We start from the raw sequence: 72089 nt of genomic DNA, 5'->3' as shown, positions 1-72089 counted from the left end.
AAGGTGGCAAGGGACTGCCAGTTGATAAGTAAAATTACATCCTCACAGTCTCTGTTGTGTCACATGCAGGGGGGAAAAATCATTTGTGTAACTCTTAAGCAGTCCACTTTATTTATTTATTTAGCACCTGAAACCCATCTACCCATTTACCTCAGTAAATCTATTCCACTGCAGCTTTTTCTCTCCCAAAAATAAATACACCAATTAAATAATAATAAATCTATCTTATAATGTTGTTGAGATATCTCAAATCGCTTCACAGCATATAATGTAAAGTACAGTGACTGTATTTTGTGGATGAAACGCAGCAGCCAGTTGCACACAACAATGTCCCACAAACATCCAAGGAGTAAGTGACCAATTTTATTTAGGGGCTTGTTGGCCAGGACACCAGGAGAGAGAAGCTCCCTTCTCTTTTTTGAATAGTGCCATGAGATCTTTAATGTGCATCTGAACAGGAAGATGAGACCTCGGTTTAACATCTCATCTGAACAGGAAGATGAGACCTCGGTTTAACATCTCATCCGAACTTTAACATCTCATACTAAAATATTTAAAACCAATTTGCCAATCTTTAAGTATCTTAATAATAATTCTTGCATTTGATATAGAGCCTATCATGGCTTCGAGATGTACTGTAAAGTGAATTGACTGTATATTTTGTGGGCGAAAGGTGGCACCCAATTGTGCACAGCAGTGTCCCACAAACAGCTGTAGATTATCATATTTTATATTATTATGTTTTATTGGATACTTTTGTGCAATGTTTTCTGGAAAGTGTTCTGCCAATCAACTAATAACTGGGTTCCTACTTACTGTTAGGTGAATAAAGGCATGTGGAGTAAGGAAACTTGCCTAAGGATTCGCTCCGCCACAAATCGAACCAGTTCATTTGGCTTGCAAGGCGAGTGCTACAACCAATACACTACAGGACTCCAGAACTCTTCTCTGTTCAGGGAAGCTTTCCAGCACCTTGGACACCCACCCCCAACATGAAAGGCGCTATACAAATGTAATTTTGTTGTTCTTTTGCAATTTTGACCCTGAATAACCTTGCCAATGGAGAGCGCGTGCAAACATTTCTTGTCCTACCATTGTTTTTCTCAATATTTAATTATCTCATTAGGGCAACCATGTGTTCCTTTTCAGTACCTCCTCTGTTTATTCTGATCATATCTAATTTCTCTACCCTCTCCTCTGATACTGTGGCATTGGCTGCATCCTCTTGTTTTGTGAAGACAGATGCAAAGTACACATTCAGTATTCCTCCACAAGAAGATTTCCTCTTTAGTCCCTAATTGGTCCCACTCCACCTTTGAATAACCTTTTATTCTTTATATGCTTATAAAAACTTTAGGGTTCCCTTTTATGTTACTCGCTAATATTTTCTCATACAATCTCTTTGTCCCTCTTATTTCCTTTTTCAGTTCTCCTCTGTACTTTCTGTATTCTATTTGATTATCTTCTGTATTTTGGATCTGACATTTATCATAAGCCTCCTTTTTCTGTTTTATTTTAATGTCAATTTATTTAATCATCCAGGGAGGATTGGATGCCCTATCTTTCCCCTTTGTGGGAATGTATTTGTTCTGACCCCAAATTATCTCCTCCTTGAAGGCTTCCCATTGCTCGTTAGCTGTTTTTCCTTCCAGTCTTTCTTTCCAGTCCACCTTGACTAGGTCCCTTTTTAACTCACTGAAATTAGCTCGCTTCCAGTTTAGTATCTTCACCTTTGATTGTTCCTATCCCTTTTCATAAATACTCTAAACCTAATAAATAATAATCCTTGCATTTGATATAGCACTTTTTCACATCTTCTAGACGTCTCAAAGCGCTTCACAAATTATACTGTGAAGTGAATTGACTGTATATTTGTGGGCGAAACTCAGCAGCCAATTGCACACAGCAGTGTCCCACAAACAGTCTTGGATTGAGTGACCAAATTATTATTTATTTTTCTTGAGTGATTATTATCAGGCATGTGGAGCAAGGAAACTTACCCAAGGTTTCAAACCCAGATCTCTCGCTTGTGAGGCGAGTTATCTAACCACTGAGCTACAGTAACTCCACTGTAGCTCGGTAGTTAGAGCACTAATGATGTTGTGATCACTGTTGTCCAGATGCTCTCCAACTGAAACTTGCTCCATTTGCCCCAGTTCATTCCCCAGAACTAGATCCAGCACTGCTTCCTCCTTAATTGGGCTGCAAACATACTGATCCAGAAAGTTATCCTGCACACATTTCAGGAATCTTTGAGATAATAGACTCCGTTGTTGGGCGTGTGATCTATATACTGATATTCCCACAGAATAGTGTACTTCGACATTTTTGTGCATTTGTTGGTTAAATGGTGCGATGAAAAAGCAATGTGAGCAAGTGTTTTCGTTGTGTGTGCTTTCAGCTCCTTGGGACATACTCCCGCCATGAAAGACGCTTTACAAATGTAACTTTGTATTATAATTTTGTATTGTATTTACTTGGTTACTGCTCATTGATTATCCGTTAAAATGATGTGTAACATGGGTGAAAGCACCGGATGGAATCACCAACAATACTCTATGGAGAGGGAAGCTGTCAAACATGGTCAGCTCGGCCAATTGGAATAACCGCTCCAGGCCAACAGAAGAAAGAAAGCCCAGACAATAACAAGCAGCTCCAGCTGGGTACATCATGGCGAAGGGCAAGCAGCATCCAACTGCATTCTGGATCGAGATCAGGGGTGGGGATGGCACGTCTCACAAAATAAAAATAAATGCAAATCCTTGCATTTGAACTGGCACCTTATCATGTGTATTTTGTAGGCGATTGCAGTAAACAATTTATGCACAGCCAATTCCACAAACAACCCAAAAGTAGAAAGTACATTAACTTATGTTACCCATCATATACCTGACATAAGTAGTTTGTGAATACAGATCAATAAAATACCCTATGAAACACTCAAACCCAGGGAATATAAAAATATTTGTGTAATTGTGGATAAGTATTACTGAGAACAATAGCATTTTTCAATTGCAGCAGAAACATGAGTTGGGTGAATCCGAAATATTGTCTCGAATCTTAGAAAGCATAGTCTGCCTCCAGCACAGTGCAATGGTTAGAGAGAATCAGACAACAAAAACTTGCATTAATATAGCGACCCTCACCAGGCTACCGTCTCAGAGCGCTTGACAATGGCCGAGCCGGGGTGAGATATCTGTAGGCACAGAAGAAGAGGAAGGTCGAGCAAGAACTGGTATGATGGGAGTACTGTAGGATTCTCTAATTAATGAGTTAAATAATATCTCTATATTTGTGATGTTTATGTATATATATATATTTGAAACACATGATCAATCTCATATGAGCAACTGGTTGTGACTAGCTTTGAAGAAGATCCTTGCTCGAGGAGTTTATAAACAACAAACTGTTTTCATTCTTTATCAGCCATTTTCTCATGGAAAAATGGTCTGCAGCTGTGTTGCATTTGTGTTTACAAAGGAACCATCTTAATAATAATAATATTATTATTATTGTTATTATTATTAACCATCTTGCAAAAGGTATGTAATACATAAACATTATTGTGATGTATTTTTTTAATTACTTATAACTATTACTAATCTGAATTAATAAACATCTACAGCAATTGGAAGACGCAAGATACTGAGGATAGCAAAGCGCATTATAGAGAATGCGGGAGTGATCTTAAAAGAGTGATGAGACAGGCTAAAAGATCTCATGAGAAGAGGTTAGCAGGTAACATAAAGGGGAATCCTAAAATATTTTATAAGCACATAAAGAAAAAAAGGTTAGTTAAAGTTAGGGTGGGGCCAATCAAAGACATTGACGGCAATCTTGTTGTGGAGGCAGAGGGCATGGCTGATGTACTGAACGAGTACTTTGCATCTGTCTTCACAACGGAAATGGATGCCCCAAATGCCGGAGAGATGGATGAGAGGGTAGAGGACATAGATCAGATTACTATAGACAGAGAGGAAGTTCTGAAAAGATTGACTGGGCTCAAAATTGATAAGTCACCAGGACCAGATGGGTTTCACCCAAGGTTGCTGTGGGAGACACGGGTTCAAATAGCGGAGGCTTTGGCCATTATATTTCAATCTTCATTGGACACAGGAGTGGTGCCAAGAGACTGGAGAATGTTACCCCACTCTACAAAAAGGGGCAGAAAGACAAGCCCGGAAATTACAGGCCAGTCAGCCTAACTTCGGTAATAGGAAAGTTACTGGAGACCGTAATCCGGGACAAAATAAATCTCTACTTAGAGGAACACGAGGTAATTAGAGACAGCCAACATGGATTTGTTAAAGGCAAATCTTGCCTAACAAATCTAATAGAATTTTTTGAAGAGGCGACTGCGAGGGTTGATGAGGGAAATGCGGTGGACGTTATTTACATGGATTTCAAAAAGGCTTTTGACACAGTACCGCATAGGAGATTAATAAAAAAATGAGAGGCCCACGGTATTAAGGGGACAGTAGCCATTTGCATTAGGAACTGGCTGAGTGACAGAATGCAGAGGGTGGTGGTTAATGGGTTAATCGAAATGTAAGGAGGTGTGCAGCGGTGTCCCCCAGGGATTGGTATTGGGACCACTGCTCTTTCTAATATATATTAATGATCTGGACTTGGGCATAGGAGCACTATTTCCAAGTTTGCAGATGATACCAAGTTAGGTAGGGTAGTAAATAGTGAAGAAGATTGTGACGGACTGCAGGCAGACATACACAGAATGGTGGAATGGGCTGACATGTGGCAGATGGATTTCAATGTGGTAAGTGTGAGGTGATACACTTAGGTAGGAAAAATGATAGGAGGCAATATAGACTTGGTAGCTCAATCTTAAGGGGGGTGAACGTACAGAGAGATCTGGGTGTTCAAGTAAGCGAATCATTAAAGGTAGCGGGGCAGGTAGATAAGGCAGTAAAAAAGGCATTTGGTGTACTGAGCTTCATTAGTAGGGGCATAGAGTATAAGAGTAGGGAGGTTATGGTTAATCTATACAAAACACTGGTTAGGCCTCAGCTGGAGTACTGCGTCCAGTTCTGGGCACCTTACCTCAGGAAGGACATTAAGGCACTGGAAAGGGTGCAGAGGAGATTCACGAGAATGATACCAGGAATGGGGAACCTTAGCTATGAGGACAGGCTGGAGAAGTTAGGACTTTTCCCATTAGAGCAGAGAAGGGGACCTGATAGAGGTCTTCAAGATCATGAAAGGTTTCGACAGACTAGATAGGGAAAAGCTGTTTCCGCTGGTAGGTGTGTCTGTGACTCGTGGTCACAGTCTTAAGATATCTACCAAAAGAAGCAGAGGGGGGGTTAGAAGAAATTTTTTCACTCAGCGAGTTGTTCGAATTTGGAATGATCTGCCTGGAAGGGCAGTGAAGTCCGATTCGATAACAGCTTTTAAGAGAGAACTGGATAGGTATCTGGGGAAGACGGGTTTGCAGGATTATGGGGAGAAAGCTGGTAATTGGGGTTAGTGAAAGTGACTTGCTCTGTCAAAGAGCCGACACAGACTCGATGGGCCGAATGGCCTCCTTCTGTGCCGTAACATTCTATGAATCTATATTTTTGTACGACATTTGTGTCTATCTTTACTTCACTGCAAGGTCACAAATTGGTGTCCAAACAGGGACCCTGTTGTGTTGAAGTGGGATATATACAAATGTTTAATATCGTTTAGTTTAATTCACGTTTAGTGAGTTGGGTATTGATTGTTGGTGTGTTATACCAGTCGGCAAATATTATGGCCTGTATAATTTGATATTGTCAGATATTGTCTGATCCCATTCCATGGCTAATGATCACAGGGACTTTCATTTACTTAATTGGCTCCATCCTCTGCTTTCTCATTTACTTGTTTATTGACAAGAAAAGATGTGTTAGAGAGGCAGAAGTCAAAGTGAGAGAACTTGAACTTCAGAATGCCCTGGCTGATAGGGATACAGAAATTCAATTACACCGAGATACCATCAGCGAGAGTACATTATGGAAAAAGAGCAAGAGTACAAACATGAAGAAAAAAGTGCTAGTTTGGATCTAAAAGACGTGGTAGGTCAAATTAATGCAGATTTTGGAAAGCTGCGAGCTGAACTGAAAGCTTTTCAAAGGCCATGCAACTGTGGCACATGGTGTCCTTCCGATGTATAATATACAGGAAAGAGACAGCTATTAATGTTGTGATAAGCCATCATACTTTATTGGACACTGGTGCCTCTGGAACCGTTATATATGAAAAAGACCCATGAAATTTGCAGTTTGCATCTAAGATAGTTACTCAATTAGGTGGGTTTACACGCAATTGTCAATATGGGGTAGAATCAATTCTAATTCCATTTCAAGTGGGACATTTAGAAATAAAATGGCCATATATTTTGATGAACACTCCAGACAATTTAAACATTATTGGAGAATAAAATAACAGATCATTGAGCTGTTCATACAATAAAAAAAATTAGAGTGAGATCTGTTCAGTCTTTAGAAGACGTAACTACAGCGGTTGCAACAAGAAATAATCATTGCTAGTTAAAAATTAAATTGATGACAGGAAACAAGTATTCAAATAAAGAAAAGCTTCTGGGGGGATTTATTAAAAAATAATTGGGTTATAAAAGAAATTTTGCAGTTACAAAACGATCAATAAGGTTATGCGTTTTCAGTTTTTAATGTCTCAGTTTTGTTTTATATATTTTGTCTTTATATGTAAGGTAAAGACAACGGAAAGAAAGGCTATGCAGCAGAGAATGTGACAAGTTGAAAGCAAGAGAGAGAGCGAGAGAACAGGCGGGGTTAATTGAAAAACGACACTAACGAGAAAGAAATTCAATGTGAAACTAATAACAATAGAAATGACAGACATTTTAAAAAAAACGATTAAAATGTGCTTTGGAAAAATTAGCACAGCTTTATGCTGAAAAGCTTGTATTACACAGCGACTGTCATGAATGCCCTCACCCTCCTTGTTCCTCATCTTCTCCCCTTTCCTCCCCGTACCCCTGACTTTAGCCTCAGATTTTATGCAGATTTTCATCAACAGCATCATCAACGACAAGCCATAAACATTCCTAAGGGTTTGGTTTGTGTCATTAATCTGTTGATAAAGTAAAGAGTTGCTTAAAGTTTGCTCCTTTTACTCAAAAAATTGCGAAATCGACACCCTTGCGAAACAAGGTGCTCAAAGGGGAGAGACACATGGTTGTTTGCGAGCACTTCCGTTTCTCTCCCTGTATCAAAAAAAAGGATTCTTTTAATTGCTTATAACTTACTAACCTAATTAATAAACATCTATATTTTTGTACATTTATGTCAGTCCTTACTTATAATAATCCTTGCATTTGATATAGCGCTTTTCACGTCTTCTAGACGTCTCAAAGCGCTTGACAGAATATACTGTAAAAAACTGACTTGCATATTATATATTACTTCACCGCAGGTCACCAATTTAAATTAACCCTTCCAGTACAGAGTTTAGATCGGGTGAGTATGCAAGCGGTGGAGTTCGGGATTAACTGGATTTGTGGATAGTGGAGCTGGAGGAGACCAGTGAGGAGGGCATTGGAATAGTCGAGCAGGAGGTGGACTTTTAAGAGGAATATTTAAATACAGTATTGCAAAAAAATTACAGCCAACTCACTGGTTCAAGCAATTCTTGAAACAACTGTGAGTTCAGCAACAAGATCACACATCTGAATAATAAGGTAAACTAGATTTCTGTGATCAATTTGTTTCTAATGAAAAGCGCTATATCAAACGCAAGGATTATTATTATTAAGCGTAAGTGAGGACAAGGATTTTAAACTCGATCCTTTGGGGGATGAGGAGCCAGTGAAGCTGGGCGAGGATGGAGGTGATCGGCTCATGGAGTTTAGTGCGGGAGAGGACAGGAGCTGCAGAGTTCAGAATAATCTTGTGGAGGGAAGAGTTGGGAAGACCAGCGAGCATCCCAGTTCGGCATAGTCGCCGACTTTTTGTGAGAAATGCGTGTTTTAAAAATCTACCCAAGGACACTCCCTTCCATCTAAACATTACGCATAATACAGCAAGTCGATAGGATTAGAATTTTGTTGCAAGTTGCAATATAAACCAGCATTATTGGTTGTGTTGATGAACATCCTGTCAAGAGTCTGAGAATTAAAGTCCAAATGGGAGATAGCTAAAACCCAGTTACCATAAACCAATGAAGTTATGCTTGAAGCCACGACCATTCAATTTCTATGTCTGTCTCACAAATTGTTTTAATCCTTCACCGGAGGATACCTGTTTTTCATTTCTGCCACGCTCTCCACTGGGTAACAGTTGCATTGAATCCAAATGACAATCACTTTTCGCACCAGAGAGATTGGACTAATGAGTTTTCTAAAACCGCACAGCAAGTTAACTGGGTCACAACCTAAACCATTGGGATTGCAGTTGAGAGTTTCAAAGATGAAAGCCTTACAAAGGTTTGATGGTGAATAACTACAAATAATAATCCTTGCATTTCATATAATACATTATCACGTTCTCTCAAAGCGCTTCATTAGAATATATTGTAAAGTAGATTGATGGTGCATTTTGTGGACGAAACACAGCAGCCAATTGTGCACAGCAGTGTCCCACAAACAGTCGTAGATTGAGTGACCTAAACATTTTTTTGGTGGGGGAGGGATTATTACCCCCAGAAAGAGATCCGCTAAACAACTAACAACTGGGTTCATACTTATTGCGAGGTAAACAGAGGTGTGTGAAGTAAAGAAACTTGCCTAAGGTTTCACCCCAACCGGGTATCGAATACGGGTACTCTTGTGAGGCAAGTGAGCTAACCAATAAGCTATGGGACTCCACTGGTGGGCAGATTAAAGGAAACATTTTTGAATAAATTGTGAAACATGGACACAGAAAACCAATTCTACCACTCATGAACAACAACTTGGACTTATATAGCGCCCGCCACGCAGGGTAGTGTCTCAAGAGCGCTTAACAGTGGCGGAGCCTGACCAAGAGCCGGGTGGGAGGGTGGCCATAAACATGGTTGAAAAGGAAGTTTTTCAGACGAAGGGAACGTGAAAGCAACAGTTTGCTGTCCAGGTTCATATATGAAGAGTGGTCATTCAGCTGAAGTACTCGAAAACTTGGCCACATGTGGGACAATACATCAGTAATTTTGCACCTTCAAGAAAGAATCCTTTATATTTCATGCATTTTTAGTGCATCCATTAAGCACAGGTAACTAAGAGCGGATAATGGAGGCCAGAATGCAATCATGGAGATGCAGGATGAGGATAGAACATATTATGGAGTAATTGTTGAATTAATTTTGGGTTTAAGGAACTTCCAGATTTCCACTACCCCCTTTCACCCAAAGGCTAGTTGAAATCTGGTACTGTCTTCCCCAAAGGGCTGTGGATACTGAATCAATTAAAAATTTCAAGACTGAAGTGGCTAGATTTTTGTTATGTAAAGCGATCAAGGGTTATGGAGCAAAGGTGGAGTTGAGGTACAGATCAGTCATGATCTAATAGAATGGCGAATAGGCTGTTATGTGTTTTCTTATGTTCCTGAAAATAAATCGTTGAAAATAACTTCTTTAGCTGCTGTTTCTTCACTCACATTGGTGAATGATCCATTCAATGATTTGTTGTGTTTATTATAAAAAAGGCTTGATTTTGGAGCCTGACTTGAACTGTACTGGAACTTGTCTAAAAGCATTACGTGGAATCAAATAGCTTCTTCATCACTTTTCACTGATGGTTCAACCCTGTTTTTTCCTTGATGTACTTTCATTTAATGTTCTTTTGAGTCAACGGATTCTATGCTTGTTTCTCTGTACATGAAATTCAGAGCAAATAGTTCAGTTTGAAGTGCCTGCTAATTCCCTGGACCTCTGCCCAATAAAAATTCTAACACATTAATTTCTCTCATTTGCATGATTTAGACTTTACAAAAAAAAACACTTCTTATTCAAATAAACAAGCTGGCTTCATTTAGATTCCCGTTTCATCTGACCTGGTTTCCAAGCAAAAAAACAAATTACTGTTCAGCAAATAAGACTTTTTCAGTTCAGATGGATTAATTTTTAACTCACTGTCATCTGATCTGTCAATAGTGTAAGCAAATCCTAGCAAGAACAAAGTGCATCTTCAGTTGAGGAGATTCAGGAAATCGGGGGGAATATACTGAACATACCAATAATACGTGATAAGGCACTACATCAAATGCAATGATTATTACTTTAGCAGGTCCAGTAGCACCAACGCACACTTTGGGATCCCAAACTCTAATCTCCCTGTTCCAAATACTCTTCGGAATTAGGTAAGCAGATGAGTCCATGTTTAACTGGCATATTTATTCTACCGCCCTTGGAAGAAGTTACCCCGCAATCCCTAACCGATGCCTTGGAGTCCTCTGAACTCCTCTCCCTCTGGCCTTCAACCCTCACCGACCCCTCTTCTCCTCTCTCCCTCCTCCACAACACCCTCTCCTCCACACTCGATACTCTTGCCCCCATCACTTCCCGCACTGTCTCCTACTCCCGCTCCTCCCCCTGGTACACCACCCACCTCCGCTCACTGAAAAGCCAGGTGCGGGCTGCTGAACGCACCTGTGTCAAATCTGGCCTAACGGTCCACCGACATATCTGGCTGGACCTCCTCAAAATTTACCGCTCCACTCTAGCCTCGGCCAAGTCGTCCTTCTACTCCAGGATAATCCTGGAGGCGAAGAACAACCCAAGGCTACTGTTTTCCACCACAACCCGACTCCTCCGTCCCCCCCGCCACCCCGCGCAGGTCATCTCCTCCAACCTTCACTGCGAGGAGATGCTGGATTTCCTTGAATCCAAGATCAAGGGAATTCGCTCCGCGGTCACTTCTCCTCCAACATCCACCAACCCCCCACCCCCTCACTCCCACACTCCGACTGCTACCCATCCTCCCCTACTCACTTTTGTACCCGTTTCCCCACCCTCTGTCACCAAACTCATCCTATCCCTGAAACCAACCACCTGCTCCCTTGACCCCATCCCCACTCCACTCCTTATCTCCCAGCTCCACTTTCTTGCCCCACATATCACAGACATCGTCAACCTGTCCCTCTCCTCTGGCTCTGTCCCCATTCCCTTAAAAACTGCCACCATCACGCCCACCCTGAAAAAACCCTCCCTTGATGCGTCGCAGCTATCAAGCTACCGGCCCATCTCCAACCTCCCCTTTCTCTCCAAGGTCCTGGAAAGAGTTGTCGCCTCCCAACTGCGCTCTTTCCTTTCCACCCATTCACTTTTCGAACCCCTTCAGTCAGGTTTCCGTGCTGCCCATAGCACAGAAACTGCCCTGGTCAAGGTCACCAATGATATCCTGACCATCTGTGACCAGGGCTCCCTCTGCCTCCTCGTCCTCCTCGACCTATCGGCAGCATTCGATACGGTCGACCACGCTATCCTACTCCACCGCTTGTCCTCCCACCTCAACCTTCAAGGCACTGTCCTTGAGTGGTTTAGGTCGTACCTTTCTCACCGTCTTCACTTTGTCTCGACAAATGGCTTCTCCTCCACCCCCCACACTGTCTCATGTGGTGTCCCTCAGGGCTCTGTCCTCGGTCCCCTCCTCTTCACCCTCTATATGCTCCCCCTTGGTGACATCATCCGCAGACATGGTGTTAACTTCCACATGTATGCGGATGACACCCAACTCTACCTTTCCTCCTCTACTCTCAACTCCACGACCACCGATGTCCTGACAGCCTGCCTGTCCGACATCGAGTCCTGGACGAGAGACAACTTTCTTCAGCTCAACGTGCGAAAAACCGAGGCCCTCCTGATTGGCTCACGTCAGCGCCTCCGCACCTCAGGCGCCGACACCATCAGCATCCAAGGCTGCACTCTCCACCTCTCAAAGCCAGTCAGGAACCTCGGCGTTTTGTTCGACCCTGAGCTGTCCTTTCTCCCTCACATCCGCACCACAACTGGCACCGCCTTCCATCACCTCCGGAACATCGCCAGACTACGGCATTACCTCACCCCTCACGCTGCTGAAACCCTGGTCCACGCCTTTGTCATCTCAAGGCTGGACTATGGGAACTCTCTCTTCGCCGGCCTTCCCGGCACCTCCCTCCACAAGCTGCAGGTCATTCAGAACTCTGCAGCTCGTGTACTGTCCCGCACCAGGCTTCGGGACCACATCACTCCTACCCTCGCTCGCCTCCACTGGCTCCCCATCCCCCAGAGGATTGATTTCAAGATCCTCATCCTCACCTACAAGGCCATTCACGGCCTCGCTCCCTCCTACCTCTCTGACCTACTATCCCCCTACCTACCTGCCCGTACCCTCCGTTCCTCTGGCTCCGGTCTGCTCCACGTCCCCCGCCCCAATCGCCCTACCATCGGTGGTCGGGCCTTCAGCCTCTCAGCCCCAGGCTCTGGAACTCTATCCCCCAGTGCCTTCGCCTTGCTTCCTCCCTCTCCTCCTTCAAGGCCGGTCTCAAAACCTTTCTCTTTGACCGAGCCTTCAGCTCCCCTCTCGACTCTCTTCCCCCTCCTCGCTCCCTCCCTTCCCTCCCCTCACCCTGACCATTTCCCCTCTCCTCGCTCCCTCCCTTCCCTCCCCTCACCCTGACCATTTCCCCTCTCCTCGCTCCCTCCCTTCCCTCCCCTCACCCTGACCATTTCCCCCCTGCTCGGGTCATGACCCAACTGTGCAGCGCCTTGGGATGTCCTCCTGACGTGAAAGGCACTTTATAAATGGAATCTTGTTGTTGTTGTTGTTAAGTGGAACTGTCTGGCTTGGATACTCTATGTGTCAGAAACCCAACTGTCTAAAACAAAAAACATCCCTCTAACACTAAGGCGATTTGCCTAGTGATCTCCTCTGCACTGTCTCTGGAGTCTTATAATGAAGACCAGAACTACACACAGTATTATTTTCAGGTGGGACTTGAAGAAGTAGAGCGAGGGGACAAGGCGGAGGGACTGAGGAGAGTGTTCCAGGACAACCTACGATGGTGGGGCTGAGGGTGCAAGGGAAGAGCAGGAGCCCGGTGCTAGAGGTGGTGGATTGGGGAGTGAGGAGGTGCCAGAGTGAAGGGATTTGACACAAGTGTTCATCATACATCTTGCTCGCATTAAATTGGATAGTCTTTTTTTCTGAGTCTACCTCGGAAGATCAAATTCTTCTAAAGTCGTATCCACTGTCAGTATCTCATATAAGTAATCGATTTTGTTGCTGATAATCAAAAGTATGAAATTTGGCCCACACCAAGTCTGTGTTACAGAGAAAGAGCAGAGAAAAGGAATTTAATTGGATAGCTCCACTGGGTGAACTACCTACACAGACATGATGGACCAAACGGGTTCCTTCTGTACTGGAAACTTTCTATATTTCCATTACTTCTCAATTGTTGAAATTGCCAGGTATGGCTCAATCACCATTCCTGCTGCTCATCCCCATTTCATGTCTGTCAGAAATTCTCCCTTGAATTGATTCCTTCAATTTACGATTGCTCATAATCAAACCAGTGTCAATCTGGCGCAGTAGCACTCTCACCTGAGTCAGAAGGTTGTGGGTTCAAGCTCCAGTTTGGGACTTAGAAACACATCGTCTAAGCTGACACTCCAATGCAGTGCTAGCGGAGTTGCATTGTCAGAGGTACTGTCCTTTGCATGAGACATTTAACGGAGATCCCATCTGCCTGTTCAGGTGGTTGTTAAAGATCCTAAGGCATGTTTGAAAAGAGAATGGAGTTTCTCCCGGTGTCCTGGTCAACAATCCCCCCAAATAAAATTAGTCACTCATGCCATGGCTGTTTGTGTAAAATTGATGTACGCAATTGCCATTTTCTTGTACCTTTCGCCCATAAAATACAAAGGCAAATCCATTTTAGAGTATATCCTGTGAACCACTTTGAGATGTCTCTACGATGTGATAAGGCACTCCATCAAATATAAGGATTATTATTAATAAACCACTTATTGAGAAGTGTAATGTAATCTGTCACATAAAGACACAAGCAGGTTGTTCTCCAGCTTGCCACAAAGTGCAATGATTTTAAACCAAGTGCTTGCTTATAAAAGGTAAAATCTCCATAAAAATAGACCCCCAAAGTCACTTCATTCAAATGCAAGCACTCGCCTGGGTTTCATAAATCTGTCGCGCTAGTGGAGGGGATATATTTTCTGAGTTGGGAAATACTCTTTGCTGCTCAGAAGCATACAATTCCTGTGGTGCAACATTCACAGCAATAGAATAAAATAATACTTTTATTGTAAGACCGTCAATTCGAAGGTTGTCAAACAATTCTCCATAACTTTCAATTTTTCCTCAGAAATAAGATTCTCTTGTTTGAGCTGCTCGATCAGGTGTTCCATTGACTTGAGCCGAGCCACAGTTCTCTGCTCTTGTTGCTCCAGTTCCTCGATTTTCCTTTGCAATTTGGAAATCTTTTCCCACAGCTGCGCCTTGCCCACGTCCTGCCTACAATATGAGTGCTCAAGTTGCAAAACCTCAGCCACTATGGACCTTTCATCGTGGCTTGTTTCCAACTGTTCTCTTGTTACTAAGGGTTCAGTTGGAACTTGAGGAACCGACAGTCTTTGATTCACAATGCACAGAGGTGGCACGGTGCGTTCGATTGGCTTCCTATAGAATTGCTGATCAGTCTGTTTAACAGTCACTGAAACTTCCAGTCTTTCAAGGGGTGTTATTTCATCCGTTGCAGCAGGACCACAAACTAACAGTTTTGCTTCTGCTGTTTCCTCAGATGAAACGTTTTTCCTACGAACAGCTCGAGAACACTGTTTCTTTCCCTGAAAATACATTTTTGGAGTTTTGTTTGTTTTTAAGCAAGCATGAGACCGTTCATTCGCGTACTTTCCACAAATAATTGACTTCTAAAACGAGTTTGATTCTTACCTGAAGATGAGTTGGAAGTAAGAAAACAGTTGGAACTGCATCTGGCTTCAAGTAGCGAATACCCCAACGCCATTCAAATGAGTCTGTCGTGAAGTGGTCACTGCAAATACACTGGTACCTCTTTGGGAACCATTTCTCCCTTTTCATGTTTACGATCCATTTGTGAAGCCTTTCTTTGTCTTGCAAGGGAAACCTTTGAGTTCAAAAAGAAGAGCGAGTTGCAAAATGATTGAAGTAAAGTTTTCAAATACATGTTCAGTAAACCGATCAGTAACTAGTTTACAGAACATGTGTATCGCAATTTCTACTTCAAACACCTTACCCTCCAACCTTTAGCTCAAAATTCTCCTTATTTATCGTACCCCCCAAACTCTCCCCCACCTTCCTCTCTAACATCTCCATCCTTCTAGCTTCCCTCTGCCTCTGTTCTGAACGCCTCCTCATCCTAGGTGACTTCAACCTGCACTTCAACCCCTCTTGCTCTACCTCCATTGATTTCTCTCTTCTCTCACAATCTCTCCCTCCACATCCACTCCACCCACATCCATGGCCACCCACTTGATCTGATCACCCAGGGCTTCAGCACCTCAGACCTCACAATCGCGAACAAAGACACCTCGGACCACTACTTCATCTCCCTTAACTCCACAATTCCTCTCCCTACCACCACCAAACCCACCTCCATTTCCTACCGCCCCTAGAAAAAAAATCTCCCTGCACTCCCTCTCCGCTACCCTGGAGTCATCTGACCTCCTCCCACTCTGGGCTCCCTCCCACACCGACTTATCCTCCTCGGACACTCTCCTCCACAACTTCATCTCCAGCACCTTTGATGCCCTTGCTCCCCCTCACCTCCCATACCACCTCCTACTCACGCACGCAATTCACCCTGGTACACCAGCCACCTTCACTCCCTCAAGACACAGATTGAAACGCACCTGGCTCAAATTAAATTTCATGGTCTACTGGCACATCTGGTTCGACCACATCAAAATTTATCGCTCCACCTCACCTCCGTAAAATTGTCCTTCTACTCCAAGATAATCTTTGAGGCCAAGGACAAGCCTAGGCTCCTCTTCTCCACCACTAACCGGCTCCCCCACCCACCCTTTCACACCTCGCTCATCCTCTCCTCTAACTCCAACTGCGAGGAGATGTAGGACTTCCTCGAGACCAAAATCGATGGGACCCGCTCAGCCACCTCTGCTCGTCCAACAGCTACCCGTTCACCATCTCCCCCTTACACACTGGCTCCTACCCATCCCTCCCTCCACACCTTCGAATATGTCTCCCCCTCCTCTCAAACCAACATTATAACCCACATGAAACCCAACACCTGCTCCCTAGACCTGATCCCTAGCCCTCTCCTTACCTCTCAGCTTCACCTCCTTGTCCTTCTACTCACAGATCTCATCAACCTCTCCCTGTCCCCTGGCACCATTCCCACACTCCTAAAAACAGCCGTCATCACCCTTATCCTCAAAAAACCTTCCCTGGACTCATGCCTGCTTTGAACTTACCATCCCATCTCCAACCTCACTTTCCAAGGTTCTTGAATGAGTCATTGCTTCCCAACTTCCCTTCCTCTCCCACCACTCCCTATACAAAACCCTCCAATCGGGTTTCCACAGCACAGAAACAGCCTTGGTCAAAGTGACAAACGACATTCTGTCCATCTGTGACAAGGGCTCCCTCTGTCTCCTCGTCCTCCTTGACCTCTCTTGTCTTTGATATCTTTGACCACTCTATCCTCCATTATCGCCTCTCCTCTCACCTCAACTTTCATGGTTCTGTCCTTGAGTGGTTCAGATCCTACTTCCACTTCATCTCCACAAACAGTTTCTCCTCCAGCCCCCACACTGTGCCGTGCGGTGTTCCTCAGGGCTCTGTCCTTGGTCCTCTCCTCTTCAATTTGTACAGGCTTCATCTTGGTGACATCATCTGCAGACATGGGGTCAACTTCCCCATGTCTGTGAATGACACCCAACTCTATCTCTCAGCCTCCACCCTCGACTCCAGGACCACTGCTGTCCTGACAGAATGTCTGTCAGACATCAATAATAATAATCCTTGAATTTGATATAGGGTCTTAAAGCGCTTCACAGAATATACTGTAAAGTGAACTGACTGTATATTTTGTGGGCGAAACATGGCAGCCAATTGCACACAGCAGTGTCCCACAAGCAGTCGTGGATTGAGTGAGCAGTTTCCTTTTAAGGTATTAGTACCTCCATAAAAGCGATCCTCCAATCGAATAACAACCGGGTTCCTACTTGCTGCCAGGTAAACAGAGGTGTGTGGAGTAAGGAAACCTGGCCAACGTTTCACCCTGCCGGGAATCGAACCCAGGTCTCTCGTTTGTGAAGCAAGTGCTCTAACCACTGAGCTACAGGACCTGGATGAGTTAACTTTCCACAGTTGAACGTCAACAAGACCAAGGCCATCCTGATTGGCTCCCATCTGCGCCTCCACACCTCAGGCATCATCATCCATGGATGCATGCTCCACCTTACTGAGCCAGTCCGGAGCTTAGGCATTTTGTTTGACCCTCAACTGTCTTTTCTTCCTCACATCTGTGCCATGACCTGCTCTACCTTTCCCCATCTCCATAGCGTCGCCCGGCTCTACCAATGCCTCATCCCTAAGGCCCCAAAACCCTTGTTCACGTGTTCATCACATCAAGGCTCGACTACGCCAACTCCCTGCTTATGCAGCTTCCCAATTCTTCCCTCCACAAGGTGCAGATCATCCAGAACCCTGCAACTTGTGTCCTCTCCCGCATCAGGCTCCGTGCATCACCCCCACACTCGCACGGCTCCACTGGCTCCCATCGCCCAGAGGATAGAGTTCAAAATCCTCGTCCTTGCCTTCAAGACTCTCCACAGCCTTGCCCCTTCCTACCTCTGTGACCTGCTAACCCCATATTAACCCGTCCACTCCCTCCACTCAGCAGGCTTCAGCCTGCTCCATGCTCCCTGCCCAGCCTTCAGCCATTCTGCCTCCACCCTTTGGAACTCCATGCCACATTCGTTTCACCTCACTCCCTCCCTCCCTTGCCTCCTTTGAAGCACATCTCAAGACCCTCCTCTTCAACTGTGCCCCTCCTCTGTCTTTACCCTCCAGACTGCTGTTGTTATCTTCCAGGTTGGGTAACCTTGTGGATAACACAATGAGAGACCTGCCCCCTCTCCCCCCTCTGCGCCACCTCTAGCGCCCCCAGTTACCATGCAAGTGGGCTGACCATGCCCTTACTGCCTGCCTCAAGTCTCTGCATGCGCATCCTAGCTGCCGCTCCCGACTCGAGCTCTCCTTCCCTAAAAATGCTCCCATCCATTCAAGTCTCCCGCTCTGTTCTCCTCTCTCTCCGTCCTCCTTGCCTCCTATCCCCACTTGACTGTCCCACAGCCTCCTTCTGCTGCAGCCTGGGATTCCTCCTCCAGGCCCATCGTGGCACTCGGCATTGGCTATCCAGCAGCAGCCACACTGACTGTCCCATTCCCCACTATCACCGCAAGCCCTGTCGGACCCAGACCCCGGTGGCCAAACTTTCCCCCCTCATCCTTATTCCCATCCTCCTTGCCAATCCCTCCATCACACATTCGCCTGCCAACTGTCCCCTCCGCAACAGCCTTCAAAATGTCTGCACCCTCTACAACAAGGCTCTGAGCATCAATGACCACATCTTTGATGAAAATATCGGCATCATGGCCCTCACTGAAACCTTGATCAGCCCAGGCAACACCTTCCCCCTCACTGAGGCCACTGAGGCCACACCACCCAGTTATTCGGCCCACAATACCCCATGTCCCAACCGCCATGGCGGTGGTGTGGCCCTCATCTCCAGGAGCTCACTTGGTCTATCCCCCTACTCCTCTGGCTCATACTCACATGCAAGCACCTTGCATGCTACCATCCCTCCAACCTTTCCCTCAAAATTACCAGCCCACCCAAAAACCTCCCCACCTTCATCCCTGACGTCTCCACTCTCCTAGTTTTCCTCTGCCTCTGTTCTGAACACCTCCTCATCCTCGGCGACTTCAACCTTCACTTTACCAACTCCTGCTCTATCTCCTCAGACTTCTCCTTTCACAATCTCTCCCTCCACATCCACTCTGCCATCCATGCTCATAGCCACCCATTCTTCCTGGTGATTACCCGGGGCCTCAGTGTCTTGGATATCACAGACAAAGCCATCTCCGATCACCATTTCATCTCCTTTAACTCCTCAATCCCTCTTCCCACTGCTACCAAATCCATCTCCATCTTCTGCCGCCCCTGCAAAAAGATCTCCCCACAATCCCTCTCTGCTGCCCTGGAGTCATCTGAAGTCCTCCCCCTCTGGTCTACCTCCCGCACTGATTTATCCTCCTTGTTTACTCTCCTCCACAACTCCCTCTCCACCATTCTTGATGCCCTCACCTCCCGAACTGTCGCCTACTCATGAACCTCACCCTGGTAAACCAGCCACCTTCACTCTCTTTAAGGGTCAGGTGTGGGCCGTCAAACGCAACTGGCTACATTTCACAGCACAGAAACTGCTCCGGTCAAGGTGCCAAATGATATTTCTGTTGCTTTTGATACCTTGGACTGCTCTATCCTCCACCGCCTCTCCTCTCAACTCAACCTTCAAGGTTCTGTCCTTGAATAGTTCAAGTCTTATCTCTCACAACGCTCCCAATTTGTCTCCGCCAACGGTTTCTCTTCCAGCCCCGCACAGTCTCGTGTGGTGTTCCTCAGGGCTCTGTCCTCGGTCCCTTCCTCTTCATGCTCCCCTTTGGTGATATCATCCACAGATATGGGATCAACTTCTACATGTATGCGGATGACACCCAATTCTATCGGTCTGCCTCCACATTCCAGGACAACTGACATCCTGACAAACTGTCTGTCAGACATCAAGTCCTGGATGAGAACCAACTTTCTACAGCTGAATGTCAGCAAGTCTTAGGCCCTACTGATTGGCTCGTGACAGCGCCTCAGCACCTCAGGCACCGACAGCATCAGCATCCACGGTTGCACACTCCACCTCACCAAGCCAGTTAGGAAGCTGAGCGTCTTGTTCAATCCTCAACTGTCCTTTCTTCCCCATATCCATGCCATGACCCACTCTGCCTTCCCCCACCTCCGCAACATTGCCCGACTCTGCCACTGCCTCACCCCTCAGGCTGCCGAAACCCTCATACACGCCTTTGTCACCTCAAGACTCGACTATGAAAACTTCCTCCTTGTCGGCCTCCCCAACTCTTCCCTCCACAAGCTGCAGATCATCCAGAACTCTGCAGCTGTGTCCTCTCCTGCACCAGGCTCTGTGACTCCATCCCCCCCACCCTCGCCTAGCTCCACTGGCTCCCCAGAGGATAGAATTCAAAATCCTCATCCTCATTTTCAAGGACCTCTACGCCCTTGCCTCCTCCTATATCTTTGACCTGCTGACCCTCTATCAAACTGTCCGCTCCCTCCATTCAGCAGGCTCCGGCCTGCTCCAGGTCTCACGCCCAATCCACCCTACCATCGGCGGCTGGGCTACCAGCCTCTCTGCCCCCACTCTTTGGAACTCCATCCCACAATCCCTTCGCCTTGCTCCTTCTCTTGCCTTCTTCAAGGCATGACTCAAGACCCTCTTTCAGCCAGCCTCCTAACCTCTATGCCTTCCTCATCCCAATCCTGCCCCCCACGCTCGGATCCTGATCCCTGACTGTTCAGCACCTTGGGATGTCCTCCCCATGTGAAAGGTGCTTTACAAATGTAATTTTGTGGTTTTTGTTGGACACCCTTCTAATCTCCTTCGCTCAGGTCAAAATCCCTGACTGTCCAGCACCTTGGGACATCCTCCCGAAGTGAAAGGTGCTTCACAAATGTACTGTATTGTACTTCAATTATTTTGCACATGTTCCAATGTATATCAGAGCTCATATTGAAAACAATAATAATCCTTTGATTTCATATTGTGCCTGATCACATTATTGAGACATACAGTAAAGTCAATTGACTTTACGGGTCTCCACAAGATCGGCCTTGAAGGAGGTGAGGGCGAAGGCAAGGTGGAGGGATTCTAGAATGGAGTTCCAGAGGATGGGGGCAGAAAAGCTGAAGGCCTATCCGCCAAGGGTAGGCAGCGGACAGGGAGCATGCCAATGCCTGCTGAATGGGGGAGTGGACAGATTATAATAAATAAAAATAATATTGCATTTGATATAGCACCTCATCATGTTGTCTCCTCTCTTGCTGTGTATTCATTTATAATAATAATATTTGCATTTGATATAGCACCTTATCACATCATTGAGATGTTTCAAAGCATTTCACAGTATTTACTGTAAAGTGGGATTGACTGTGTATTTTGTGGGCGAAAGGTTCCTTATCAGCCTTCCCAACTCTTCCCTTCACAAGCTGCAGATCATCCAAAACTCTGCAGCTCGCGTACTCTCACGCATCAGGCTCCGTGACCCCATTACTCCCACCCTCGCCTGACTCCACTGGCTCCCCATCCCCCAGAGGATCGAATTCAAGATCCTTGTCCTCACTTTCAAGGCCATCCATGGCCTTGCCCCCTCCTACCTCTCTGACCTGCTGACTCCCTACCAACCAGCCCGCTCCCTCCATTCATCAGGCTCCGGCCTGCTCCACGTCTCCCACCCTACCATTGGTGGCCGGGCTTTCAGTCTCTCTGCCCCCACACTCTGGAACTCCATCCCACAGTCCCTTCGCCTCACTTCCTCCCTTGCCTACTTCAAGGCCGGTCTCAAGAACCCTCCTCTTCGATCGTGCCTTCAGTTGACCTCTCACCTCTCTGCTTTCCCTCACCCCTACCCCAACCCTCTCCATGCTCAGGTCCTGACCCCTAACTGTCCAGCGCCTTGGGACGTCCTCCTGACGTGAAAAGCGCTCTATAAATGTAATTTTGTTGCTGTTGCTCTTGTTGAGGTAGGGAGGCGCACAACCATGAAGGGCCTCAAAAGTGAGGACTGGATTTGAAACTTGATTCTCTGAGGGAGGGGCAGCCAGTGGAGCCACGCAAGGAAATGATGTGCAGCACAGCAATACAACACAGGAAGAGGTACTTCCGAGTCAAACCACTCCTCATCAATACTAATCTTCGTATTTGACTCAATTTCAACAACAATGAAAGTGCTTCACATGTACTTCCTGATATGAAAAGCGCTTTATAAATTTAATTTGTTGTTGTTACTTGAGGTTTGGTTGACTTTATTTATAGGTAAACTACTTGATAAGGTGCTCTATCAAAATCAATGATTATTATTATAGGTATTGGGCTCGCCACTGTATTTGTTAAAAGGTAACATTCAGCAAAGTTCTTTTTAATTCTACCAACTCCCATCGGATCAATCTGTTACAAAAATGTTTAATTTGCTGTGCTAACTCTTGAAGAGGTCACACAGAATGATTGACTGCAGCAAGTGAAAGACTATTTTCCAGAAAGCATTCAGTCATCATAGAATCATAGAAGGAGGCCATTCGGCCCATCGAGTCTGTGCCGGCTCTTTGACAGAGCAACTGACTTTTATTAACCCCAATCACCAGCTTTCTCCCCATAACCCTGCAAACCCGTCTTCCCCAGATACCTATCCAGTTCTCTCTTAAAAGCTGTTATCGAATCGGACTTCACTGCCCTTTCGGGCAGATCATTCCAAATTCGAACAACTCGCTGAGTGAAAGAATTTCTTCTAACCTCCCCTCTGCTTGTTTTGGTAGATACCTTAAGACTGTGACCACGAGTCACAGACACACCTACCAGCGGAAACAGCTTTTCCTTATCTAGTCTGTCGAAACCTTTCATGATCTTGAAGACCTCTATCAGGTCCCCTTCTCTGCTCTAATGGGAAAAGTCCTAACTTCTCCAGCCTGTCCTCATAGCTAAGGTTCCCCATTCCTGGTATCATTCTCGTGAATCTCCTCTGCACCCTTTCCAGTGCCTTAATGTCCTTCCTGAGGTAAGGTGCCCAGAACTGGACGCAGTACTCCAGCTGAGGCCTAACCAGTGTTTTGTATAGATTAACCATAACCTCCCTACTCTTATACTCTATGCCCCTACTAATGAAGCTCAGTACACCAAATGCCTTTTTTACTGCCTTATCTACCTGCCCCGCTACCTTTAATGATTCGCTTACTTGAACACCCAGATCTCTCTGTACGTTCACCCCCTTAAGATTGAGCTACCAAGTCTATATTGCCTCCTATCATTTTTCCTACCTAAGTGTATCACCTCACACTTACCACATTGAAATCCATCTGCCACATGTCAGCCCATTCCACCATTCTGTGTATGTCTGCCTGCAGTCCGTCACAATCTTCTTCACTATTTACTACCCTACCTAACTTGGTATCATCTGCAAACTTGGAAATAGTGCTCCCTATGCCCAAGTCCAGATCATTAATATATATTAGAAAGAGCAGTGGTCCCAATACCAATCCCTGGGGGACACCGCTGCACACCTCCTTACATTTCGATTAACCCATTAACCACCACCCTCTGCATTCTGTCACTCAGCCAGTTCCTAATCCAAATGGCTACTGTCCCCTTAATACCGTGGGCCTCTCATTTTTTTATTAATCTCTCATGCGGTACTGTGTCAAAAGCCTTTTTGAAATCCATGTAAATAACGTCCACCGCATTTCCCTCATCAACCCTCGCAGTCACCTCTTCAAAAAATTCTATTAGATTTGTTAGGCAAGATTTGCCTTTAACAAATCCATGTTGGCTGTCTCTAATTACCTCGTGTTCCTCTAAGTAGAGATTTATTTTGTCCCGGATTACGGTCTCCAGTAGCTTTCCTATTACCGAAGTTAGGCTGACTGGCCTGTAATTTCCGGGCTTGTCTTTCTGCCCCTTTTTGTAGAGGGGGGTAACATTAGCCACTCTCCAGTCTCTTGGCACCACTCCTGTGTCCAATGACGATTGAAATATAATGGCCAAAGCCTCCGCTATTTGAACCCGTATCTCCCACAGCAACCTTGGGTGAAACCCATCTGGTCCTGGTGACTTATCAATTTTGAGCCCAGTCAATCTTTTCAGAACTTCCTCTCTGTCTATAGTAATCTGATCTATTTCCTCTACCCTCTCATCCAATACTGCGGCATTTGGGGCATCCGTTTCCGTTGTGAAGACAGATGCAAAGTACTCGTTCAGTACATCAGCCATGCCCTCTGCCTCCACAACAAGATTGCCGTCATTGTCTTTGATTGGCCCCACCCTACCTTTAACTAACCTTTTTTCCTTTATGTGCTTATAAAATATTTTAGGATTCCCCTTTATGTTACCCGCTAACCTCTTCTCATGCGATCTTTTAGCCTGTCTTATCACTCTTTTAAGATCACTCCTGCATTCTCTATAATGCGCTTTGCTATCCTCAGTGTCTTGCATCCGCCAATTGTCGTACGCCATCTTCTTCTTTTTCATCCTAGACAGAATATCCCTGGTCATCCAGGCTGGCTTGGTTCTCGCACATTTCCCTTTTGTGGGAATATATCTATTTAGACCCTGAGCTATCGTATCTTTGAAGATCTCCCATTGCTCATGAGTCGTTTTACCTGCCATTCTTACTTGCCAGTCCACCAACTCTAGGTCCCTCTTTAGCCCATCAAAATTAGCTCTTTTCCAGTCAAGCATTTTCACCCTTGACTGTACTTTGTCCTTGTTCATGAGTAATCTAAATCTAATAATATTATGGTCACTGTTACCTAGATGCTCCCCTACCGAAACTTGTTCAACCTGACCTACTTCATTCCCTAGGACAAGATCCAGCAATGCTTCCTTCCTTGTAGGACTGGAGACATACTGCTCAAGAAAATTTTCCTGTACACAGTTGATGAATCTTTCTCCTGCCTTGCCCTCAACGCTGCTATTTTGCCAGTCTATATTGGGATAATTGAAATCCCCCATTATGACAACTCTGTTCGCCCTACATCTGTCCGTGATCTGGTTGCAGATCTGCTCTTCCATCTCCTTCCCTCTATCTGGTGGTCTATAGTAAACCCCTATCAGTGTAACCACTCCTTTCCTATTTCTGACCTCTAACCAGATCGATTCTGTTGTCGGGCCCTCTAGATCTAGAGTCTCGTTCCTTTCTACAGCTACAATTGTATCCTTAACTAATATTGCCACCCCTCCACCCTTTCTTCCTTCTCTATCCTTCCTGAACACATTATACCCTGGAATATTTATCTCCCTTTCCTGTCCTGGCTTGAGCCATGTCTCAGTTACTGCTACCACATCGTAACCCCTACGGCCAGTTGAACCTGCAGCTCATCAACCTTATTCCCTAAGCTACATGCATTTAGGTACATGCATTTGAGGAAATTGTCCACATATACCTGCTCTATATTTCCCACTTGTCTTTTTCCTTTATTCCCTAATCTATTTTTTATCCTGGGATACCCATCCCTCCTCACCACTAGTTTAAATTAGCCCCCCCAGCATTCGATAATCTCTTGGCCAGGAAGCTAACCCCTGCCTTGCTTAAGTACCCATCCGCAAGGTAATGATCCCACCTCCCCCAGTAGTGGTCCCAATTGTCCACAAAACAGAAACCTTCTTTTCTGGACCATTTTTCCAGCCAGTCGTTCATACGCCTGATCCTTTCATTATGGTGCCCCGTTGCCCGAGGCACCGGGAGTAACCCAGAGATCACCACCTTGGATGTTCTGACCTGAGTTTGTTCCCCAACTATTGATACTCGCCCTGGAGTATCTCAGGCCTCTTCTTCCCAATATCGTGGGTCCCCACATGGACCACGACTTCTGGACATTCTCCTTCCCCCTGAAGAATCTTGTCCACACGCTGGGTAAAGTCCACTACCCTCACACCAGGAAGGCAGCAAACCATCCAAGCCTCATCATTCTTATGACAGAAGATCCCGTTAGTGCCTCGCACTGTTGAATCCCCTATCAGAACAGTGTTGCCCGTGTGATTCATGCCCCTGTTGGACAGAATGTTCACTGCTGTCCTCATGGGAGGTTTCCACGCTCTCAATTGCTAATGCTGAGTACTGATTTGAGACCGGTACTCTGTTGGGGGTGCTCTGCCTTGCACAAGCCCTCTTCTTTCCCCGTCGCACTGTCACCCAATCACTTTCAGCATGTGGCTGTGTTTTGGGCTCCTCTGGGAGTGGTCCTGTTCCTGAACTCTGACCCCCCGATGGCTCCAATACCCCTCTCTCATGGTTCCTATACAGTGATGGGCTGCTATCACTGAGTCCGAGGGGAGTGAGGGTCTCCTCCACCATACTGTCCAGGAACCTCTCACTGTCCCTGATGGAGCGCTATGTTTGCACCTGGGCTTCCAGCTCAGCTACTCTCAGCTGAAGCTCCCTGATTTCCAGACATTTGCGGCAGATGAAGTCACCCGGGCTTAAGGCGCCCTCTATCAACTCCCACATGTGACAGACCTCACAGTTTACCTGCCACACCATCTTCACAATCTTTATATAGATACAAAGATATATAGCCTGCCCCCACTTCCCCCTCTGTACCTAATTCTCACTCTCACCAAATTTCCTCACACTCTGGCCTCGCCTCACTCCGGACGTAGCTCACTCTGGGCCTTACAAATGTAATTTTATTGTTTTTTGCCCCTAAAACTAGACATAATCTCCATCAATGCCCTAGCCCCTGCTAGTTAGGGTCAGGGCATTTTGGTTTCAAAATAGAATTCATGTGAATAATAATAAAGAATAATAACCATTATATATGATTTAGTGCCTTTCATGTCAGGAGATCATCTCAAAGCGCTTTGCAGGATTTACTGTAAAGTGTATTTTGGAGACACTCACAGCAGCAAATTTGCATACTGTGAAATCCCACAAACCACCAACTTCATCTGAGGCATTGTTGTCCAGGACACCATGAGAAACGCTTCCCTCTCTTTGCAATCTACCTCGTTCTTCAAATAGATGACAGCTTTAGATAACTTGTGTTGGTTTGCTCTGATAGCAGTCAGTTTGCGCACAGCAAAGTGCCACAAAAGGCATGGAGCAAATGACCAACTTTTATCTGGAGGATGTCAGAAGTGAGAAACTCCCTTCTCTTTTCGAACTGTGCCACAGGATCTTTAACGTCCACCTGGATAGCAAGGCTGTCCCATTCTGTTTAATCTTGGTTTAATGTCTCATCAGGAGGGAGGACAGTGCCTCTGATAATGCAGTGCTCTCCCTCAGCACTGCATTGGAGTGTCAGCCTGGACTAGGTGAGCTCAAAGCCCCCAAGTGGGACTTGAACCCACAATGTTCTGGCTCAGAGGCGAGAATGCTGTCTACTGAGCTGGGCTGACACATTTACTGTCCTATTGCTGTACTATCAGTATTGCATATATCACTATACACAAAGCCACTATTACTGTCCCAATACACGCAGTGCTGGGGATGCACTGCATTGTTGGAGGTGCCGTCTTTCAGATAAGACATTAAACTGAGGTCCTATCTGCCTGTTCAGGTGGATGTTAAAGGTCCAACAGCACTATTCGAAAAAGAACTCTCTCCTGGTTTCCTGGACGACAATCCCCCCAAAATAATTTGGTCACTCACTCCATGGCTGATTGTGGGACATTGCTGTGCGCTGTTACATTTCGCCCACAAAATACACAATCACTGGAATTTACAATATACTCTGTGAAGAACTTTGAGACATCTCGACCATGTGATAATAATAAAAATCCTTGCATTTGATATAGCGCTTTTGACATCTTCTGGACATCTCAAAGCTCTTCACAGAATATACCATAAAGTGAATTAACTGTATATTTGTGGGCAAAATGTGGCAGCCAACTTGTTCACAGCAGTGTCCCACAAACAGTCATGGATTGAAGTGACCAATTTATTACTGTTTTTTTTGCTTGAGGGATTATTATTAGGCATGTCGAGTAAGGAAACTTGCCCAGTGTGCCAGGAATCGAACCTATGGGGAGAGAGCAGGGGAGTGGGTTGATTAGGGTTATGGGGAGAGCGCGGGTAAGGTAAGGTAAGGCAAAGAAAGTGACAGACTTCATTGGTATTAATACGGTTCTGGGCAAATGCAGATTGCATCAATTTGCTGAATGATAGAGAATGCTTACATTCACAACAGAATATACTTGCGACGATGGATTGTGCAACAAGTGCACTTCACAAGCAGCACATGACACAATTTGAAATATCCAGCAGCTAAGTTTTTTTTCAAAAATTGCTTTCAAGTAGACTTGTTTATATACATTATTTCATATATATACTGTTTATATACATTGTGATAAGGCGCTATATCAAATGCAAGGATTATTACTATTTATTGGTATCACACAACATTGGGGCTACTTTTGGGGACACTATTTGGTGGACTTTGGGTTACAAACATGCATTAGCTCAGGCAGGCCAGGCTGTACTCACGGGTAGAAGCTGAGCTTGCGGTTGTCGGCTGACAGCTGGCCGGACCGATTGCAACAAGCGGCCGCCGCACAGTACTTGGGCATGTCTCAGGGCCGCGGCAGGGGGGGCACATCCTTCTCCAACGCCTTTTATTATAAATTTCAAAAATTACAGGCGTTTCCTTTCTTTCAAAAAACACAAACAAACCACCTCCTCCTCCAGGCCCGGCCAGGACCAGCCGCGCAGGCGCAATTGAAGGCGAACTGACGGGATCAAAGGCCACATCTGCGCATGTGTAACGTAAAAAAAATCAAACTCGGCGGCTTTGGCGGTTGAAACACGCGCGTGCGCAGAGTGAGAGCGAGAACGGAAAGACGAGCAACGGCGCATGCGGACTCCAGGGAGCCGCAAAGGCTGGGCAGCCAATCAGCGAGTGATTCGTGGTGCTGAAGGTGCGGAGCGGGGCGGGGCGCTGTTGGGAGCGCGCGACCAATCAGCGACGGTTCAGACAGTCACGTGGAGGCAGTTTCTCTCTCTCCGGACAATAGGCGGCGCCGAGAGCGACGGTCAGTTGTCCAGGCCTGGCAGCCGCATCGGAGATACAACTCCAGTAGGCGACACACAACACATCCTACAGGCCGCAGCGGAGTCTCGGCCTCCAGTCAGCAGCTGTCTCTGGTAATGTCAACTTTATGTGACGGTCTCTTCCCTGGAAACTCTTCTCTCACTCCCCACCCCTCATCCTCGGGGTTGTCTTGCCACCTGTCCTGTCCTTTTTGCGCAGCCTCAATTGCCTCTTCCTCCTCTGCCCCCCCCAAAATTTCACTCAGAAGATACAGTGTATTCTGTGAAGTGCTTTGAGATATCTTAACTATGTGATAAACTGCTATATCAAATGCAAGGATTGTGATTATTAAAATTGTTCAGGTGGATGTTAAAGGTCATGTGGCACTATTCGAAACGAGAAGAGATTTCTCTTCCGGTGTCCGAGCCAACAATCCCCCATTGATTGTGGGACACTGCTGTGCTCCAAACTGGCTCCTGCATTTCACCCACAAAATTAACAGTCACTACACTTTATAGTCTGTCCTGTGAAGTGCTTTGAAATATCTCGATAATAATACTTCAATTTGATATAACGCCTTATTATGTCTTGGAGGAACTCCCCATTCCTTCTCTGTCACCTCTCACAGTTCCTACCACAAATGACGACCTATCTCTCTGTGACCAGGACTCTCTCTGCCTCCTTGTTCTCCTGGACCACGCCATCCTCCTCCACTCCCCTCCTCATCCATCTTAGTGGGACTACACTCGCATGGTTCAAGTCCTACTTAACCAATCGCCAGCACTTCATCTCGACAAATGTTTTATCCTCTCGCCCCCACCCGGTCATCTGCAAGGTACTCCGAGATTCCATCCTTGGCCCCTTTCTTTTTCTCACCTACGTGCTCCCACTCAGCGATGTCATCCGCATACATGGGGGTCAACTTCCACATGTATGTGGATGATACCCAAATCTACTTCTCCTCCTCCAGCTGCGACTACCAGTCTGCTGATGCCCTGCCAGCTTGTTTGATGGACATCAAGGCCCGGATGAGCACAAATTTCCTGCAGCTGAATGTCGACAAGACGAAAGCCATACTTTTTGGCTCCCATCAACGTCTTCTCTCCTGCCGGTCTGAATTCCTCATCCTTCCCGGGCTCCTTCAGACTTTCCAAATCCGTGCACAACTTAATTGTCAGGTTCGAACCGCAGCTTTACTTTTTACCATACATCTGTTCCCTAACCAGGACCGCTTTTTTCCACCTTCGCCACATTGTCCGCCTCTGTCCGTACCTCACAGCCAACGCAGCTGAAACTCTCATGCATACCTTTGTCGCTCCCTCGCTGAACTATTCCAACGCCCTCCTCGCTGGTCTCCCTAGCTCTGCCATGCACAAATCCAATTAATTCAAATCTCTGGATACTCCCGCATACAACTCCGTACCCACATCACATCAGTCCTTGTCAGGCTTCACTGGCTCCCAATCACTGAACAGATTTCAAGATCCTCTCGCTTGTTTTCAAATCACTTCATGCCCTCGCACCTCCTTGCACTCCATCCACCCGCTGCCTCTGCTTGGCTGGCTCCGGCATCCTGTTTATCCTCATGTCCTCCGTTCCACCGTCGGTGGCTGTGCCTTCAGCCACTGTACCGGGAAACTCTGAACTCTCTGTCAATTCCTCTGCTTTGCTCCTCTCCACCTTCAAATCCTGCCTAAAGACCTTCATGCTTACGGTCTCTTCCCCCCCCACCCTCTGCCCCTGGCTCATTGTCAGACTCACTGACAGTGTTACTGTGAAGCTCTCCGGGATGCTACCCTGCGTGAAGGCCGCTATAAGAATGCAAGTTGTTGTCGTCATAGTGTGCTCTCACCTTTGAGTCAGAAGGTTGTGGGTTCATGAGTGGTGTCTCGGGACCCATATTCCCTAGACTGATACTCCAGTACAGCGCTGGTGCGCTGCATTGTCAGAAGTGCTGTCCTTCGGATGAGATGTTTCAAATGAGGCCCTTTGGTGTTTTTTTTTTAAAAAAGGGGTGTTTTCCGTGTCTCTTGGACAACAATCACTACCTCGCCAATAAAATTGGATATTCATTTAATGACTATTTGTGGGATGTTGCTGTCTGCTAGTTTGCTGCTGCATTTGAAAGGGTGGTGGAAGCCAATTCAATAACAACTTTTAAGAGAGAAGTAGATAATTATTTGCAGAGGACAAGTTTGCAGGGCTATGGGAAGAGAGCGGGGCAGTGGGATTGATTTGGAAAGCTCTTTTCAAAGAGCTGGCACAGATTTGATGGGCAGAATGGCCTCCTTCTGTGCTGTATAATTGTATGATTCTGTGATTTGTCCACAAAGCACACAGTCCCTGCACTTTACAGTAGGTCCCATGAAGTGCTCTGAGATGCCCTCCTGACATGAGAGGCAATATACTAAATGAAAAAATATTATTCCAACATCCTGCTCTCCAGACTCCCCAGTTCCTGCTGCCATAAACTGCAGAGTTCTGTAGCCTGTGTCCTGTCACACGCCAAGTTCCATCAGCCTATTGTTCCCATTGCTGCTCGGCTCCACTGGCTCACCATCCGCCAGTGGATTGAGTTCATGATCCTCGTTTAAAACCCTCTACAATCTCACCTTCAGACTCAGCAAACACTGGCCTCTTTCATCTTCCCTGGATCCGTCCCTCCTCTCCAGCTACCCCCCCATCTCTAATCTCCCATTTCTCTCCAAGGTCCTGGAATGAGTCGTCGTGACCCAGCTCCGCTCCTTTCTTTCTCGCCATTCCCTCTTTGAACCGCTCAAATCCAGCTTCCACGCTGCCCACAGCACGGAAACAGCTCTGGTCAAAGTCACTCATGACATTCTGAACATCTGTTTTCAGGGCTCCCTCTGCTTCCTTGTCCTCCTCGACCTCTCTGCAGCCTTCGACATTGTCAACCATTCCATTCTCATACACCGCCTCTCCCCTTTACTCAGTCTTCATGGATCTCCCTTGCCTGGTTCAATTCCTATCTCCCTCACCATCTCCACTTTGTTGCCTCTAACGGTTTCTCCTCCAGCCCCCGCACTGTCACGTCTGGTGACCCCAGGGCTCTGTCCTTGCCCTCTCTTTAATATCTACATGCTCCCCCTGGTGACATCATCTGCAGACATGGGGTCAACTTCCACATGTATGCGGATGACACCCAACTCTATCTTTCTGCCTCCACTGTCAACTCCAGGACCACTGCTGTCCTGACAGACTGCCTGTTGAACATCAAGTCCCAGATGAGGGTAAATTTCCTACAGTTGAATGTGAACAAGACTGAGGCCCTCCTGTTTGGCTCGCGCCAGAGTCTCAGCACCTCAGGCTCTGGCAGCATCAACCTCCATAGTTGCACACTTCCACTCACCGAGCCAGTCAGGAACCTGGGTGTTTTATTTGACCCTCAACTGTCTTTTCTCCCCCACATTCAAGCTATGACCCGCTCTGCCTTCCCTCACTTCCGTAACATCGCCCGACTCTGCCATATCTCACCCCTCAGGCCGCTGAAACTCTTGTTCATGCCTTCATCACCTCCAGGCTTGACTATGCAAACGCACTGCTTGTCGGCCTTCCCAACTCCTCCCTCCACAGGCTGCAGATAATCCAGAACTCTGCAGCCCGTGTCCTCTCCCGCACCAAACTCCGCGACCCCATCTCCCCCACTCTCGCCCGACTCTATTGGCTCCCTATCCTTCAGAGGATGCAGTTGAAGATCCTGGTCCTCACCTACAAAGCCCTCCATGGCCTTGCCCCATCCTACCTCTGCGACCTCCTAACCCCCTACCAACCTGCCCATTCCCTCTGCTCAGCCGGCTCTGGCCTGCTCCACGTCCCCCAACCCACCCGCCCCATGATTGGTGGCAGAGCCTTCAGCCACTCTGCCCCCAACTTCTGGAATTTCATCCCCCAGTCACTCCGCCTCACCCCTCCTTAGCCTCTTTCAAGTCCCGCCTCAAAACCCTCCTCTTCAACCATGCCATCGGCCACCACCCTTCCCCTCCCTTTCCCCCCACCCCCCACTGACCCCAGCTTGGGTCTGAAATGCTGTACTCTGTCCAGCGCCTTGGGACGTCCTCCCGACGTGAAAGGCGCTATACAAAATGTAATCTTGTTGTTATTGTTCTCCCCAGTACCCGCTTTGCAACTCCATTCCTGAGCCCTCGCCTTCTGCTCAGTCAAGGAATATTTCAAATGTGCTTCTTTGACCGTGCTTTCGATCATCATTTTCCTCCTGCACCCTGCTCCCACCCTAGGTTGAGTGCCCAGCCAGCACTATAAAGTGTTTTGAGATATATTCCTGCCATCAAAGGCACTATTTCGATGTCAATTATTGTGCTGAGTCAGCAGTTTGTGGCTTCAATTCCTGTGTCGGCTCTCTGAACTCAGTGCTGCATTGTTGGAATTACATTCCACAAGATGTTTAAGATTGATTCCATGGCGTGATAAGTATTATAGATTTGGAAGTTTGTTGGTGTGACTTGCGAGCAGCATATTGAAATAAATTTTATTAAAACATGTTTCCAGAGGTTGTACCGAGTAGGGTGTTTGCTTCAATGACCAAACTCTGATTTGTTCCAGTGGAGCACATAACAGCTGAAACTGAGGAGGCCAGTGTCCTTGGGGTTCATGTATCATTGTAGTACACAAGCTCTTAATTATGAATATCATGTTTAAATACAGCATATTCTCCTTGGGAAGATAATAATAATAATCCTTGCATTTGATATAGCACTTTTCATGTCGGGAGGACGTCCCAAAGCACTTCACAGAACACACTGTAAAGTGAATTGACTGTATATTTGTGGGAGAATAGAAGATAGAAGGTAAGGGGAATTGAACTATCACTTGGAGACTTTGCCAGACATGTAATCCAAGTTATTTTTGATGTTAGATGTAATCCAATGTAATTTTGATGTTAGACCAGCTACTCTTGTTCATCATTGTTACTTGGAATTGCAGACATAGCCTCAATGTTAGATAAGCCCCATTGTTCCTGACTGGACAAATACTGTACTGAACAGCTAACTGTTTATTTGATGGATTTGGTTGCAAGCCTGTCTCAGTTGATAAACCTTGCCTCTGAGTCAGAAGGTTGAGCGTTCTGACCCAGTATTGGATCTTTGAACTCCTATCATCTTGTTCGACACTCCAATGCAGAGCTGGCGGGGTGCTGGGCAGCGCTGCATAGTTCAAGGTGCTATCCTTAGGATGAAATGATAAACTGAAGTCCTGTCTGCCTTTTCAGGTGAACGTTAAAGATCAAATGGCTTATTTTAAAAGAAAAGAAAGTTTATCTTGTTGTCCTGGCCAATGGTGCTCCCCCACCATTTCAACAGTAAGTCATGGCTGTTGATGGGACATTGCTATGTGCAAATTGGTTGCCGTGTTTGCCTACAAAATACAGTTTACAATACGTCTGATGAAACACTGAGATGTCTTACTGATATAAAAGGCACAATCAAATGAAAGATAAAAAAAAATTGTTGGACTGGCTGATGTACTAAACGAGTACTTTGCATCTGTCTTCACTACGGAAATGGATGTCCCAAATGCCACAGTATTGAATGACAGGGTAGAGGACATAGATCAGATTACTATAGACAGAGAGAAAGTTCTGAAAAGATTGACTGGGCTCAAAATTGTTAAGTCACCAGGACAGATGGGTTTCACCCAAGGTTGCTGTGGGAGATACGGGTTCAAATAGCGGAGGCTTTGGCCATTATATTTCAATCGTCATTGGACACAGGAGTGGTGCCAAGAGACTGGAGAGTGGCTAATGTTACCCCCTCTACAAAACGGGGCAAAAAGACAAGCCCGGAAATTAAATTATTAATAGGAAAGTTACTGGAGACCGTAATCCGGGACAAAATAAATCACTACTTAGAGGAACACGAGGTAATTAAGAGACAGCCAACATGGATTTGTTAAAGGCAAATCTTGCCGCACAAATCTAATAGAATTTTTTGAAGAGGTGACTGCGAGGGTTGATGAGGGAAATGCGGTGGACGTTATTTACATGGATTTCAAAAAGGCTTTTGACACAGTACCGCATAAGAGGTTAATAAAAAAACTGGAGGCCCACGGTATTAAGGGGACACTATTTCCAAGTTTGCAGATGATACCAAGTTAGGTAGGGTAGTAAATAGTGAAGAAGATTGTGACGGACTGCAGGCAGACATACACAGAATGATGGAATGGGCTGACATGTGGCAGATGGATTTCAATGTGGTAAGTGTGAGGTGATACACTTAGGTAGGAAAAATGATAGGAGGCGATATAGACTTGGTAGCTCAATCTTAAGGGGGGTGAACGTACAGAGAGATCTGGGTGTTCAAGTAAGCGAATCATTAAAGGTAGCGGGGCAGGTAGATAAGGCAGTAAAAAAGGCATTTGGTGTACTGAGCTTTATTAGTAGGGGCATAGAGTATAAGAGTAGGGAGGTTATGGTTAATCTATACAAAACACTGGTTAGGCCTCAGCTGGAGTACTGCGTCCAGTTCTGGGCACCTTACTTCAGGAAGGACATTAAGACACTGGAAAGGGTGCAGAGGAGATTCACGAGAATGACACCAGGAATGGGGAACCTTAGCTATGAGGACAGGCTGGAGAAGTTAGGACTTTTCCCATTAGAGCAGAGAAGGGGACCTGATAGAGGTCTTCAAGATCATGAAAGGTTTCGACAGACTAGATAAGGAAAAGCTGTTTCCGCTGGTAGGTGTGTCTGTGACTCGTGGTCACAGTCTTAAGGTATCTACCAAAACAAGCAGAGGGGAGGTTAGAAGAAATTCTTTCACTCAGCGAGTTGTTCGAATTTGGAATGATCTGCCCGAAAGGGCAGTGAAGTCCGATTCGATAACAGCTTTTAAGAGAGAACTGGATAGGTATCTGGGGAAGACGGGTTTGCAGGGTTATGGGGAGAAAGCTGGTGATTGGGGTTAATAAAAGTCAGTTGCTCTGTCAAAGAGCCGACACAGACTCGATGGGCCGAATGGCCTCCTTCTATGATTCTATGATGACTGAATGCTTTCTGGAAAATAGTCTTTCACTTGCTGCAGTCAATCATTCTGTGTGACCTCTTCAAGAGTTAGCACAGCAAATTAAACATTTTTGTAACAGATTGATCCGATGGGAGTTGGTAGAATTAAAAAGAACTTTGCTGAATGTTACCTTTTAACAAATACAGTGGCGAGCCCAATACCTATAATAATAATCATTGATTTTGATAGAGCACCTTATCAAGTAGTTTACCTATAAATAAAGTCAACCAAACCTCAAGTAACAACAACAAATTAAATTTATAAAGCGCTTTTCATATCAGGAAGTACATGTGAAGCACTTTCATTGTTGTTGAAATTGAGTCAAATACGAAGATTAGTATTGATGAGGAGTGGTTTGACTCGGAAGTACCTCTTCCTGTGTTGTATTGCTGTGCTGCACATCATTTCCTTGCGTGGCTCCACTGGCTGCCCCTCCCTCAGAGAATCAAGTTTCAAATCCAGTCCTCACTTTTGAGGCCCTTCATGGTTGTGCGCCTCCCTACCTCAACAAGAGCAACAGCAACAAAATTACATTTATAGAGCGCTTTTCACGTCAGGAGGACGTCCCAAGGCGCTGGACAGTTAGGGGTCAGGACCTGAGCATGGGAGAGGGTTGGGGTAGGGGTGAGGGAAAGCAGAGAGGTGAGAGGTCAACTGAAGGCACGATCGAAGAGGAGGGTTCTTGAGACCGGCCTTGAAGTAGGCAAGGGAGGAAGTGAGGCGAAGGGACTGTGGGATGGAGTTCCAGAGTGTGGGGGCAGAGAGACTGAAAGCCCGGCCACCAATGGTAGGGTGGGAGACGTGGAGCAGGCCGGAGCCTGATGAATGGAGGGAGCGGGCTGGTTGGTAGGGAGTCAGCAGGTCAGAGAGGTAGGAGGGGGCAAGGCCATGGATGGCCTTGAAAGTGAGGACAAGGATCTTGAATTCGATCCTCTGGGGGATGGGGAGCCAGTGGAGTCAGGCGAGGGTGGGAGTAATGGGGTCACGGAGCCTGATGCGTGAGAGTACGCGAGCTGCAGAGTTTTGGATGATCTGCAGCTTGTGAAGGGAAGAGTTGGGAAGGCTGATAAGGAACCTTTCGCCCACAAAATACACAGTCAATCCCACTTTACAGTAAATACTGTGAAATGCTTTGAAACATCTCAATGATGTGATAAGGTGCTATATCAAATGCAAATATTATTATTATAAATGAATACACAGCAAGAGAGGAGACAACATGATGAGGTGCTATATCAAATGCAATATTATTTTTATTTATTATAATCTGTCCACTCCCCCCATTCAGCAGGCATTGGCATGCTCCATGTCCGCTGCCTACCCTTGGCGGATAGGCCTTCAGCTTTTCTGCCCCCATCCTCTGGAACTCCATTCTAGAATCCCTCCACCTTGCCTTCGCCCTCACCTCCTTCAAGGCCCATCTCAAGACGTTCCTCTTTGACCGTGCCTTCCAATACATTCTCACCCCATTCCCCCTAACCTTCAACTCTCTTGATTCCAATCCCCAGGTTGGTTGCAAACCCTTAACGATCCAGTACCTTGGGACGTCCTTCTGACGTGAAAGCCGCTACATAAATGTGATTTGTTGTTGTTTTAGTTAACCCATTAATCTATTACTGCATCAAATAATCCTCCTACATTAATTGAAATTGCACCTTTCACTTTGAGTGGACATCTCAAAGTGATTCACAGGATTTAAATAAATGACTCATATATTTGATGTTATGTTTTTCATGTTGGGAGGATGTCTCAAAGTGCTTAACTAGATTTATTGCTATATAGTGACTGTGTTTTGTAGGCGAATGCAGCAGCCAATTTGAGCACAGCAATATCCCCCAAACAGCTATGAAGTGAATGATCAATCTAATTTGGCAGTGTCCGCCAGAAATGCAGATGAGGCCTTGGTTTAACACCTCATCCAAAAGATCACCCCCAACAATCTTGTATTCCCTTGAGTTTAGAAGGTTGAGGGATGATCTGATTGTGGTGTTTAAAATGATAAAGGGATTCGATAAGGTAGCTACCGAGAAACTGTTTCCTCTGGTGGGGAATCCAGAACAAGGGGCATCATCTTAAAATTAGAGTTGGGCTATTTAGGAGTGAAATCAGAAAGCACTTTTTCACACAAACGATAGTGGAAATCTCGATCTTCAAAAGGCTGTGAATGCTGGATCGATTGAAAGAACTCAGGTCGATTTTTGTTAGGTAAGGGTAATAATAATACTAATAAACCTTAGATTTGATAAAGTGCCTTATCAAGTCTTCGAGATGTCTCAAAGTGCTTCATAGAATATACTGTAAATTAATTGACTGTATATTTTGTGGGCGAAATGTGGCAGCCAATTGTGCACAGCAGTGTCCCACAAACAGTCGTGGATTAAATGACCAAATAATTTTTAAAAAAAAAACATTTCTTTGAAGATTATTAAAACGGAAAAGTGATCCACCAATTGACTGACATCCGGCTTCCTACTTACTGCTAGGTAATCAGAGGCGTGTGGAATAAGGAAACTTAACCTAACGTTTCGCCCTGTCTGGGAATCAAACCCAGGTCCTCTCGCTTGCGAGACGAGTGCTGTAGCCACTAAGCTACATGACTCCAAGGGTATCAAGGGATATGGAGCAAAGGCGGGTAAATGAAGTTGAGGCACAGATCAGTCATGCTCTAATGGAATGGTGGAACAGGCTCGAGGGGCTGAATGGTCTAATTCTGTTCCTATGTTCCACCAGTACAGTCGCGTGGGCTTGAATTAAACAATGTGAATCAGAGTCATGAGTGCAATCAAATGATCCAGACCGGTACAAGCAGGATGTCTGTCAGCCCCAAAGTATCCAGCTCTCCAACAGCAAAGGATGGAAAGAAAATGACATTCAGTCTTGTAGGCACCACTCTTTGAATCAGCAGCGAGGCCTTGACTGAGGACTATCCTCTTGAAGTCCATCGAAAATTAAGTGTCTTAGTTATTGAATGGTTTATCCCGATGTTCGCTGCACTGGGAATATGGTTCCTGTCTTATTCCAGTCACATTGTGTCCAAAATATCCTCTTGAACTCCATCGAAAATTAAGTGTCTTAGTTATTGAATGGTTTATCCCGATGTTCGCTGCACTGGGAATATGGTTCCTGTCTTATTCCAGTCACATTGTGTCCAAAAAGCACAAATTCTGACTGAAGAAGTACTCTTTACACTGAGCCTTAATTCTTTGAATCTTCGTTATATTGAAATCTGTTTATTCTTTGAATCTTACCAGCAGCATTCTGTTAACTCTTATTTCTCTTTTTATCATGCAAGAGCTCATCATAATGGCAATAGCACAGTCTGTCTTTGCATTTGTCGTCTTTACTATAATGATATCCGAGTTCATTCTGGCGAGGAAGGATTACTATGATATTTTGGGTGTGCCAAAAAATGCATCTGATCGTCAGATCAAGAAGGCGTTTCATAAGCTCGCGATGAAATACCACCCAGATAAAAACAAGAGCCCAGATGCAGAAGCCAAGTTCAGAGAAATTGCAGAAGGTGAGTTTTAGTCCTTGTGTGTTAACCAGACATTGAACCGATCTTGTGATGTGTCCAAATCTGACTCCTTCTTGGGGCGGAGGCAAGTGGGGTCTCCCTGGAGCTGAACAAGGTGATATGTTTGGCAATGGGATATCAGAATCGACTCCAGCCCTCTGGCGGTCTTGGTAATTCTGTTCCTGAGCCAGGCAGGTCCGCACTACTCCAGGGCACTGCTGATGACCGCCTGCCTCATCGGCAGGGCTTGGAAAGGCAGACCAGTCACTGGTGTCAGGGAATCCACCTCCCAGCAAGCCAAAACCCGAATGGTGCCAGCTGGACAAGTAGTGGGAAAGCTTGCCAGACAGTGATATCAATGACAAGCTACGCGGTTTTAGCTGGTTTGACTTCAGCACCGCACACTGTGGGATCCCCAGGCCTTGCCTCTTGCCATTTGTACTTAATGCTTTGGGGAATCAGATAAGCAGGATACGTCCCTCCAGGGAGAGAGTGTGCAGTCCATTCCAACAATCTATCTGGGTTTTCCATGTCTAGGTGGGATGCATGGAATTCTTAGTTTGATTTGGATTTACTTATTCATGGTGATGGGTTTCCATAGGCGTCGAGATACCCAGCTGGCCAAAAAGAGAAATCTGTCCATCTGCCTTGCCGATGCAATGATTCTCCCATGTTGTGATTGAGATACTTCTTGTATTTGCAGCTTATGAAACCCTCTCTGATGAGAAGAGCAGGAAGGAATATGACCAGATGGGCCACCAGTTTTTTGGTGCAAGTCATCGAGCCCATTCTTCCAATTTCAACTTCGACGATTTCCTGAAGGACTTTGATTTTGGCCACAGACCGCAGCACAAGAAACATTTCAATGGTCACTTCAGAGGCCATCAGGGGGCACGCAAGTTTTCCTTCAATGGCGGACAGTACTCTTTGGACGATGGATTGTTTGATGACATGTTTGAGGACATGGAGAAGATGTTCTCGTTCAGCAGCTTCAGCAGCACTCACAAAAATACAGTGAGAACTGAGACCTTTCAGAGTACCAGCAAGCAGCACTGCAAGACTGTCACACAGCGCAGAGGAAATATGGTCACCACGTACACTGACTGTTCAGTGCCGTAAGCAATGTGACCTGTCACACCGCAGGGTTTGCGTGGCACTTTTCTGGTGTCATGGCTTGTTGGCCATGCAGGAGCATGCAGAAAGCAATTGCTGAGCCGAATTGCACAAAAGTCATGTTTTCCTTTCTGTTTTTGTGAACAATACAGAAATTATTGGGATGGAATAGGCTAATGGGTCATATAATAAACTGTTAACCACTTAACGATTGTTAAAGTACCTATTTCTGGTTTAGTAAGCTTTGATATCTTTTAAACAAAAAGCAATATTAGAGTATTTTATGTATGAGTTGATACACAGGACATAGCAAAAGAATGCTTCGAATGCATAGAAATATAAAATGAGAAGGGGAAGAGAAAAGGAACATTCAGTTATGTGACCGCTTAGTGTAATTTAAGTGGAAAGCTGAAGACTTGATTTGCACACAAATTTCACAATATGCCGACAGAACACAATTAGGTACATGACCTGCTGACGGATTAATCTGCTTTTTGCAGTTTTTCGGCAAGGTCTGTGTGCTGTGCTTTCGCTCATCCAGTAGGGCTTTAGCTTTTACAGCGCATTAGTGCATAGGTCTTCATCTTGTTGCGTCTACTATTTTGTGTGTGTTTTTGCTGTTGCCTTTTCTGACTTGAATTAAAAAAGAGTGAAGTAAGGGATGGCCATGCATTCAGACCTAACTTCCAAACTTGGATATTTGAACAAAATGCTGATGTACATTTCTTTTCATTCTCCTTGCAGTGAAACCTGAGCTGAACTTCGGATGTTGAAAACCATTTATCCAACTGATTTTGGTGATGGGGTTGGGGGAGTGGGAGAGAGAGGAAAGAGACTGAACTTCTTAAATTCCTTTAAAGTTTCCTCAGCGACTTAGTTCACCCATTGTATGAAGTCTTGTTTAGTGCTTGATCTGTTCCAGTGTGAATTAAAAAGTAGTGTTGGGTGTGTTACAGCACCCTATGCTATGTTCTGCTTCCATGAAACATTATACAAAATATAACGGAGTGGATGAGTAGTACTGTGATTTTAGTTCCCTGGGGGATTTTGCATTTTTCAGCATCCACTATTTGGTAACTCAATACGATGCGAGCATTTAAACCTTTTACAGCAAACCGGAGCTCAGGCTCTTAGGCAATCTTACATCTTCCTCATGTTAAAATGGTACTTATGAAATCATGTAGCTCAGTGGTTAGAGCATTCGCCTCGCAAGTGAGACACCCAAATTTGATTCCTGGCAGGGCGAAATGTTGGGCAAGTTTCCTTACTCCATATGTCTCTGTTTACCTAGCAGTAAGTAGGAACCTGGTTGTGAGTCAATTGGAGGATCGCTTTTCTGGGGGTAATAATTCCGTCAAAAAAAAAAAAAAAAATTGGTCAATTCAATCCACGATGACTGTTTTTGTGGGACACTGCTGTGCGCATTTGGCTACCACATTTCATCTGCACAATATACAGTCAATTCACTTTACAGTATATTCTGTGAAGTGCTTTGAGATGTCTCAAAGACGTGAAAAGGCATTATATCAAATTCCAAGATTGTTATTACTCGCTGCTTTGATTGCTTGTTTTTTTTGCCAAATTTATCCCGCTTGTATCTTTAACTCTAGTGCGAGAGACTGTGTGTGTGTGTGTGTGTGTGTGTGTGTGTGTGTGTCTCTCTCTCTCGCTCTCTCTCTATGCTATTGGATTATTACCTCATCCCATTGTCTTGAAAATCATAGTTGGACAGCCTCGGACTGTCCTGTGTGCAATATTTTGTGTACACAGAGACTTCATTGTTTTCTGTATCACAGACCTTATTCTGTTTGTAGACTCCCAATTTCATTATGAGAATTTGTGGCTAAAATGTTGTCTTGCACTTTTTGAAAATGCACTTATTCAATAAATCAGATTGATGAAAGCGTTTCGTGTTACCACTGGATGGTCCGATGATGTTTAAACTTTACATATCAAATGCAAATACTGAAGGCATTGTTATTTTCTGAGCATCAAATTGTTCCCCCTCTCAGGTAAGGAAAAAACTCCAGGCATCATGCTCAGGTTTATCTTCTTGTAAATGCCTCCCACCCGCATCACTGCATCTGGAATTTTCTCCAACTCACCATTTGTATAGCGCCTTTCATGTCGGGAGAACATGCTAAACCGTCCAAGTTACTGGATGGTCAAGGATTTGGACCCGAGCTGGGGATTGGGATCAGGAAGGAGTCAAAGAGGAGGGTCTTGAGACGGGCCTTGAAGGAGGCATGGAAAGAAGCAAGGTGAAGGGACTCTGGGATTGAGTTCCAAAGGGTGGGGGCAGAGAGACTGAAGGCAGGTCAGGGAGATGGAGCAGGCCGGAGTCCACTGATCCCTGCCTTCAAAACTGTCCTTGAAAACTTGTTCGACCGTGTCATTGGTTAGTCAGCTCACTTTATTCCAGTAACTATCTACATTGCTAAGATTTCAATTAACATTTCTACATCACTTAGATGTTGCCCTATGTTCAAGGTTTCATTTTAATTTCAAGTTGCTGAAGGCAGAATGGAGGGGCAACTGAGATGCAGAATCTCTCATCCCCCTGGGAGATTTTTTTGTTTAATGAACTTCTAATTCAGTGGGAAGGTGGAATTGGTTGATATCTTGCCAATCCCACACCAATTGTTTCACAAAATGGGCATTTGTGGCCTTAATGCCCATGGAGTCCTTTAGCTCAGTGGTTAGAGCACTCACTTTGCAAGTGAGAGACCTGAGTTCATTCCAGGCAGAGGGCGAAACCTTGGGCAAGTTTCCTTCCTCCACATGCCTAATAATAATCCCTCCAAAAACCAAAAACAATAATAAATTGGTCATTTTCAATCCATGACTGTTTGTGAGATATTGCTTTGCGCAATTGGCTGCCGCGTTCGCCCACAAATATACAGTCAATTCACTTTACAGTATATTCTGTGAAGCGCTTTGGGACGTCTAGAATACGTGAAAAGCGCTATCTCAAATGCAAGGATTATATTATTAAATATTGACAACTTTGTTATTGCAGTCAATGTGCAATGTCTCATTTTACTTTGCAGACATTCCTTTGTAAAGTGATAGGGTCAGACCAAGTAAGCTGACAGAGGGCTCAGCTTTGATGCTTGGCTTACCGGATGGTGCAGGCACTGGTCATGCCCCTCTGACATACTTAATCCATGGCCACATGAACCAGTGTCTGAACCCTGCTTGTGCATTAACAGTGGTGAAAATAGTAGTTCCTTGCAAGGTGAGTGGCGTTAGTGCTGCAGTTTGCCCCCATATCTCTGGTTCCGGAGATGATGATGGGCTAGGCTTCCATGTCTGGGTCCTTACAACTAACTGACTTCTGCATTCTGAAATCCCATAGAGCAGCAATTAGTACGCTTGCCTCGCAAACGAGAACCCGGGTTCGATTCCCAGGCTGGCTGAAACAATAGGCAAGTTTCCTTACTCCACATGCCTCTGTTTAAATAGCAGTAAGTAGGAATCCAGTTGTTAGTCAATTGGTGGATCGCTTTCCGGAGGTAATAACAACACTTTGTGTGAATGTTTGTCTGTGTGTGTGAGTATCTCTGTGTGTGAGTGTCTGTATGTGTGTGTTCGTGAATATCTGTGTGTGTGTCTGTGTGTGAATATCTGTGAGTGTCTGTGTGTTTGACCGTATGTGTTTTATGTGTGTCTGTGTGAGTGTGTGTGTGTGTGTGTGTGTGTGCCTGTGTGTTTGAAGGTATGTGTGTGTGAGTGAGGTGTGTAAGTGTCCGGGTGTGTGAGGCTCCGGGTCTGTGTGTGTGTGAGTGAGTGTCTGTGTATGTGTGAGTATCTGTTTGTGTGTGTCTGTGTGTTTGAGTGTCTGTGTGTTTGAGTGTCTGTGTGTGTCTATGTGTGCATGAGTGTATGTGTCTGTGTGTGTGTGTCTGTATGTGCGAGTGTCTGTGTATGTGTGTGTGTGAGTATCTGTTTGTGTGTCTGTGTTTGTGTGTATCTCTGTGTGTGTGTCTGTTCGTTTTTGTGTGTGTCTGTCTGTGTGTGTGTGTCCATGTGTGTGTGCGTGTCTGTATGTGTGTGTGTCCATTTGAGTGAGTGTCTGTGTGTGTGTCTGTGTGTGTGTGAATGTGTGTGTGTCTGTGTGTGAATGTGTGTGTGTGATTGTGTTTGAGTGTATGTGTGTGTGTCTGTGCATGTGTGAGTCTGTGTTTTTGAGTGTGTGTTTTTGTGTGTATGTGTGAGTGTTTCTGTGTGTGTGTCTGCGTGAATGTCTGTGTGAGTGTGTGTCTGTGTGTTTGAATGTATGTGTGTGTGAGTGTCCGTGTGGTGTGTGAGTGTCCGTGTGGTGTGTGAGTGTCTGTGTGTGTGCACGTGTCTGTATGTGTGTGAGTGTCCATTTGACTGAGTGTCTGTGTGTGTGTGTGTGTCTGTCTGTGTGTGTTTTTGAGTGTATGTGTGTTTTGTGTCTGTGTGTCTGTGTGAATGTGTGTGTGTGTATCTATGTGTGTGTGCTTGTTTGTTTGTGTGTCTGTGTGTGTGTCTCTGTGTGTGTGTGTGTGTCTGTTTGTGTGTGAGTCTGTGTGTTTGAATGTATGTGTGTGTGAGTGTCTCCGTGTGGTGTGTGAGTATCTGTGTTTATGTGTCTGTGTGTGTCTGTTTGCTTGTGTGTGTCTGTGTGAGTGTCTGTGTGAGTGTGTGTGTGTGTCTCTCTCTGTATTTGCGTGTGTCTGTGTGTCTCTCTCTGTGTTCGCGAGTGTCTGTGTGTTTGGCTCTTTCTGTGTTTGTGTCTCTCTCTCTTTGCGATTGGCTGTGTAGCTCTCTGTTTGGGAGTGTCTGTGTGTGTCTCTCTCTCTCTGTTTGCGATTGTCTGTGTGTCTCTGTTTGAGAGTGTCTGTATGTGTCTCTCTGTGTTTGGGAGTGTCTGTGTGTCTCTCACTGTGTTTGTCAGTGTCTGTGTCTTTTGCTGTGTTTGTCAGTGTCTGTGTGTGTCTCTCTCTCTGTTTGCCTGTAGCTCATGTAGCGTGGAGTCCTGTAGCTCAGTGGTTACAGCACTCGCTTTGCAAGCGAGAGACCTGAGTTCAATTCCAGACAGAGGGCGAAACCTTGGGCAAGTTTCCTTACTCCACACAGAGCCTAATAATAATCCCTCCAAAACCAAAAACAATAATAAATTGGTCATTTTCAATCTACGACTGTTTGTAGGACATTGCTGTGCGCAATTGGTTGCTGCGTTCGCCCACAAATATACAGTCAATTCAATTAGTGAGTGTCTCTGTGTGTGTGCGTGAGTGTCTGTGTGTGGGGATGGACTTCCAGAAGGTGGGGGCAGAAAGGCTGAAGGCCCAACTGCCGATGACAGAGCGTGAAGGGCAGGGGACGTGGAACAGGCCAATCTCTGCCGCGCAGAGGGAGTGGGCAGGGTTGGTAGAGTTTTAGGAGGTCACGGAGGTAGGGAGAAGCAAGAATGTGAAGGGCTTTAAAGGTAAGGACGAGGATCTTCAACGCTATCCTCTGGGGACGGGGAGAGGGTGAAGCTAGGGCAGGATGGGGGTGATCGGCTTTGTGGGTTCATGAGCCAATCACACTGGGTTGAAGTCAAACAAGACACCAAGGTTCCGTACTGGCTCAGTGAGGTGGGAGAGTGCATTGATCGACAGTGGTGTTGTCAGTGCCTGAGGTGTGGAGGTGCTGACGGGAGCCATAGGAAGATCAAGGGAAGGTTTTGAGGATGGAGGTGATGAGGGAGGAATGGGTGAGGGCTGGAGATGGGGAGGGGGCGGTGTTAGACAAAGCAGAGGTGGCTGCGCAGATCCCCTCAATTTTGGACTCAAAGATGTCAGCATCTCCTCGCAGTTAGAGTTGGAGGAGAGGATGAGCGAGCTGTGAGAGGGCTGGTTGAGGAGCTGATTTATGGTGGAGAAGAGTGTTCTTGGGTTGTCTTTGACCTCCAGGATTATCTTGGAGTAGAAGCACAATTTAGCAGAGCCGTCTGGAGTAGTATGATTTAATGTGGTCCACCCAGATCTGTCAATGGACCATTGTGTTGGATTTGTGCCAAGTGCTTTCAGTGGCACACACCTGAGACTTGAAGGAGTGGAGGTCGCTGGTGTACCAGGGTGACTTTTGTAAGAGACAGTGTGGTAGGTGTTGGGGGCAAGCGTAGGTGTCGAGGGTAGCAGAGAGGGAGTTGTGAAGGAGAGTGACCGAGGAGGTCAGGTCATTACTGGAAGAGGCCCAGAGGGGCATGAGTTTGGTTGACTCTAGGGCAGTGGAGAGGAGTGCGACAGAGGTGGGGACACAACTTTTTTCCAGGGGCGGGAGGAGATACAATTGGGTTGGGTGGCAGGGGTGTGTGGGTGGGCATTCAGTGTGTTTATGAACAGGTCAACGTTTTTATTTTTAGTCGAGGTTTAAAATAAAGGTACCTGCCCGGGATGTATCGGCATTCGTCTTATGGTCAGCGAGAGCACTTCTCTTTGCTCATCAAGGACTCCTGTAGCATAGTAGTTAAGAGCGCTGAGCTCACAAGCGAGAGAATCCAGGTTCGATTCCTAGGCAGGGCAAAACCTTAGGCAAGTTTCCTTACTCCACATGCCTCTGTTTATCTCCCAGTGTCTAGGAACCCAGTTGTTAGTCGATCGATGGATCAGTTTCTGGGGGTAATAACACCTCTAAAACAAAATTGGGTCACTCAATCTATGACTGTTTGTGGGACACTGCTGTATGCAATTGATTGCCATGTTTTGCCCACAAAACACGCAGTCAATCCACTTTACAATATATTCTGTGAAGGCTTTGATATGTCTCAACATAAGGCATGATAAGGCGCTGTATCAAATGCAGGATTATTATTATTATCATTATTTGCAGCAAATTGCTGCCCACCATGCTCCGAGACATTTCCGGGTTCTGTCAAACAGGTCACAAATCCTCAGTTTATTATATTTATTATAGGCATTATTCTAATGACATGTCAAATGCTTAAATTTATATGGCAAGAGAAATATATTGCTCAAATTCATCAGATTTCCTTTGTTTATTTAAGCATGTGGAAAAAGAAACTCAACAATGAGAAACAGTAATTCATCCTCATCGCACACGTGGGCTTGTTGTCCGGCTATTTCTAACTGCCAGGCTACACAAGAATTGCTTCATCCCAAGAATAGTAATAATAATCCTTATTTGATAATAATAATAATGATGATAATCTTTGCATTTGATATTATCATATCATTGAGATGTCTCAAAGCGCTTCACAGAATATATTGTAACGTGAACACACCGTATATTTTGTGAGCAAAATATGACAGCCAATTGCACACAGCAGTGTCCCACAAATAGTTGTTGATTGAGTGACCACATTATTATATATTTTTTGAGGGATTGTTACCCCTGGAAAGCGATTTGTCAATGGACTAATAACCGGGTTCTTATTTACTATTAGGTAAACAGAGGCGTGTGGAGTAAGGAAATTTACCTTACTGGCCTGGCGCAGGAATCGAACCTAGGTCCAGTCACTTGCGAGGCAAGCATGTTAACTAGGCTATGGGACTACATTGTAACTACTGCACTCGCCTTGCAAGCGAGAGGTCACAGGTTCGATTCCTGGGCGGGGCAAAACCTTAGACACGTTTCCTTACTCCACACATCTGTTTACCTAGCAGTAAGTAGGAACCTGGTTGGTAGGCGATTATCGGGTCGCTTTCCAGGAGTAATAATCCCTCCAAAAAAAATTAGTGAATCAATCCATGAATGGGATTGATACCCTGCTGTGTGCAACTGGCTACCGCATTTCGTCCACAAAATACAATGTGTCCTGTGAAGCGCGTTGAAACATCTGAATGACATGATAAGGTGCTATATAACATGTAGGAGCAGGAGTAGGCCATTCGGCCCTTCGAGCCTGCCCCGCCATGGCTGATCTTCTAATCTCACTCCAGCTAATAACCTGACCCTGCCTTATCCACATACCCCTTAATCCCTTTTGCAATAAGAAATCTAATCCAAGGATAATTACTATTATTATAAGGGAGTTTCGCCTGTTGTCCTGGCCAACAATCCCCTAGATAAAAGTGGCCATTTACTTCATGGCTGTTTGTTTGACACTGCTGTGTGTAAATTGATTACCTCATTTGCCCACAATATATAGTCACTACATTACACTACAGGACTCCAAAGGAATTGTGAGGATAATAACTTATTACACTGATGGGATCCGACCCTGCCATTGACAGGAATGCGTTCTCAAGAATTAAGGAGTGAGCAACCAATTATCCACTTCAAGCCCAGCTTGTTAACATTCACTTGCTCTGAGCACTGGTATTGCCCAGACATCTTTGGTGCACAATTTTGAATATAGATCAGCAACTGAGTTCCATGTGAAATGAAGAAACTGTGAAATGGAAGTGCTTGGATGTAGATTACATAATGTAATTGCTTATGTTAGAGGCTTGTGATTGAAATGACTCTTTTCCAGATGGACGTAAGACACGGTTAATAGGAGAGAGAGAGAGGACTTTTTACAGAAAACACATTGCATTCTGATGGCAGTTGCTTCAAGTTAATTCTCTCTTGAAATGCAAATAATAGCTGTGTCATGGTATGTTTTCATACAGGGGCACAAGTGCAAGTTAATGTTCTGAAATGACACTGTAAGAATACAGTAAAACTCACTTAAGTCTTATAATCGCCTAAGTCGTACATTTACCCGAGTCCCATTCAGCTTCTTATCAAACCATTTAGATTTCTTTACACTAGTCGTATTAATCGATTCTAACTCGTAACGCCGCTCCCCTCCATTACTCCCACACTTACCAGCTGCCTTGAATTACAGGAAATGAGGTATGCATGCCATTGACTCATGCGCACTAACTGGCTGCATTGAATCATGGAAAACAGTCTTCATGTGTCGACGCATGCGCAAAAGAACTTAATTTCCCCTGATTCAATGTGATTCCAACATTTATTATAAGTGTGCATACCAACTGCATTAAATTATGCATATGCAGTGTAGATTGTTAATTAAATCAGATTTTCTATGACTTCTATAGTTTGCCTGCAACTCAGACTTCACATAACTCATATTAAATGTTTTACTGTACTTCAAAACGCACATTTAGAATTTCTTGTTCCTCTTGAGAGTTACAACTCACAAAATATACACATTTATGTATCGAAGGCGGGGAAGGATCCATAGGAGTAAGGAGAAAGACGCAGTGTGATCAGCTCATGATCCCACATTAAGTTCCATGAGACGATCATCCTCATCCTTCACTGGCTCCCCATCCCCCAGAAGATTGAGTTTAAAATCCTCGCCTCACCTTCAAAGCCCTTCATGGCCTTGTTTCTACCTACCTCTGTGACCTCCTAAAACCCTACCAACCTGTCCGCTCCCTCCGTTTGGTGAACACTGGCCTGTTCCATGTCCCCGCCCTTCCCGCTCCACCATCGGCGGTTGAGTCTTCAGCCTTTCTACCCCCACGCTCTGGAACCCCAACCAGGAACCCCTCCACCTCGCCCCCTCCCTTGTCTCCTTCAAGGCCCATCTCAAGACCTTCCTCTTCAACCGAGCCTTTGGTCATCTTCACACCAACACCCCTGTTGACTCCAGCCCCCAGCTTGGGTGCAAACCCTCAACTGTCCAGCGCCTTGGGACATCCTCCTGATGTGAATGGTGCAATATAAATGCAATTTGTTATTGTATTGTGAGCTTGAGCAAGTGATAGTGCAGTCAGTCCCTATGGGTTGCAGCTGCCTGGAGTCAATTGGTCTATCATAAAGTCTCCACCGTTTCCAGACCTCGGTCCCAAGGACTCCTGTTTTTGTGTTTTGCTCAGGCTTTATATAATCTTCTGCTGAAAATTTGTATCTCTCAGCATATCATCCTGTCCTATTTTTCATCTCCAGCATGTCTGGGTTTTGCTTTTACAGCTTGTTCTGCTTTATCTCTGTTTGCCTTTATACATGGCAGATGGCCCACCACTCTCATTATATTTTAGGTTTTGCTTAGGCTTACCATTTGTATCCTTTAGAATGTTATTTTTTCTCTATCGCACTATTTGTCTCCGACATGGCCAGGTGGCCCACCACTCTCGTTACAAGGGACAGTATGTTCTATGGCGTAACACAGACACAGACTCAACTTCCACACACACCGGTGATACCCAAGTCTCTTTTCCTCTTTTACGGAGTGTTCACAAAGTCATGATATCCCATGTTATTTTCTACAGTGTACTGATCAACAACTGAAACATGTGGAAGAATGATGATAATTGTATTTAGAAGAACTTAATTTTATTCAGTACAAGAGTTTAACATTTGGGAGAACCATTCTTTGGTCCTTAAAATCACTGCACACATTTTCCATTGTCTTTTTGGTCTTCGAATGTTCATGGACCCAGTTACTGACCACAATACATTCCTCAATTGTGTAGTTACTGGTATCAGACTGATAAGACAAAAACAGAGGGTAACAGGATTTTGTAAACACCCTGAATTCTTGATTCCCGTGACGTTCTATCCACTTGCCTGTCAGACATCAAGGCCTGGATAAGCCTCAATTTCCCACAGCTCTAGAGCAATGGTGTGGGGAGCACTGTATTGTTGGAGGTGCCGTCCTACGGATAAGACATTAAACTGAGGTCCTGTCCGCCTATTCAGGTGGATGTTAAAGATCCCATAGCACTATTGGAAACAAGAAGGGAGTTGCCCTGGCCAACAATTCCCCAATTAAAATTGGTCACTCACTCCATGGCTGTTTGTGGGACACTGCTGTGTGCAATTGGCTGCCATGGTTTGCCCACAAAATACACAGTCACTACATTCTACAATATATCTTGTGAAGCGCTTTGAGATGTCTCGACAACATAAAAGGCAATTATTATTATTAATAATTCAAATGCAATTATGCAAACATCAAATGCAATTATTATTACTATTAATGCTGCTGCCCATGCAAGACAATGACTATTCTGCAGCTTTTATATAAAATGCTCTCCCTCCCTCTGCCCCAAGCTTTGCACCGCTACTGTTTTCAGACTTATTTCTCAGTGGATTTAATTAAAACACATGTCTGCAAACGCATAATTGTTTAAACTTTCAGCTCACATCGAGACTTCTCAGCTTCCAGAAGGGGTCAACATGCTTCTTTTCCATTGTATAATAACTTGACCTGCTGTTTGTCAACACCTGACCCCATATAAATATTGAGCGTTTTGCTTCCATCTACAATGTGTGTGTATAGTTTTCCTGCAGAGGCATAAATCCTTCAGTTCATCTCAAACCAGTCTTGTCTGCATAACCAGGCAACACTTCTTTTGTAGCAATGACTATCAAACAACAAAGCCCTTGACTGCTAATGGATGTAAAACTCTTGATCTGGACTCCCATAGCGCACTCACCTCGCAAGTGAGAGGACGCCTCTGTTTACTTAGGAGTACGTAGGAACCTGATTGTTAGTCGATTGGCAGATCACTTTCCGGGGTAATAATCCCTCCAAAAAAATGTGGTCACTACATCCATGGCTATTTGTAGGATACTGCTGTGCACAAGTTGCTGCTGCATTTCGCCCACAAAATACAGTCAATCCATTTCGCAAAATATTCTGTGAAGCGCTTTGAGACGTCTCAACAACGTGATAAGGAACTATATCAAATACAAGGTTTATTATTATCGTTTTACAGTAAAACTCACAGAAGTCATATCAGTCAGGTAATAACATTTAATATGATTTATGCAAAGTCCGAGTTAGAGACAAACTGCAGGCAAATCATATAAAATCTAATTTAATCAATAATCTACATTGCACATGCAAAATTTATTGCAGCCAGTAAGTGTGCATGCAGTGATGGTCAAGACTACATTTCCCACAATTCAATCCATCTTGACACGGTCCTCACATGTGCATTTACAGCAAATTTGGAATCGCACTGAATCATGGGAATGACGTTCTTCTGCTCGTGGGTTGATGGATTAAGACCATGTTTCCCACAAATTAATGCAGCGGCTGGTAAGTGCGCGTATGTCGATGGGTCAGGACTCAGGTTAATGTACAATTTATGTGAGTTTTACTGTAGAACAATAATTCTTGTATTTGACAGCTCAAAGAAATTCAAAGTAAAGTGGACTGATTGTGTATTTGGTAAGCAAACACTGCAGCCAATTTGCACACAGCAACATCCCACAAACAGCCATGAAAGAAATAATCAAATTTATTTGGGGAATTGTCAGCCAGGACACCCGGAGAGTGAAACTCCCTTCTCTTTTCCAATAGTGCCATGCATGGGTTCCTTAGCATCTATCTGAACAGGCACAAGACAGAACCTCAGTTCTAAATGCCATCCAAAGAACGGCACCTCCAATACTGCACTGCTGCCTCAGCTACCTTCCTGAATGTAGGATAATTTATTCCAATGCACTCATCAATTCCACTCTGCTACAATTTCTTGTGCTCTTCTTTGGCTGTTAAAGTCACATATGCTTTTTCTGCTCACTGTGGCTTCAGTCCCCACACAGCACCAGGCTCCATGAGGTGTCCTCTCCCACACCTCATGAGCTGCAGAGTTCTGGATGATCTGCAGTCTATGGAGGGAGGAGTTGGAGCGGCTGAGAAGCAGGGAGTTCGCATAGTCAACTAACCCAAGCCTGGATGTTATGAATGTGCGTTTGAGGGTTTCGGTGGCCTGGGTGTGAGACAGTGGAGGAGCCGAGTGATGTTACAAAGGTGGGGGAAGGCAGAGCGGGCCATAGGACAGATGAGGGGGAGAAAGGATAGTTGAGGGTCAAACAAGCCGCCGAGATTTTGGACTAGCTCAGTGAGATGGAGTGTGCTTCTTTGGCTGGTGATACCGACAGCGCCTGAGGTGTGGAGGGGCTGAAGGGAGCCAATCAGGAGGTTCTCAGTCTTGTTGATGTTCAACTGAAGAAAGTTAGCTCTCATCCAGGAGTTCATGGAGTCAAGGGTGGAAGCAGAAGGATACATGTGGAAGTTGACCCAATGTCTGCGGATGATGTCACCAAGAGGGAGCATATAGATATTGAAGAGGAGGGGACCAAGGGCAGAACCCTGAGGAATGCCACATGAGACAATGCGAGGGTTAGAGGAGAAACCGTTTGTGAAGATGAAGTGGAGATGGTATGAGAGGTACGATCTGAACCATTCAAGGACAGAATCATGAAGGTTGGGATGAGAAGAGAGGCAGAGGAGGAGGATAGCATGGTCAACAATATAGGAGGTAGTAGAGGTCAAGGAGGATGAGGAGGCAGAGGGAGCTCTGGTCACAGATAGACAAAATTCATTTGTCACTTTGACCAAAGTGTTATAGCGATAAGGCGCTATATCAAATGCAAGGATTATTATTATTTCATAGATTTGACGCTGCCAGTATACAATGTAGTTTACATTTATACAGCGCCTTTGTCATCAGAAGGACATCTCAAAGCAAATTAAACTTCTGGATGGACAACTGAACAGGGGATGGGAGACATGGGAAATAGCATTGAAATGTAACGGGCTGCAAAAATAGTGGTAACACAGCAGCATGTCCTACATGCTCACTTGATTTTCTAGTACTTTAGTCTCCTGTATTTTGTGGTCAACGAGATGACAAGCCGCTATATCAAATGCAACAACAACAACAACATTACATTTGTATAGCGCCTTTCACGTCAGGAGGACGTCCCAAGGATGCAAGGATGAGCTTTCAGTTGGGGGATATGTTTCTGGCTTTAACTGAATATTTTGCCCATTCACCGTTTGGCAATGGAATATCAGAATTGAGCCAGCCCTCTGTGATGGGTTCTAGTCTGGTTTCTGAGCCAGGCAGATCTGCAGTATTCCATGGCACTGCTGATGACAGCACAACCAGCCTGGCTCATCGGCAGGTCTTTGAAGGTCAGACCAGCCACTGGGGACACCTGGCTGACCAAAATTGTCATCTGCCATGAGAAAGAGAAAGACGTCGTTCAGAGCTACACTTGAAGGAATGTCAGAGAGAGAGGAACTGATCAGTAATTCACAAAGGAAATCAAATATCCCTCAAATGAAATTGGTCACTCTATCCATGGCTGTTTGTGGGACATTGCTGTGCATAAACTGGCTGCCCCACTTGTCCACAAAACATAGTCATTGGAATTTACAGTAATCCTGTGAAGCACTTGAGGACATCCTCCCGATGTGAAGGGCATGATTCAAAATATCAGTTATTATTATTATTAAGTCACTTTTTTTAATGTTCCAAGAGAATCATTTTTTATTGTTCCAAGAAAGTGAGAGTGGGAGCACTTTTGCCTCTGAGTGAGAAGGTTGTGTGATTGCTTCCTTGACATTCAAAAAGCTGCACGTCTTGTTCTTGTGACAAAATGGATCACAGGACATCAGAGCGAGACCAGTGCACATCAGATAAAAGGACATTCAGCCCATGCAATCTCAATCATCCTGAACACCAACCATCCCTCCAAGATTGTTTTTGAATGAATCCCAGTGACCTAGCCTCAACCACGCTTCCTGACAACCCTCCGGTCGTTAATTATGCTCTGGACAAAAAAGTTTCTTGGTGTCTGTCCTGAACTTGTCTTTGCTCTCCACTTGCACTCCTCTATTTATAATAGTAATATTCCTTGCCTTTGATATAGCACCAGTCATTCTGATGTCACAAAGTGCTTCACAGAATATATTATAAAATGAATTGACTGGATATTTTGTACGCAAAATGAGGCAGACAATTATGCACAGCAATGTTCCACAAACAATCGTGCATTGAGTGACCACATTTTTGTGTGTTTGTTTGAAGGGATTGTTACCTGCCAATTGACTAACTGGGTTCCTACTTACTGTTAGGTAAACAGAAACATGTGGAGTAGGAAACCTACCTAAAGTTTGCCTGGGAATCAAACCCAGATCTTCTCACTTGTGCGGCAGGCATGTTAACCTTTATGCTATGGGATCCACAAGTCTAGTTCTGCTGTCTTGGCAGAATCCGAAAATATTGTTGTGGGTTGACTTTCTCAATCTAATTTAGAACAGGCATCAGCAGGAAAACTCAAAGGCAGTCAATTGCCCTGACGGGAAGAGAGAGGGGTGCAGATTGCTTAGCTCATCCTAACAGCATGTAAATATGCGTAACTTCAAAGCCAGCATTGCAAAACACGAAGATGGGAGTAGAAAATGGAATGCAACAGGATACAAATATATATATATATATACACACACACACACACACATTATACCAGAAGAAAAGACAAAAGCTGTTGCAAGGGAACAATGCTTTGAAGTGTTAAGATTGTTCAGAGAGGCATGTGCTTTCCACCACGCCAGACAAGTGGATCTCATTTGGCTGTTTGGTGCCCAGCGGCAGCCGTGGACATATAACTATGCAGGCGACACAGTGGGCTCCAAAGAAGCTTAACAGATTCACAAGGCAAAAAAAAGTATGAAAGACATTAATCTTCAAATGTGAAGCTTCATATATAATTAATGAAAGCCACAGGTGAAAAAAAAATCAGATTTCATCTTGCAAAGGGGAAGGCTTATCTTAGTGGCCAGGCTTGTGTCAAAATCACTAATAAACTCTTTCATCTCTCATAGAATTGAACACACTCTGTAAGTTCTTATAATTTGCTTTTGCCCTCAGCGTTAAAGCAGAGAGAATTGGAGAGAAAATGGATGGAGAAATTGACCACTGAAACCTTTTAAACATGGGATATAATAATAATCATAATCCTTGCATTTGATATAGTGCCTTATGACATAATTTGAGATACCCTACCCTTCCTTGCTAAAGTTCTGGAAAGCAGGTTGCAGGTCAACTTCGGTCACACCTCCCTCTACTCCCTCCTCTAACCCCTGCAGTCTGGTTTTCGCCCTGCCCACAGCACAGAGACACATGTATCCCCATCTCACCAGTTCTGGCCAGGCTCCACTGGCTCCCTATCATCAAATGGATCGACTTCAAAATCCTCACACGTGTTCAAATCCATTCACTCCCTGGCACCTCCCTACCTCTCCAACCTCCTCACTCCCAAATCCACCACCCAGCGCCTCTGCTTAATTGGCACTGTCCTCCTGCTCTTCCCTGGCATCCTCTGCCCCATCATCAGAGTTCGTGCTTTCAGCCACCATGCCCGAAACTCTGGACCACTCTCTCTTAACCTCTCCGCCTTGCCCTCTCTCTCCCCTTTTTCCTGTCCTGCCTGAAAATCTTCCTTTTCAACCGTGCTTTCAACCTTCCCCCCCACCACCACCCCCCACCGCCTGGCTTGGAGTTAGGCTCCACTAATGATAAGCACTCTGAGATGCAATCCTGCATGGAGGGTGCTGTATAAGTTCAAATTGTTGTTGTTATTGAGACGTCTAAATGGCTTCACAGGATATACTGTAAAGTGGATTGCCTACATTTTGTGGGCGATGTGCTTAAGCCAATTTTGCACAGCAGTGTCTCATAAACACTGGGATGTCGTGGATTGAGTGACCAAATTACCAAATTATTATTATAAAAAAAATTTAAAGTATTGTTACTGCTGGAAGCGATCTGCCAATTGACCAACAACCAAGTTCCTACTTACTACTAGGTAAACAATGTGGAATAATGAAACTTGCCTAAGGTTTCTCCCTTGAACCCAGGTCCTATAGTTTGCAAGGTCAGCGTGCTAATCCCTATACTCAGGTCATTTATATAAATCAAAAACAGCAGTGGTCCCAATATTGATCCCTGGGAGACACCATTGCACACTTTTCTCCAGTTAGTAAAACAACCATTCAACACTATGCTCTGCTTTCTGTCTCCCAGCCAGTTCCATGCTGCCATTGTCTTTTTAATACCATGGGCTTCTGTTTTGGTTACAAGCATCTTATGTGGCACTTTATCAAACACCTTTTGAAAATCCATATAAACTACATCAACTGCCCTACCTTCATCCACCCTTTCCGTTACTTCATCAAAAAAACTGACGTTAACAAATCCGTGTTGGCTGTCCTTTATTAACCCATATTTTGCTAAGTGAAAATTTATTTTGTCCCGGATTATAGTCTATAGAAGTTTTGCCACTATTGACATTAGGTTGACTGGTTTGTAGTTCATGGATTTTACCTTCTGTCCCTACTTGTACAGGAGAGTAAAATTTGCAACCCTCTGGCCCTCAGGCAACACCCCGGTGTCCAAGGAGGATTGAAATATTGTGGCCATAGTCTCCATTATTTCCACCCTTACTTCCCTCAGGAATCGAGGATGCATCCCATCCAGAATGGGTGACTTATCTACTTTGAGTACAGACAACCTTTTCAGTACTTCCTCTTGGATTATTCTTATCTTATCCAATTTCCCTAACTGCCTCAGATACTGTGGCATTGGTTGCATCCTCTTTGTTTGTGAAGACAGATGCAAAGTACTCATTCAGTATGTCAGCCATGCCCTCTGCCTCCACAAGAAGATTTCCCCTTGGGTCCCTAATTGGATCCACCCTACCTTTGACTAACTTTTTATTCTTGATATGCTTATAAAATACCATAGGTTTCCCTTTTATGTTACCTGCTAATCTTTTCTTGTATAATCTCTTTGCATTTCTTATTTTGCTTTTCAGTTCTCCTCTGTACTTTTCCTATTCTATTTGATTTTCTTCTGCATTTTGGACCTGACATTCAGCATAAGCCAAATCAGAGAGAGCTGGGAAAACTCAGCAGGTAAGGCAGCATCAGAAAGGAAAGTGAGTCAACGTTTCAGGTCCATGACCCTTCATCAGAACTAGGGCATGTTGGGAGGGAGAGGTTTTTAAGGGCAAGTTGAGAGGGGGAGGCAGGACAAGGACGACAAAGAAGACAAAAAAAAAGCAAAGGAGAGAATTATTAGTTGATGGGTTAAAGAGGTGATAGTGGCGTAAAACAAAATAGGGAGGAGGGGGTGGGTTGAAACAAAACTGGAAAGAAGAGGTGTTAATAGTGCACTATTTTGTGGTGCAAAATACACCACCCACCAGGAGTCCTGTAGCTCAGTGGTTAGAGCACTCGCTTTGCAAGCGAGAGACCTGAGTTCAATTCCAGGCAGGGCGAAACCTTGGGCAAGTTTCCTTACTCCACACGCCTAATAATAATCCCTCCAAAAACCAAAAACAATAATAAATTGGTCATTTTCAATCTACGACTGTTTGTGGGACATTGCTGTGCGCAATTGGCTGCCGCATTCGCCCACAAATATACAGTCAATTCACTTTACAGTGTGTTCTGTGAAGCGCTTTGGGACGTCCTCCCGACGTGAAAAGCGCTATATCAAATGCAAGGATTATTATTATTATCTTCAGGTGTAATCCATTCACCTTGTACAGGTCCCACCTGCCCCTGAACTGCTCCCATTGATCCAGAAACCTGAATTTTTTCATGAACCTTTAGCTTTTTCCCTAGCTTCTGATACTTTCCATGTAGAATCTCAGCCCTTTTTTTCCCTGTGTGATGGATCCAACATAAGAACATAAGAATTAGGAGCAGGAGTAAGCCATTTGGCCCCTCGAGCCTACCCCGCCATTCGATAAGATCATGGCTGATCTTCTGACCTAACTATAATTACTTGCCCTGTCCCCATATCCCCTAATTCCTCTATTTTTTAAAAATTTATCAGTCTCAGCCTTGAAGATGTTCAAGGACTGAGCATCTACAGCCTTCTGGGGTAGTGAATTCCATAAATTCACTACCCTCTGAGTGAAGAAATGTTTCCTTAACTCTGTTCTGAAAGACTGACCCTTAATTTTAAGACTGTACCCCTGGTTATAGATTCTCCTACCAGGGGAAACAGTCCCTCAGTGTCTATTTTATCCAGCCCTTTAAGAATCTTATATGTTTCAATAAGATCTCCCCTAATTCTTCTGTACTCTAGAGAATATAGTGCTAGTTTATTTAGCCTATCCTCAGAGGCCAGTCCCCTCATCCCAGGAACTAACCTTGTGAATCTACGCTGCACCCCTCTCTCGGGCAAGTATGTCCTTTTTTAAATAAGGAGCCAAAACTGCACACAATACTCTAGGTGCAGTCTCACCAAGGCCCTATACAGCTGCAGCAAGACTTCCCTACTCTTGTACTCTAAACCTTTTGCAATGAACGCTAACATGCCGTTCGCCTTCTTAGTTACTTGCTACGCCTGCAAACTAACTTTTTGAGACTGGTGTACAAGGACATCCAAATCCCTCTGAACACTAACACTATCTAATCTCTCCCCCTCTAGAAAATAATCTGTGTTTCTATTTTTACTACCTTGGTGAACAACTTCACACTTCCCCACATTAAATTCCATTTGCCACCTACTCGCCCACTCCCCTAGCCTATCTATATCCCGTTGCAATCTTTTTGCATCATTCTGAGTTTACTCTCCCACCTAGTTTAGTGTCATCTGCAAATTTAGATAAGTTACATTCAATGTCCTCATCTAGATCATTGATGTAAATTGTAAATAGCTGAGGCCGAAACACTGATCCTTGTGGCACTCCACTAGTCACATCCTGCCAATTCGAGAATGACCCGTTTATCCCTACTCTGTTTTCTACCCGTTAGCCACTCTTCAATCCATGCTAATATGTTCCCATTAATCCCGTGGGCCTTAACCTTGTGCAATAGCCTTTTGTGTGGCACTTTGTCAAATGCCTTTTTAAAATCTAAATATACTACATCTACTGGTTCCCCCCTATCTAACCTGCTGGATACATCTTCAAAAAACTCTAAAAGATTAGTTAAGCATGACTTCCCTTTTGTAAAGCCATGTTGACTCTGCCTAATCTTGTTATGGTCTTCCAGGAATCCCATAACGACATCTTTAATTAAGGACTGAAGAATTTTCCCTACCACTGATGTCAGACTAACTGGTCTATAGTTCCCCACCTTTACTCTCCCACCCTTCTTAAATAGTGGTCTTGCATTTGCAATCTTCCAATCAATGGGAACCATTCCAGAATCCAGAGAATTTTAGAAGATCAAAGACAAGCCATCCACTATCTCAGTAGCCACCTCTTTTAAAACCCTAGGATGTAGGCCATCAGGTCCAGGAGATTTATCAGTTTTAAGACCTGACAATTTACCTAAAACCATTTCTTTACTAATATTAATTCCCCAGAGTTGCTCGCTAACATTGTCTTCTTGGTTCCCCTCTATTCTTGGTAGGTTTTCAGTGTCTTCTAAGGTGAAGACAGTAGCAAAGTACTTGTTTAATGACTCTGCCATGTCTTTGTCCCCTATTATAAGTCTCTGCCTGTAGTGGACCCACATTTACCTTTGACAGCCTCTTCCTCTTTATATATTTATAAAAACTCTTGCAGTCTGTCTTTATGTTCTTCACTAGTTTGCCCTCATATTCCATTTTCTCCCTCTTAATCACTTTTTTGGTTCTCCTTTGTTGATCCCTAAAGTTCTCCCAATCCTCGGGTTTACTACTCATCTTAGCTGTTTTATAGGCTTCTTCCTTTAACTTTATACCTTCCCTAACTGCTCAAGTTAGCCACGGTTGGGCCACCTTTCCTGTGGCATTCTTATTCCTCAAAGGAATACGTGCTCGCTGGGAATTTTGCACTATCTCCTTAAACGTCTGCCATTGCTGGTCTACTGTCAAATCCTTAAGTCTAATTTCCCAGTTTATTTTGGCTAAATCCTCTCTCATACCAGCAAAATTGGCTCTACTTAAATTTAAAACCTTTGCTTTGGACTTAACTACTTCTCTCTCTAACTTAATGCTACATTCCATCATATTATGATCGCTTTGCCCTAGAGGAGCCTTCATTTCCAGTTTGCTGATCAGCCCTGCTTCATTGCACAAAACAAGGTCTAATATGGCCTGTTCCCTGGTTGGCTCCTCGGCATACTGATCTAGATAATTATCCCTAATACATTCTATAAATTCTTCCTCTATCATACTTTTCCCAATTTGGTTGACCCAATCTATGTGCAGATTAAAATCACCCACAATTAATGTTTTTCTTTTACTGCATGCTCTGGTAATTTCCTGATTTATACCTTGAAAGATACTGTGACTGCTGTTCGGGGGTCTATAAACTACGCCCACTAGAGTTTTCTGCCCCTTGTTGTTACGTACCTCTACCCATACTGACTCTACTTCCTGCTTTCCTGATTTAAAATCTTTCCTCGCTACTGTTTTTATCCCATCCTTTATTAGCAGAGCCACCCCCCATCCTCGTTTACCACATTGCCTATCTTTCTATACCCCACATACCCTGGAATATTTAGCTCCCACCCTTGATCTCCCTGTAACCATGTCTCAGTGATGGCTACCGGATCATACCCGTTTGTTTCTATTTGTGCATTTAACTCATCTATCTTGTTTCGAACGCTTCGCGCATTCAGATATAGCACCTTTAATTCTGACTTTGGGCCATTAGTCCTATTCACCAGTACCCTATCCCTTGGCTTCCTTTCCCTGCTTGACACACTTTGCTCATCTCCCTGGTTAATCTGCTCTCCCACTTTCATCGGTCCTAATTTTAATTGTGACGGATTATATGTGATTGAATTTACCCCCCCTTTGTAGTTAAAAGCCCTGTCTACCTCCCTATTTATTCATTTTGCCAGGACATTTGTCCCAGCCCTGTTTAGGTGGAGTCCATTCCTTTAGAATAGCTCCCACCTCCCCCAATACTGGTGCCAGTGGCCTATAAAGGGAAACTCCTGCCCTCCGCACCATTCTTTTAGCCAGGTATTCAGTTCTTTAATTTGTTTTGCCTGTACCAATTTGCCCCTGGCTCATGTAATAATCCCAATATTAATACCTTCAAAGTTCTACTCTTTAGCTTAACTCCCAATTCCTGGAACTTGCTCCTCAAAAGCTTCACCACAAGACCAATCTACCAGTGGTATCAACAGTTTTAACAGTTTTTAGTAGCAAAACACTTGAACACTCACGATAGCAGTTCCCATAGCAATTCCCACTCTCACCCAATTCCTTCTCACTCTGGCCTGACTCCGGACATAGTTCACTCTGGGCTCTCTGCTCAAGTAAAACTCTCGCAGCTATCCCCTTTTTATACCCTCTGGTTGCAACCAGTTTCCAATTGGTCAGCAGTAATTTAGAATTAACACCTAATCAAGTGATTAATCAGTATGTTGCTTGTTATTGGTTAAGTCTAACTCTAGTTAATCTAATTTGCCTGTTTTGTTGCAAGTTTTTTCCCCCTACCCACTTTTGTTCTGCAGTATTAACACCTCCATTTCTCCTACTTTGTTGCAAACTTCCACTTTGTTTTTGCATCATTAACACCTCTTTAACCCATCACCCCCTGTCCTCTACCCCATTTTCTCCTTTGTCTTCCTTGCCCTGCCTCCCCCTTCTCTGTTAGCCCTTAAAAACCTCTCCCTCCCAACATGCTCCAGTTTTGACAAAGGGTTGTGGACCCGAAACGTTGATTCACTTTCCTTTCTGCATAGATGCTGCCTGACCTGCTGAGTGTTTCCAGCGACTTCTGTTTTTGTTTTCAGATTTCCAGCTTCTGCAGTATTTTGTATATATTTTATAATTACACACCTCTTTCCCCCTCTGCACTGAATTCCCACTCTCACCAAATTCCTTAACAGAATTCTCACTCTGTTTCACCTCACTCTCACCAAATTTCTTGGTAGGCTCTCACACATCTTCTCCTTTATATGGGACTCGAAAAAAACATACCCAGTTTTGACTAGTCATCAGATTTTTTAAATCCCCAACACCTGGCCTATCATTAACTATCAATTGACTTGGTTGCCTGCTTGCATATAGATTTCCACTCTTCTGCTGAATGAAAGAGTTCTCTCTTGCTCTCTGGAATCTCTCTTGCTGAAAAATTCCCACTCTCACCAAATTTCTTAAAAGAATTCTCACTTTGTTCCACATCACTCAGTTCCCTCCTAGTGCTGCTGGGCTCTCTGCTCAAATATATTCTGTGAAGAGCTTTGAGACATCTCACACCATGATAAGACACAATATCATATGCCAGGATTATTATTTATTATTGTTGTTATTAATAATATGAAGTTGTTGCTGTTCTGCTTTGACCAGAGAAGAGGGTGCCCAGTAGGGTGGAGCAGTCCACTTACTCCACTGTAAGTAAGTGAGGCTGGATGAGACCACGTAAGCAGAGTCTCCTTGTAGCCGAACTGGCACCAAGGTGACATGTTTGGAAGCCAAACGTTGGAATTGAGCCAACTCTCTGGGTTGTCTCTGTAGTCCGGTTCCTGAGCCAGATGTGTTCGCAGTGTTCTAGCGCGCTGCTTATGGTAGTTCAGCCAGTCTGACTCATCAACAGGACTTTGAGGAGCAGACCAGTCACTGGGTCAGGGCGTCTTCCCACTCAACTCCTGTTAATCCTGCAAGCCAATGCCCTAATGGGAAGTGGTGGTCCTAGTCAGACAAGCAGCAGAAAAGCTTGCCAGACAGTACTGTCAGTTGGCTCAGGGGTAGCACTCTTACCTCTGAGTCAGAAGATGTGGATTCAAGACACACATCAGGATTTTGAGCTCACAGTCTAGGTTCACACTCCATTGCATTGCGGGGACACACACACACACACAAATTGGGATGAGACATGAAACTCAAGTCCAGGCTGTCCCTGTTCAGGTGGACATTAAAGGTCCCAGGGCACTATTGGAAATGAATATCATGTCCAACAACCCCTCAAATATTACTTCATGGGTGTTTGTGTGCAAATTGGTTGCCACGTTTGCCTACAAAATACACAGTTGCTCCACTTTACAGTGCATCCTGTAAAACCCTTTGAAATGTGACAGGTAGAGATTATTATTACTGAAATCCCTGACAGGACTCAGCAGGTAGGGCTAATGGTCCTTTGTATGATCATGTGTGAGGTGATGTGAGCTTTATCAATACACTGACTTTGCCTCAAAAACCTTCCCTTATCACCGGACAATAACTCAGGCGTTTTTCCGATATGCACATTGTTATATAAGGCCTCAACAATGTGATAAGGAGCTGTATCAAATGCAAGGATTATTATTTATTATTAATAAATTGTTATTAATAATATCAAGGTATTGCTGTTCTGCTTTGACCAGAGAAGATGGTGCCCAGCCGAGTGGGGCAGTCCACTTACTCCACTGAAGTAAGTGAGGCTGTGAGCCTTTCTCCTTATAGCTGAACTGGCTTCAAGGTGATGTATGGCAACCAAATGTCAGAATTGAGCTAGCCCTCTGTGGTGGCCTCGGTAGTCTGGTTCCTGAGCCAGGCAGATCCACAATATTCCAGGGTACTGCTGTCGCACAGCAAGCCTCACTCATTGGTTGGGCTTGTAGGTGAGGATGAGGATCTTGAAATCAATTAGAAGAGTGCTGGAATATTTGCCAAAATTTTGTGTAAAATTTTGGAGAAATCTGATAAGTTTTGCAGAAAATTATGGAGGGTTGATTGATGCTATTGAGAGATGCATTTTGTGAAACAACACGGATTAAATCTCTAGACATATATATCCTGAACATGTAACTATGTTTGAAATTCAAAAAATAGTACAGCACTTACCAAGAATTGTTCGCAGCAGCTCAGTTTAGGCTGTAGGCCCTGGGCGAAGCAGATTTCACGCTTGTGCCACTTACGGGATCCTAACACTTCCTGCTCATTGCCAGGACTTGGAAGGGCAGACCAGTCACTGGGGGGTGGGGGGGGGGGGGGTGCAATGAATCATCCCACTCAGCTCCTGTTAACTCTGCAAGCCAAAGCCCTAATCGGTAGGGTGGTCCCAGCTGGATAAACAGTGGGAAACCTTACAAAACAGTGCCTCGGTGGCAAGCTATGCAGTTGCATCCCTCCAGGAAGAATGTACAACAACAACAACAAGATTCCATTTATAAAGCGCCTTTCACGTCAGGAGGACGTCCCAAGGCGCTGCACAGTTGGGTCATGACCCGAGCAGGGGGGAAATGGTCAGGGTGAGGGGAGGGAGCGAGGAGGGGGGAAATGGTCAGGGTGAGGGGAGGGATGGGAGGGAGCGAGAAGGGGGAAGAGAGTCGAGAGGGGAGCTGAAGGCTCGGTCAAAGGGAAAGGTTTTGAGACCGGCCTTGAAGGAGGAGAGGGAGGAAGCAAGGCGAAGGCACTGGGGGATAGCGTTCCAGAGCCTCGGGGCTGAGAGGCTGAAGGCCCGGCCACCAATGGTAGGGTGATTGGGGCGGGGGACGTGGAGCAGACCGGAGCCAGAGGAACGGAGGGTACGGGCAGGTAGGTAGGGGGATAGTAGGTTGGAGAGGTAGGAGGGAGCAAGGCCGTGAATGGCCTTGTAGGTGAGGATGAGGATCTTGAAATCAATCCTCTGGGGGATGGGGAGCCAGTGGAGGCGAGCGAGGGTGGGAGTGATGTGGTCGCGAAGCCTGGTGCGGGACACTACACGAGCTGCAGAGTTCTGAATGACCTGCAGCTTGTGGAGGGAGGTGGCGGGAAGGCCGGCGAGGAGAGAGTTCCTATAGTCCAGCCTTGAGGTGACAAAGGCGTGAACCAGGGTTTCAGCAGCGTGAGGGGTGAGGTAATGGCGTAGTCTGGCGATGTTCCGGAGGTGATGGAAGGCGGTGCCAGTTGTGGTGCGGATGTGAGGGAGAAAGGACAGCTCAGGGTCGAACAAAACGCCGAGGTTCCTGACTGGCTTTGAGAGGTGGAGAGTGCAGCCTTGGATGCTGATGGTGTCGGCGCCTGAGGTGCGGAGGCGCTGACGCGAACCAATCAGGAGGGCCTCGGTTTTTCGCACGTTGAGCTGAAGAAAGTTGTCTCTCGTCCAGGACTCGATGTCGGACAGGCAGGCTGTCAGGACATCGGTGGTCGTGGAGTTGAGAGTAGAGGAGGAAAGGTAGAATTGGGTGTCATCCGCATACATGTGGAAGTTAACTCCATGTCTGCGGATGATGTCACCAAGGGGGAGCATGTAGAGGGTGAAGAGGAGGGGACCGAGGACAGAGCCCTGAGGGACTCCACATGAGACAGTACGGGGGGTGGAGGAGAAGCCATTCGTTGAGACAAAGTGAAGACGGTGAGAAAGGTATGACCTAAACCATTCAAGGACAGTGCCTTGAAGGTTAAGGTGGGAGGACAAGCGGTGGAGTAGGATAGCGTGGTCGACCGTATCGAATGCTGCCGATAGGTCGAGGAGGACGAGGAGGCAGAGGGAGCCCTGGTCACAGATGGTCAGGATATCATTGGTGACCTTGACCAGGGCGGTTTCTGTGCTATGGGCAGCACGAAACCTGACTGAAGGGGTTCGAAAAGAGAATGGATGAAAAGGAAAGAGCGCAGTTGGGAGGCGACAACTCTTTCCAGGACCTTGGAGAGAAAGGGGAGGTTGGAGATGGGCCGGTAGCTTGATAGCTGCGACGCATCAAGGGAGGGTTTTTTCAGGGTGGGTGTGATGGTGGCAGTTTTTAATGGAATGGGGACAGAGCCAGAGGAGAGGGACAGGTTGATGATGTCGGTGATATATGTACATTCCATTCCAAGAATCGATCACTGGAATTTCAACAATAACAACTTGCACCTATATAGTGCCCTCCATGCAAGGGAGTATCTCAGAGTGCTTAATAGTGGGGGAGCCTCTTGCCAAGTAGAGGTGAGTGGTGAGTGGAAGCACAGTCGAAAAGGAAGGTTTTCAGCCAGGACCAACGAGGAGGGCACTTGAGTAATCCAGGTGGGAGGTGACAAACGCATGTATGAGGGTTTGGGCTACATTTGGGGTAAGGTACGGTCGGAGGCTGGCAATGTGGTGGAGGTGAAGGAAGATGGTCCTGGTCAGGGACCAGATGTGGCGGAGAGGACAGCTGGAGGTTGAACTAGACACCTGGAATGCACACTGTTTCAATGAGTCTGAGGAAAAACCCAGGGAGGTTGAGGAATTCAGATCTGCAGGAGGGAAGATGTTAATGGGAGTGAAAGAGTATGGCTTCCATCTTGTCCATTCAGTTGAGGAATTTTGCAGGCATCTAATGATGTCTGGCAGTCAAGCTGATAGAGCATCAGTGGACTTGGAGTTATAATAATAACCCTTGCATTTGATATAGCACTTTTCACATCTTCTAAATGTCTCAAAGCGCTTCACAGAATATACTGTAAAGTGAATTGACTGTATATTGGTGGGAGAAACGCAGCAGCCAATTGCACACAGCAGAGTCCCAAAAACAGTCTTGGATTGAGTGACCAAATTATTATTTATTTTTCTTGAGTGATTATTATCAGGCATGTGGAGTAAGGAAACTTACCCAAGGTTTCAAACCCAGATCTCTCGCTTGTGAGGCGAGTTATCTAACCACTGGATTGAATCATGGATTGAAAATGACCAACTTATTATTGTTTTGTTTTGGAGGGATTATTATTAGGCGTGTGGAGTAAGGAAACTTGCCCAAGGTTTCGCTCTGCCTGGAATTTAACTCAGGTCTCTCGCTTGCAAAGCGAGTGCTCAACCATTGAGCTACAGGACTCCACGCCTCACATCAGGACTTGGAATCACATGGTCTAAGATGCAGTGCAGTGGGGGAGGGGGTGTTGCACTGTACTATATCAAATGCAAGGATTACTATTATTGTTATTATTCATGATGTAAGACCCAATGTGAGCCTTGAACCCACAACCTTGTGACTCAGAGGCAAGCGTGCAACCAACTGAGCCAGACTGACAAGCTTGATTTAAGAGGGAAGTACGAATGAATGCAAATAGAGGAATACAGTCGGTTTTGCATTTGTCTTCTTCAAATTATGTTTTCATGTTGAGAACAAACAATCAAATTTACTAATTGTACATTGATCTGCTGTCAAGGAGAACGGAACAATACGCTGCACTTAACAGCTTCAGGCTGAGCTGTTTATTGAATCATATCTTGGGAAACTTGCCCAAGGTTTCACCCTGCCTGGAATTGAACCTGGGTCTCTCACTTGCAAGGCGAGTGCTCTAACCACGAGCTACAGGACTCCCAAGTTGATGCTGGAGGAGGCAAAGTAGATTTATGCATCATTAGCGTACGATGAAAGTTTACTAAATATCCATGTCTGTGGATGACATCACCAAGAGGGAGCATATAAATGAAGAGAAGAGGGCCTAAGATGGTGCCCTGGGGTACTCCGCAGGTGACTTGGCGGGGGAGGGAGGAGAAACAATTTGCCAAGATGAAGTGGAGGCAGTTGGTTAAGTAGGACTGGAACCATGTGAATGTGGTCCCACTGAAGTGGATGAGAGAGGAAAGGTGGTGGAGGAGGATGGCGTGGTCAACTGTGTCAAACATGCAGAGAGATCCAGGAGGATGAGGAGGCAGAGGGAGCCATGGTCACAGATAGAGAGAATGTCGTTTGTGACTTTGACAAGGGCTGTCTCTGTGCTGTGGGCAGGGCGAAAACCAGACTGCAGTGGCTCGAGGAGGGAGTGGAGGGAAAGATGTGACCAAAGTTGACCTGCAACAATGCATTCCAGGAATTTAATAAGGAAGGTTAGGTTGGAGATGGTAGCGTGAAAAATTAGAGGGATCAAGAGTGGGGTTTTTGAGGAGAGGTTTGATAACAGTGATTTACAGGGAGCAGTGGAATAGAGCCTAAGGAGAGAGACTGGTTGACTGTATTGGCCAGTGGGGGGGAGAGGAAGGGGAGTTGAGAGACCAGCAGCTGGGTGGGGTGGGTTTCGAGGCAGTAGATGGTGAACTTCATGTGGGTTATAGTGGTTGACAGGGAGGATGGAGAAATAGGGGCACAGGAGTGAAAGAAGGGAAGAGTGGCAGGAGTTGTGGTGGTGGGAGAAGGCAGTGTGGGTGGTATCGGTGGAATGATAGGGGATATAGGGGGGAAGACAATGCAGCCAAGCAGATGTTTTCAATCTTTGTGGTGATGATGTCTAGGACCTCTTTGCACTTGGCGTTTGATGTGAGAATAGAAGGCGCTTGAGGGAATGCACGTAGGAGGTGATAGACAGTGGAAAACAGTATTTTTCAGTTGTTTTTGGGCTCCAAGATGACTTTGGAGTAAAAGTCAGTTTTAGCCTGTGAAAGGGAGAAGCGGTAGTTGCAGAGGTGCTCGAGCCACAGATGGTGGTGAATCGTGAGGCCGGATTTCTGCATCTGCACTTGAGTGTCTGGGTTTGGGTTTTAAGTGAGGGGAGATGACTGTTGTACCAGTGGGTGGATTTGGAAACAGCCCTGGATTTCAGGGGAGCCAGGGAATTAAAACTTGTGGAGGGTCATTCAGCAGCTCGATGGCTGCATCAGGATCACTATGTGTGGAGGGCCAGAGGGAGAGGAGGTCCGAGGAAGAGAGGGCATTTGTGAGGGATTCAAGGAGAAGCTCTAGGGGCAGAAAATAATGGTGGAGGGCTTGGAAGAGGGAAGGGGATGCGGGAGGAGAGGGAGATGAGCAAGTGGTCCGAGATGGTCTTGTCCATGATGGAGAGGTCGGAAATGTCAAAGCCATGTGTGATGATGAGGTTGATGGCATGGCTTCGGTTGTGGAGTTGATGTGGAGGGTGAGTTTATGGAGGAGAGGAGGGCAGTGAAATCCAAGGAAGTAGGGCACGGGGAGTTAAGGTGGAGGTTGAAATCGTCCATTATGAGCAGGTGTTCTTTCTATTCAGTGGTATAGAAAGGATTTGGGGTTGTGGGTGAGAAATGACCATGGAGTTTGACAGGGATGAAAGCAAAGAGGAGATATCAGGAAGGAAGGAGCCAGGAGGTTTGAGGGAAGGCGGTAAACTAGGAGAATTTTGAGGGAGAGAGAGGAGGGATGGTAGAGGGTGAGGTACACAAAGGAGGCAAAACAGCCAGAGGAATAGAGGGATAGACCAAGGGAAGCTTGGGAAATGAGGGCCACCCGCCACTGGTTGGGGCAGGGGAGTGTGGTGAAAAATGTAGCCAGGAGGGAAGGCTTCGACGAGGGAGACGGAGTCACTGAAGGAGAGTCCGGTTTCCGTAAAACCAAAAATATCAATGTGCTCATCCAGGATGAAGTAATGGACAATAAGGGCTTTATTGGAGAGGGAGCGGACATTTTGGAGGGTGATGTGGATAGGTTTGCTGGTGGGGGGCGGGGATGGAGGAGAGAGTGGTATAGAAAGGATTTGGGCTTGTCGGGGAGAAATGACCGTAGAGTTTGAGGAGGGGGGAGAGTTGGAGAGGGTATGGATGAGGGTGGGGGAAAGCAAGTTTGCCTTTCCGAGGTGGTTGTTGTGGAGAAAGTGAGCAATGGGACAGTTGGGCTATGGTAGACAGCACAGTGCAGTGGGAGTGCAATTGTGGGGAGAAAGGGATCCCAATCATGGCTCAGGTGCTAAGGACAGGGAGGACAAGGTAGTAGCAGGACAACAAAATTGATACTTCTTACCCTGGAGGATTTGAAAATGGCACCCGGAGGTGAAGTCACGCAGTGAAATTCGACCATTGTTCAGGCGGAGGACTTGAAAATGAACGTTCTGAAGCTGAACGTTCACCTTGCCGGTCACTAACCACCGCTCGTTCATCTGCCAGTGAACTCGGCAGTCGCTCCCTCCTGTTTGATTTTGGGAGTCGCTCGTTTCCTGTGGATCAGGCCAGAAATTTTAAATTTCATCTCTGTACCTGGATCTTGCTCTGCCCATGGCCTACCTCACTCCCACCAGTGCCCACCCATGGCCTACCTCTTCCCGCTTTCGTTGATTGAACCTTTGACCCTCATGCTGGTCACTGCTCGTTCGTTTACCCGTGGCCCCATCTCTCGCTGCTCACGTCTGCTTTCAACTCTTTCTGCCCACATATGCTCTCAGCTCTCATTGCTCACATCTGCTCTCAGCTCTCTCTGCGGTTCGATACAGTCGACCATGCTATCCTCCTCCACTCTTTGTCCTCCCACCTCAACCTTCAAGGCCCTGTCCTTGAGTGGTTTAGGTCGTACCTCTCCCACCGTCTTCACTATGTTTCCACGAATGGCTTTTCCTCCAGCCCCCGCACTGTCTCGTGCGGTGTCCCTCAGGGCTCTGTCCTCGGTCCCCTTCTCTTCACCCTTTATATGCTCCCCCTTGGTGACATCATCCGCAGACATGGGGTTAACTTCCACATGTATGCGGATGACACCCAACTCTACCTTTCCTCCTCTACCCTCAACTCCACGACCACCCGATGTCCTGACAGCTGCCTGTGCGACATTGAGTCCTGGACGAGAGACAACTTTCTTCAGCTCAACGTGTGCAAAACTGAGGCCCTCCTGATTGGCTCGAGTCAGCGCCTCCGCACCTCAGGCGCTGACACCATCAGCATCCAAGGCTGCACTCTCCACCTCTCAAAGCCGGTCAGGAACCTCGGTGTTCTGTTCGACCCTGAGAGCTGTCCTTTCTCCCTCATATCCGCGCCACAACTGGCACCGCCTTCATCACCTCCGGAATATCGCCAGACTACGGCACTATCTCACCCCTCACTCTGCTGAAACCCTGGTCCACGCCTTTATCACCTCAAGGCTGGACTATGGGAACTCTCTCCTCGCCGGCCTTCCTGGCACCTCCCTCCACAAGCTGCAGGTCATTCAGAACTCTGCAGCTCGTGTACTGTCCCGCACCAGGCTTCGCGACCACATCACTCCCACCCTCGCTCGCCTCCACTGGCTCCCCATGCCCCAGAGGATCGATTTCAAGATCCTCATCCTCACCTACAAGGCCATTCACGGCCTTGCTCCCTCCTACCTCTCCGACCTACTATCCCCCTACCTACC

At 45.5% G+C, this 72089-nt stretch overlaps 2 protein-coding genes across 4 annotated transcripts; one reads left to right on the top strand and one right to left on the bottom strand.

Moving 5' to 3' along the window:
* Nucleotides 1–14214: 14214 nt before the first annotated feature.
* On the bottom strand, nt 14215–28593 carry LOC103186236 (THAP domain-containing protein 5). The gene is made up of 3 exons (XM_007905134.1): nt 28258–28593; nt 14885–15077; nt 14215–14778 (listed from the first exon to the last, which is right to left on the bottom strand). Exons 1-3 carry the CDS (start codon nt 28338–28340, stop codon nt 14233–14235), a joined length of 822 nt encoding a protein of 273 aa, XP_007903325.1. The 5' UTR covers nt 28341–28593; the 3' UTR covers nt 14215–14232.
* Nucleotides 28594–28751: 158 nt separating this feature from the next.
* Nucleotides 28752–41176, top strand: LOC103186237 (dnaJ homolog subfamily B member 9). Of its 3 annotated transcripts, XM_007905136.2 has the most exons (4): nt 28752–28914; nt 29772–29979; nt 39134–39361; nt 40062–41176. In XM_007905136.2, exons 3-4 carry the CDS (start codon nt 39145–39147, stop codon nt 40475–40477), a joined length of 633 nt encoding a protein of 210 aa, XP_007903327.1. In that variant the 5' UTR covers nt 28752–28914; nt 29772–29979; nt 39134–39144; the 3' UTR covers nt 40478–41176. The 3 variants fall into 3 exon arrangements, with proteins under 3 accessions (XP_007903327.1, XP_007903326.1, XP_007903328.1); XM_007905135.2 differs by lacking the exon at nt 29772–29979; XM_007905137.1 differs by lacking the exons at nt 28752–28914; nt 29772–29979 and adding an exon at nt 33600–33627.
* The last annotated feature ends 30913 nt before the right edge of the window (nt 41177–72089 follow it).

Source organism: Callorhinchus milii, unplaced genomic scaffold (genome assembly GCF_018977255.1).
Source record: "Callorhinchus milii isolate IMCB2004 unplaced genomic scaffold, IMCB_Cmil_1.0 Scaffold5, whole genome shotgun sequence".
NCBI lineage: Eukaryota > Metazoa > Chordata > Chondrichthyes > Chimaeriformes > Callorhinchidae > Callorhinchus > Callorhinchus milii.
Note: the sequence above shows the minus strand (reverse complement) of the source record. Positions and strands in the feature narration are given on the sequence as shown.

Excerpts from the sequence above, each read along its gene's own strand:
- LOC103186236 (XM_007905134.1), bottom strand. The coding sequence starts at position 28,340 with ATGCCCAAGTACTGTGCGGCGGCCGCTTGTTGCAATCGGTCCGGCCAG. Across the intron at positions 15,078-28,257 it reads CGCAAGCTCAGCTTCTACCC|GTTTCCCTTGCAAGACAAAG; the intron begins GTGAGTACAGCC and ends TTGAACTCAAAG. Across the intron at positions 14,779-14,884 it reads TACTTCCAACTCATCTTCAG|GGAAAGAAACAGTGTTCTCG; the intron begins GTAAGAATCAAA and ends ATGTATTTTCAG.
- LOC103186237 (XM_007905135.2), top strand. The coding sequence starts at position 39,145 with ATGGCAATAGCACAGTCTGTCTTTGCATTTGTCGTCTTTACTATAATG. Across the intron at positions 39,362-40,061 it reads GTTCAGAGAAATTGCAGAAG|CTTATGAAACCCTCTCTGAT; the intron begins GTGAGTTTTAGT and ends TTGTATTTGCAG.